This window comes from Cheilinus undulatus, linkage group 1 (genome assembly GCF_018320785.1).
Source record: "Cheilinus undulatus linkage group 1, ASM1832078v1, whole genome shotgun sequence".
Lineage (NCBI taxonomy): Eukaryota > Metazoa > Chordata > Actinopteri > Labriformes > Labridae > Cheilinus > Cheilinus undulatus.
Genome location: NC_054865.1, coordinates 59,179,103 through 59,251,191, shown reverse-complemented (window position 1 = coordinate 59,251,191; position 72,089 = coordinate 59,179,103). Strand labels below are relative to the sequence as shown.

General features: G+C 46.6%; 2 protein-coding genes across 2 annotated transcripts; both read left to right on the top strand.

Annotated features, from left to right (window-relative positions):
* Window positions 1-37,618: 37,618 nt before the first annotated feature.
* On the top strand, window positions 37,619-39,197 carry LOC121506738 (putative leucine-rich repeat-containing protein DDB_G0290503). Its single transcript, XM_041782592.1, has 2 exons — window positions 37,619-39,067; window positions 39,174-39,197. The coding sequence occupies exons 1-2, from the start codon at window positions 37,619-37,621 to the stop codon at window positions 39,195-39,197; spliced, it is 1,473 nt and encodes a 490-aa protein (XP_041638526.1).
* Window positions 39,198-40,077: 880 nt separating this feature from the next.
* fgf3 (fibroblast growth factor 3) lies at window positions 40,078-50,562 on the top strand. The gene is made up of 3 exons (XM_041782585.1): window positions 40,078-40,327; window positions 42,952-43,055; window positions 50,185-50,562. The coding sequence occupies exons 1-3, from the start codon at window positions 40,078-40,080 to the stop codon at window positions 50,560-50,562; spliced, it is 732 nt and encodes a 243-aa protein (XP_041638519.1).
* The last annotated feature ends 21,527 nt before the right edge of the window (window positions 50,563-72,089 follow it).

Genomic DNA, 72,089 nt, shown 5'->3' with positions numbered 1-72,089 from the left:
CTAGTACCTAGGGTGTCAGGGCCCTAGTACCGAGGGTGTCAGAGCCCTAGCACCGAGGGTGTCAGGGCCCTAGTACCGAGGGTGTCAGGGCCCTAGTACCGAGGGTGTCAGGGCCCTAGCACCGAGGGTGTCAGAGCCCTAGCACCGAGGGTGTCAGGGCCCTAGTACCGAGGGTGTCAGGGCCCTAGTACCGAGGGTGTCAGGGCCCTAGCAACGAGGGTGTCAGGGCCCTAGCACCAAGGGTTTAGAGCCCTAACACCGAGGGTGTCAGGGCCCTAGCACCGAGGGTGTCAGAGCCCTAGCAACGAGGGTGTCAGGGCCCTAGCACCAAGGGTTTAGAGCCCTAACACCGAGGGTGTCAGGGCCCTAGCACCGAGGGTGTCAGAGCCCTAGCAACGAGGGTGTCAGGGCCCTAGCAACGAGGGAGTCAGGGCCCTAGCACCAAGGGTTTAGAGCCCTAGCACCGAGGGTGTCAGGGCCCTAGTACCGAGGGTGTCAGGGCCCTAGTACCGAGGGTTAAGAGCCCTAGCACCTAGGGTGTCAGAGCCCTAGTACTGAGGGTGTCAGGGCCCTAGTACCGAGGGTTAAGAGCCCTAGCAACGAGGGAGTCAGGGCCCTAGCACCAAGGGTTAGAGCCCTAGCACCGAGGGTGTCAGGCCCTAGCACCTAGGGGTGTCAGGGCCCTAGTACCAAGGGTGTCAGAGCCCTAACAGTACCTAGGGTGTCAGGGCCCTAGCACCAAGGGTGTCAGAGGCCCTAGTACAACGAGGGTGTCAGTGCCCTAGAACCGAGGGTGTCAGGGCCCTAGTACCGAGGGTTTAGAGCCCTAGCAACGAGGGTGTCAGGGCCCTAGTACCGAGGGTGTCAGGGCCCTAGTACCGAGGGTTAAGAGCCCTAGCACCTAGGGTGTCAGAGCCCTAGTACCGAGGGTGTCAGAGCCCTAGCACCTAGGGTGTCAGAGCCCTAGTACCGAGGGTGTCAGGGCCCTAGCACCGAGGGTGTCAGAGCCCTAGCACCGAGGGTGTCAGAGCCCTAGTACCGAGGGTGTCAGGGCCCTAGCACCGAGGGTGTCAGAGCCCTAGTACCGAGGGTGTCAGGGCCCTAGTACCGAGGGTGTCAGAGCCCTAGCACCGAGGGTGTCAGGGCCCTAGTACCGAGGGTGTCAGGGCCCTAGTACCGAGGGTGTCAGGGCCCTAGCACCGAGGGTGTCAGAGCCCTAGCACCGAGGGTGTCAGGGCCCTAGCACCAAGGGTTTAGAGCCCTAGCACCGAGGGTGTCAGGGCCCTAGTACCGAGGGTGTCAGGGCCCTAGCACCAAGGGTTTAGAGCCCTAGTACCGAGGGTGTCAGGGCCCTAGTACCGAGGGTGTCAGGGCCCTAGCACCAAGGGTTTAGAGCCCTAGCACCGAGGGTGTCAGGGCCCTAGCAACGAGGGTGTCAGGGCCCTAGCACCAAGGGTTTAGAGCCCTAACACCGAGGGTGTCAGGGCCCTAGCACCGAGGGTGTCAGAGCCCTAGCAACGAGGGTGTCAGGGCCCTAGCAACGAGGGAGTCAGGGCCCTAGCACCAAGGGTTTAGAGCCCTAGCACCGAGGGTGTCAGGGCCCTAGTACCGAGGGTGTCAGGGCCCTAGTACCGAGGGTTAAGAGCCCTAGCAACGAGGGTGTCAGGGCCCTAGTACCGAGGGTGTCAGGGCCCTAGTACCGAGGGTTAAGAGCCCTAGCAACGAGGGAGTCAGGGCCCTAGCACCAAGGGTTTAGAGCCCTAGCACCGAGGGTGTCAGGGCCCTAGCACCTAGGGTGTCAGGGCCCTAGTACCAAGGGTGTCAGGGCCCTAGTACCTAGGGTGTCAGGGCCCTAGTACCAAGGGTGTCAGGGCCCTAGTACCGAGGGTGTCAGAGCCCTAGCACCGAGGGTGTCAGGGCCCTAGTACCGAGGGTTTAGAGCCCTAGTACCGAGGGTGTCAGGGCCCTAGCACCGAGGGTGTCAGAGCCCTAGTACCGAGGGTGTCAGAGCCCTAGCACCTAGGGTGTCAGAGCCCTAGTACCGAGGGTGTCAGAGCCCTAGCACCTAGGGTGTCAGAGCCCTAGTACCGAGGGTGTCAGGGCCCTAGCACCGAGGGTGTCAGAGCCCTAGCACCGAGGGTGTCAGAGCCCTAGTACCGAGGGTGTCAGGGCCCTAGCACCGAGGGTGTCAGAGCCCTAGTACCGAGGGTGTCAGGGCCCTAGTACCGAGGGTGTCAGAGCCCTAGCACCGAGGGTGTCAGGGCCCTAGTACCGAGGGTGTCAGGGCCCTGCTGAGATTGGTGAGGTTTGGTTGTATCTTTAGGCCCCGCCCCTCTGGACCAGCCCACATATGTGGGTCTGATTAGTACATATGTGTTTGACAGATGGCCCTCTGGAAGTGCCTCAGCAGTGTCACCATTCCAGCTTTTACTGTCAAAGGCAGTTTTACTGACACTGATGAAGTTTGGTGTGTAGGTGTGACTTGGGGATCTACAAAAACCCAGTGGGACCATGTTGCTTTCTCCAGCAGGAAATCTGCCATTTTGAATAAATTAGCCAAGATTGGAGCATCTTGGACCTGGTCCAGGGTTCGGACTTGATCTAACTAATCTGAGGGATTTCATGCTACCGACCTGGACTTCGGCTCAGAGCTAGAGCACACATGGATGATGGAAAGTTCCATGGGCTGTGGTCAAAAGTACAAAAAGGCGTGGCCGTGGCGAGCCCTCAAATTTGCATATTTCTTGACAAACAGGAAGCTGTTTATAACTCAGCTGTTCAAAGTCCAATCAAACTCAAACTTCCTGTGTTTATGGCGGGTCCATGCCTGCACACATTTATATGGTCAGTTATTGCATACATCATAGCACCTCCTAGTGGTTACAGGAAATGTCAAGGTTTAAGGTGAGAGCTGCTGTTTCAAGAAAATCCAAAAGATACACGTCAAGTCAGCGACAGGAAGTCCTTCTGAAGTGGGGGCGTGGCCTCAGTGGGGGAACACATTCAGAAGTAGACATTTAGTCATGCCAAATTATTTTAAATGGTCAAAACTGAGCACTGAGACTTAGTAGCCAAAATCCCACTGGCACGCGGAGACTGATAGTAATTTTGTAGATAGGCGTGGCCTATTAGCTCAGTGGCGCCCCCTACATTTCTAAATTCTGCCCCAGTAGCAGGTTCAGCCCAGGATTATATTGAATATCATAATATAGAATATTTGTGGACATGCATGTGATGTCAGGATGTACTAAAGTCTGTTGGACCCATATCTTTGGTCAAACAGGAAGTCGGCCATTTTTGTTTGTTGCTTAGACACAGAGTATTCCAGAGGTCATTTTTGACTTAACTCTTCCGAGGACCTTCATCCAAACAAATTCATCTTTGGTGTTTAGTAAACTGAGAAATCCAAGGGTCAAAAGTCATTCTGAACTTTGTCATTGGTCAAAGGGCGTGGCCAGGGTGGCCTCTCAAAGGTCCATGTTTTACCACAGCACAGGAAGTTCCGGGGTGAGGGCATGGGGCTAGTAGCGGATTTATTTTAGGTGTCATGTGATCAATTTGCAGGTTGTTGGCAAAAAAAATAGAATGACGTGGTGTTTTTTAAAGTTGGACCCCAAAGGGAGCCAAACAAAGAGAAGAGTAGGGGGCTACATGTGGGATCCCGGGACATAACGGGGTCAGAGCAGAGGAGTTCCTCTCTGATAGGTCTGACTGTAATCGACTAAGGTGTGACTGATTTAAAACCACTTTCTCTAAGACCTTTGACAGAAAAGGACGTTTAGAAATGGAAAGGACAGAGGGGTCAAAGGTCAGGATAGAAGAGTTCATGACTGTGACTAAAGGAAAGATCCTAAAAACATCAGATTTAACATTCAAACTGAAAACAAAAAGTAAGGCAATTTGTGTTTGGTAGATTATTTCTTTGTTGTAACAATGCTTCTTGGTAATGAATCTGATACCGTTGGAAAGCCTGTTTATTAGCCTTTTAAATGATGCCACATTTGTAAGGATCATGCATTTGTGGGATGAGCAGCAGAGCTGAGGATGTGGGTTGCGCCCATGAAAAATGTGCCAAATCTTCTCTGCCAATGCCAAACAGCTGATTCTGCTGTTGGCTCTTTTTTGGTGTTTGGTGATTGGATGATTGAAGTTTGAAGAAGCAGGACAGATTGACAATTTAACTATTTATTTATTTAACAAACAGGAGCCTCAGTAGAAGAACCAATCACAGCCACAACAGCCTGGCTCCTCCCCCTCATGCTGGTCACCAGCCTGGCTCCTCCCCCTCATGCTGGTCACCTGCCTGGCTCCTCCTCATGCTAGTCACCAGCCTGGCTCCTCCCCCTCATGCTGGTCACAAGCCTGGCTCCTCCCCTTCATGCTGGTCACCAGCCTGGCTCTTCCCCCTCATGCTGGTCACAAGCCTGGCTCCTCCCCTTCATGCTGGTCACCAGCCTGGCTCCTCCCCTTCATGCTGGTCACCAGCCTGGCTCCTCCTCCTCATGCTGGTCACAAGCCTGGCTCCTCCCCTTCATGCTGGTCACCAGCCTGGCTCCTCCCCCTCATGCTGGTCACAAGCCTGGCTCCTCCCCATCATGCTGGTCACCAGCCTGGCTCCTCCTCATGCTAGTCACCAGCCTGGCTCCTCCCCCTCATGCTGGTCACAAGCCTGGCTCCTCCCCCTCATGCTGGTCACCAGCCTGGCTCCTCCCCCTCATGCTGGTCACAAGCCTGGCTCCTCCCCTTCATGCTGGTCACCAGCCTGGCTCTTCCCCCTCATGCTGGTCACAAGCCTGGCTCCTCCCCTTCATGCTGGTCACCAGCCTGGCTCCTCCCCTTCATGCTGGTCACCAGCCTGGCTCCTCCTCCTCATGCTGGTCACAAGCCTGGCTCCTCCCCTTCATGCTGGTCACCAGCCTGGCTCCTCCCCCTCATGCTGGTCACAAGCCTGGCTCCTCCCCTTCATGCTGGTCACCAGCCTGGCTCCTCCTCATGCTAGTCACCAGCCTGGCTCCTCCCCCTCATGCTGGTCACAAGCCTGGCTCCTCCCCCTCATGCTGGTCACAAGCCTGGCTCCTCCCCTTCATGCTGGTCACCAGCCTGGCTCTTCCCCCTCATGCTGGTCAAAAGCCTGGCTCCTCCCCTTCATGCTGGTCACCAGCCTGGCTCCTCCCCTTCATGCTGGTCACCAGCCTGGCTCCTCCTCATGCTGGTCACAAGCCTGGCTCCTCCTTTTCATGCTGGTCACCAGCCTGGCTCCTCCCCCTCATGCTGGTCACAAGGCTGGCTCCTCCCCCTCATGCTGGTCACCAGCCTGGCTCCTCCTCATGCTGGTCACAAGCCTGGCTCCTCCTCATGCTAGTCACCAGCCTGGCTCCTCCCCCTCATGCTAGTCACAAGCCTGGCTCCTCCCCTTCATGCTGGTCACAAGCCTGGCTCCTCCCCCTCATGCAGGTCACCTGCCTGGCTCCTCCTCATGCTAGTCACCAGCCTGGCTCCTCCCCCTCATGCTGGTCACAAGCCTGGCTCCTCCCCTTCATGCTGGTCACCAGCCTGGCTCCTCCCCTTCATGCTGGTCACCAGCCTGGCTCCTCCTCTTCATGCTGGTCACAAGCCTGGCTCCTCCTTTTCATGCTGGTCACCAGCCTGGCTCCTCCCCCTCATGCTGGTCACAAGCCTGGCTCCTCCCCTTCATGCTGGTCACCAGCCTGGCTCCTCCCCCTCATGCTGGTCACAAGGCTGGCTCCTCCCCTTCATGCTGGTCACCAGCCTGGTTCCTCCCCTTCATGCTGGTCACCAGCCTGGCTCCTCCCCTTCATGCTGGTCACCAGCCTGGTTCCTCCCCTTCATGCTGGTCACAAGCCTGGCTCCTCCTCTTCATGCTGGTCACAAGCCTGGCTCCTCCTTTTCATGCTGGTCACCAGCCTGGCTCCTCCCCCTCATGCTGGTCACAAGGCTGGCTCCTCCCCTTCATGCTGGTCACCAGCCTGGCTCCTCCCCCTCATGCTGGTCACCAGCCGGGCTCCTCCTCATGCTAGTCACCAGCCTGGCTCCTCCCCCTCATGCTGGTCACAAGCCTGGCTCCTCCCCTTCATGCTGGTCACCAGCCTGGCTCCTCCTCATGCTGGTCACAAGCCTGGCTCCTCCTTTTCATGCTGGTCACCAGCCTGGCTCCTCCCCCTCATGCTGGTCACAAGGCTGGCTCCTCCCCTTCATGCTGGTCACCAGCCTGGCTCCTCCTCATGCTGGTCACAAGCCTGGCTCCTCCTCATGCTAGTCACCAGCCTGGCTCCTCCCCTTCATGCTGGTCACCAGCCTGGCTCCTCCCCTTCATGCCTATCACCAGCCTGGCTCCTCCCCTTCATGCTGGTCACCAGCCTGGCTCCTCCCCTTCATGCTGGTCACCAGCCTGGTTCCTCCCCTTCATGCTGGTCACAAGCCTGGCTCCTCCTCTTCATGCTGGTCACAAGCCTGGCTCCTCCTTTTCATGCTGGTCACCAGCCTGGCTCCTCCCCCTCATGCTGGTCACAAGGCTGGCTCCTCCCCTTCATGCTGGTCACCAGCCTGGCTCCTCCTCATGCTGGTCACAAGCCTGGCTCCTCCTTTTCATGCTGGTCACCAGCCTGGCTCCTCCCCCTCATGCTAGTCACCAGCCTGGCTCCTCCCCCTCATGCTGGTCACCAGCCTGGCTCCTCCTCATGCTAGTCACCAGCCTGGCTCCTCCCCCTCATGCTGGTCACCAGCCTGGCTCCTCCTCATGCTGGTCACCAGCCTGGCTCCTCCCCCTCATGCTGGTCACACACTGCTGTGGGATGGCATCCCATTCTTCCACCAGCATTAGTCTCCAGTCAGCCAATGTGGTTGTGTTGATCTCTCTGGCACCAACAGCACGCCCAAGCTGATCCCACAAGTGTTCAGTGGGGTTAAAGGTCAGGACTGCTGGCAGGACATTCCATCCTCTCCACTCCCAGATCCTGGAGGTAGTCTCTGATAAACCCCGCTCTGTGGGGGTGAGTGTTGTCATCTTGGAGGATAGAGTTCTTGCTGACAGGGAGAGAAAACTGTCTTCTTGGGGTGTGGTCTTCTTGGGACGCCCACTTGGCGGCCTGTCTCTGACGTTCCCCGTTAGATGGGACTTGGCCTTCAGTCTGGAGATGGTACTAGGGTTCACTCCAAACAATGCTGCAGCTTGGTTTAGTGGAACACCAGCTTGAAGTTGCCCATTCGACGGGCCCTATACAGATCAGTCAAATGTGGCATGCCAATCCGGGAAGCAGACACCTACTGACCACTGTAGCCCCGCCCACGGTCACAGGTGCTGACGATCAGGCACCTGATTGGCAGCACCTGGGGGTACCAGAAGCTCAAAACAAGAGTCAGTAGCAACAGCAGAATCAGCTGTTTGACATTGGCAGAGAAGATTTGGCACATTTTTCATGGGTGCAACCAATATCCTCAGCTCTGCTGCTCATCCCACAAATGCATGATCCTTAGAAATGTGACACCATTTAAAAGGGTAATAAACAGGCTTTACTACGGTATAAGATTTATTACCAAGAAGCATTGTTACAACAAAGACATAATCTACCAAACACACATTTCCTTACTTTTTGTACGTTTATATAAAAATGAAAACTCCCTTGGGTTCTATCCCAGCTCAGAGATAAAGAATTATACTTTTTTAGTCATTCTTATAAAACCGTCCATTCTGAGACCAGGAACATGTGAAACTGGAACTTTCTATTAGTTGGGCTGAAATGTCCAAGTCTCCCTGATTAAAATGAGCTTTCATGGTGATCAGGGGTGTCAGAAAAAACATTCCAGCTGATGGCTTAAACATTCCTGCGATACACGAGGAAACACTCACAACCAACCTGTACGACTGTCACAGACACTTCTCTGAGGCATTACAGCTCCATAACCCTCCTGCAGTTAAACCAGACCTTATACCAATAATACAGATTATGGTCCTGGTACTCAGTAGTCCCTGCAGGACTCTCCACATCACATTTGCCCTGTGCTCTCTAATGCTGGCTCTAAAGATATGAGATGATGAGGCCCTGTCGACCCGACATGCACCAAGTCTGACATGGCCGAAGGTGCGAGGGCCTGGTCAGTTGTGTTTACTTTAGTGTTTATCAGGTTTAAGTCCTCCATGGTGGGCGGGGTCATGTTTATGATTTCAGATTATTGAAGCTGACCCAGGGGCCTCGGTGACAAGAGAGCTGGCTGCTCTCTGTGATTATGCTTCATATTCAGGAGGTCAGACTAACAGAAACAGCTGATGCTCATGCTGCAGACATGACCCCCCCGTCCAGCAGACAACGGTCCTGATGAGCCCTGTGAAGGCCCTCTCCATCGGTCCCAGGCTCCTCTTTGGGATGTCCCTCTTCATTTGATGTGGCAGCAATTAGCAGGCGGACTTTTGTCTCTTTGGGCAGACGGGCGGTCCACTCCACTGATCCAGTCCATACGGGCTGAAAGGAGAAAGCTGAGGATAGCACGGCACGGGATCAAACAGCCGTGCCCCGCACCGTTATGGCCTCTCAGCCCTCTGCTCTTTATTGGAGGAGAAGGAAGAGGGGGAGAAGAAGGGAGAGCGGAGGTGTTAGTTTTCCCATGAGAATGCTCTCTGGGAGGTCAAGGCGTCTTCACGGGAAAAATAAATGCTGTTTTACAGATATAAGAACAGGAGGAGGTCAGCTCAGACCAGCAGGCAGCAGACAGTTAACTATGACTGTTATTATTAGTATATAATGGTTATGATTGTGTTTACATGTGAGGCTGCAGGTAAACATCAGGGTTCACAACCACAGCATTCACACCTGCAGACACAACATACTATTCCTACTATCTGAATGTTTCATAGGATTCAGAAGAGACCATCTTTAAAGGCAAGGATGGAATGTTTTATAGGATTCAGAAGAGACCATCTTTAAAGGCAAGGATGGAATGATTTATAGGATTCAGAAGAGACCATCTTTGAAGGCAAAGATGGAATGTTTCATAGGATTCAGAAGAGCCCATCTTTGAAGGCAAGGATGGAATGTTTTATAGGATTCAGAAGAGCCCATCTTTGAAGGCAAGGATGGAATGATTTATAGGATTCAGAAGAGACCATCTTTAAAGGCAAGGATGGAATGTTTCATAGGATTCAGAAGAGACCATCTTTGAAGGCAAGGATGGAATGTTTCATAGGATTCAGAAGAGACCATCTTTAAAGGCAAGGATGGAATGTTTTATAGGATTCAGAAGAGACCGTCTTTAAAGGCAAGGATGGAATGTTTTATAGGATTCAGAAGAGCCCATCTTTAAAGGCAAGGATGGAATGTTTCATAGGATTCAGAAGAGCCCATCTTTGAAGGCAAGGATGGAATGTTTTATAGGATTCAGAAGAGACCATCTTTGAAGGCAAGGATGGAATGTTTTATAGGATTCAGAAGAGCCCATCTTCAAAGGCAAGGATGGAATGTTTTATAGGATTCAGAAGAGACCATCTTTAAAGGCAAGGATGGAATGTTTTATAGGATTCAGAAGAGACCATCTTTAAAGGCAAGGATGGAATGTTTCATAGGATTCAGAAGAGCCCATCTTTGAAGGCAAGGATGGAATGTTTCATAGGATTCAGAAGAGCCCATCTTTGAAGGCAAGGATGGAATGTTTCATAGGATTCAGAAGAGACCATCTTTAAAGGCAAGGATGGAATGTTTTATAGGATTCAGAAGAGACCATCTTTAAAGGCAAGGATGGAATGTTTCATAGGATTCAGAAGAGCCCATCTTTGAAGGCAAGGATGGAATGTTTTATAGGATTCAGAAGAGCCCATCTTTAAAGGCAAGGATGGAATGTTTCATAGGATTCAGAAGAGCCCATCTTTGAAGGCAAGGATGGAATGTTTTATAGGATTCAGAAGAGCCCATCTTTGAAGGCAAGGATGGAATGATTTATAGGATTCAGAAGAGACCATCTTTGAAGGCAAGGATGGAATGTTTTATAGGATTCAGAAGAGCCCATCTTTGAAGGCAAGGATGGAATGTTTCATAGGATTCAGAAGAGACCATCTTTAAAGGCAAGGATGGAATGTTTCATAGGATTCAGAAGAGCCCATCTTTGAAGGCAAGGATGGAATGTTTCATAGGATTCAGAAGAGCCCATCTTTGAAGGCAAGGATGGAATGTTTTATAGGATTCAGAAGAGCCCATCTTTGAAGGCAAGGATGGAATGATTTATAGGATTCAGAAGAGACCATCTTTGAAGGCAAGGATGGAATGTTTTATAGGATTCAGAAGAGCCCATCTTTGAAGGCAAGGATGGAATGTTTTATAGGATTCAGAAGAGCCCATCTTTAAAGGCAAGGATGGAATGTTTTATAGGATTCAGAAGAGACCATCTTTGAAGGCAAGGATGGAATGATTTATAGGATTCAGAAGAGACCATCTTTAAAGGCAAGGAGGGAATGTTTTATAAGCTTCAGATGAGATCATAGTTAAAGGGAAGGATGGAATATTTTATAAGCTTCAGATGAGATCATAGTTGAAGGGAAGGATGGAATGTTTATAAGCTTCAGATGAGATCATCTTTGAAGGCAAGGATTGAATGTTTTATAAGTTTCAGATGAGATCATCTTTGAAGGCAAGGATTGAATGTTTTATAAGCTTCAGATGAGATCATCTTTAAAGGCAAGGATGGAATGTTTAATATTCTTCACATATGATCATAGTTGAAGGGAAGGATGGAATGTTTTATAAGCTTTAGATGAGATCATCTTTGAAGGCAAGAATGGAATGTTTTATAGGATTCAGAAGACACCATCTTTAAAGGCAAGGATGGAATGTTTTATATGATTCAGAAGAGCCCATCTTTGAAGGCAAGGATGGAATGTTTTATAGGATTCAGAAGAGACCATCTTTAAAGGCAAGGAGGGAATGTTTTATAAGCTTCAGATGAGATCATAGTTGAAGGCAAGGATGGAATATTTTATAAGCTTCAGATTAGATCACAGTTGAAGGGAAGGATGGAATGTTTTATAAGCTTCAGATGAGATCATCTTTGAAGGCAAGGATTGAATATTTTATAAGCTTCAGATGAGATCATCTTTGAAGGCAAGGATTGAATGTTTTATAAGCTTCAGATGAGATCATCTTTAAAGGCAAGGATGGAATGTTTTATAAGCCTCAAAGCTTTTCATAGACAGGCTGGCATACTACTGAGCTAATAAACCTCTGTGGGAGCTGCTTGGAGTTTCCGTGGAGTCTCAATGTGCCTTCCATGGATGAGCTGGCTCTTAAAGCCGGCTCCCCGAGGGACTGCTTCCTTTATAGTTTGGTTGTTTCAAAGATATAAAAAGTCAAACTGGTACCTAACTGAGGAGCCAAAAAATGTCTGTCATTGATGAGCTGAGGTAAATAATCCCGATCTTTAAAAATGAGCCACGATGCCCATCAGACTGAGTGAGGCTGGATGGACAGAAAGAAAGCCATGATTTTATATAGTATCAGAACCACATCAGCTGAGGGGGCGGTCTTTAGAATACCAGGACAGAGTCCAGTCCAGATGGGCTCTGGACCCGGACCACCTCTGGTCCATTCTGAACTCTCAGGTATCAGACTGTTCTCACTGAAGAGTTCAGGATTACTCCTCTGTCCCGGGACAACCACTCCAGAGAGAAACCCTGTAAATGCACTGAACAAAGGTGCTGAGTGAGCATTTTCTAGCTTAGATAGAAGTAAATAAATAAACAAATAAATAAGTCTGTCTGAACAACAGTGGCAGTCTGGCTGATAGATGCGTCTCCTCTTCTTCTGTGGTGTTTTTGAAGCAGCTCTTCTGATGTCAGTCAGCCGCCATGTGAAAACTGAAGAACAATTCTTCAAACGGCTGGAGGGAAATGGCAGCGGAGTGAAAACCGCTGCTGTCTCATCAATAAAGGGTCAGGAGCATTGTTGTTTTACAGTTGGCGGGGGGTGGAGGACCGCCCCGGGGGGATACTCTGTGTTGGTGTGTCAGGATGTCAGCAGGGGAGCCCTCCATCAAACTTTAAGACAGTCATTTGCCACCTCATTACTAACATCCAGCCCACAGGCCTGGGACAGACCCTAGGTGGTCCAGAGAGAGAGAGCAGCCTCAGAGGTGAGGAGGAGTCAGATGGTGGAGATGATGATGATGATGGTGTCTCTCTCCCTCCTGAACCCAAACATACGTGTCTCTGCTGTCATGGTCTAGTCTGACCCTCTTCTCATGATTCTGAACACGCCTGACTCCTCCCACCCTGTTTCAGAGAGACAGAGTAGTCTCTGATCTGGTCTAAGAACTGTCTCCAAGTCTGTTTAACATTTATGAGTCCAGACCAGGACCCTCTGACGGACTACCCCGAGTGTTAGCAGACAGGGAAGCCCCAAACATGGCCGACATCATCACTGACTCATCCTGAGCCTTGATCAAAGAGGGAGGAGCCGCTACAGCACCTCCTCTGTCTGATGAAGATGGACCACAGTCTTCCTCACGCTGGTCTCTGGAGTCTCTGCTGTCGATCCTTTAACCCCACACAGCACCTGTTGTCTCACCGTCCAGGGTCTGAGTTTGGAGGGTTAAAATGACCAGCTGGACCTGTGCTCATGTCTGTGGTCACTCAGTAAAGGGTTAAAGTCATGAAATCAGCCAATCAGATCAGTGTAGGTGAGAACTGTTAGAGTGATGCAGACTGAGGGGGAGGAGTCAGGCCTAAAGGCCTAAACGCTGTTATTAACCAGGTCTCGTTCAGTGATTCCAGCACGTCTCTGTCATTGGTCCAGTCCCTGGATGCGAGCATGCAGCAGCAGGTTTTTTGTCAGAGGGAGGAGGAGCAGGACTCCCTTTTTCATCTCTCGTGTTGTCCCACAGCCTCTGTGGGCTCGAGCGAGGACAAAGGAGAGAAAATGCTGCATCCAGTTACAGGTGGTGGTGTCTCAATAGGCCCAAAGAGCAGCAAGCGGCCTTTGAACGCCACATGAAAGGAAGAAGGGACGGATGTGCGGGGATAGCGTCGTTTCTGTGACGGCAGCCGAGCGTTCAGATGTGCAGCTATGTGAGGAATCTCTCTCTCATGTCTTTGTGCCTCTCTGGCTCTCACTGGAGCAGGACGGCTCTTCTCCTTCCATGGTCGCGGCCGCTCACTCTCCCATGCCGTCGGGGTGTTGGGAGGCTTGTAGGACAAGACTGATGACACCGAGAGGGCGCCGCTCCGTGTTTAGAGAGCCAGGGGTGTAGCGTGTCCGACCTATTCATCACTGTCAATGCCATCTGCTGATCAATTAGAGGAGAACAAGAGGGCCAGTGAGTCAGAGCTGCAGGAGGACGGGGCCACACAGACCCCAGACCCCAGAGCCCAGACCCCAGACCCCAGACCCCAGACCCCCGAGCCCAGAGCCCAGACCATGTCCTACAGATACATCGGTTTATTGATCTTAGCTCATGCTAAATCCATCAGTTAGATCAGATGTGATTTTCAGATTAATCACTACAGCTAAAAAAAATGAACCGGACTTTGGGCTCAAGTGCACTCAGATCCAGGACCGGGCCCCTAATGTGTAAGCAGCCATAGTTAATTATCATGAAGATGTCAACACATTAGCAGATGTAACAGAACGTTTGCTGTGTTTCTACAGCGAGGGTGAACCGGGGCTAAAGTAAGAGAGTGGTACCATGGACATCCTGACCTCCCACCAAACCTGGCCTGGAACCCAGATGGCCTAGAATACCTCTGGATTTATTCAGGGACGGATAACATGGTTAAGAAGAGAAAGACAGAGAAAGTAGAGAGCAACTTATCAGAGTGGAGATGGTTCCATTCTCAGATATCATACAGGGGGAGGGCTCTGGTTCTGGTTCTGGCCCCTTTCTCTACTGTGGCACCGACTGGCCTGTTTTGATCCACCGTCAGGTCTTTGAGTTCAGATCCAAAGTAAAATGATCGGTCTTTGGGTGCCACAGTGTGTTTTGTTTTTATCCAGAGATGAGGGGGGTGGGGCTTGTTCACCTGGCCAGTAGAACCGCTACCTTCAGGTTACAGTTCCTGCAGAGGTTCCTGACTGGACCTCCTGGTTTAGAGTGGAGGGATGTGGCCAGCTTCATCTTCAGGCGTGTCAGTACCCTGGGGCTGGATGCTGCTCTGGTTTTACTGGTTTAAATGATTAAAGTTAAACAGGTTAGCTCAGTTTTATCAGCTGTTTTAAAATCATCAGCTCTCTTTAACCGGACCAGAACCAGAACTCTAACTCTCTGCTCTGGTTGTTGATGAAGCCTTTGGCTAGTGCTGCCTAGCTTGATGTGAGCTGCAGTTCCACTCCAGGACTGGTGGGGGTGCTGTGTAAGACCTGGATCTGTGGAAGCAGAGGCTCTCTGTGTCAGAGAGGAGCCTCCTACTGAGGTACAGTGAAGGAGGAGTCCAGCCAGACCCCGTAGAGGTTCTCCCTGACCTTCACCTGAGCCCTCAGCTTGATGACTTTGCTGGCCCGCTCCTGACAGGGAGAACAACAGATAAACTGACCCCTCATGGTTCTGATAAAAGGCCCTCTACATGAACATCATCAAAACAATCACCAGAACAAACCTGAACTACAGAGCTGAGTGTGGACCGACAGACTCAGAGGACTGACCCCACAGTGGAGGACCCTAAACAAGCCTCCCTTAAAACACGACCTGGTGACCTTCAGTGGAGAACTTCACACGCTGCTATTGCTATAAACGCTTTTAAATCTATAATCAGTGTCCTCTCTGTCTGAGAATGTTTTCACATTTTTACAGACTAACTGGTTTAACTGGTTTTCTAACAGGAGTTTTTAACCTTTTAGTCTTGTTTTTACCAGTTCAGTTTTTATCTCTGGGCTACAGAACAACAACAGAAACAAATTTAAGTTCCAACTTTTCAACTTTTTAACTGGAGAGACCAAAATGAACACAAGTATATACCCGAGTCAGAGAGACGGACTACAGACTGGACCTCAGCTGGATCCTGTGGTCCTGTGGAAGTGAACCTTAAAGCCAGGCTGGCTGGAGGTCTGCTTCCAAGGGACACAGGAAACATGGACGAGTTTGGGGAGATGTGAAGGGACGAAGAAATTCTGTGGAGAGGTTCTGATGGAGAACTACAATGTCAAAACTGTCTCAACTGAGTTTACAGTGTCGGAGGATCGTAAACCTTAAGTTCTGCCTGATAACATTTTCATTCTGTAAATAAAGGATTAGTTTTAACAAACGAATCTCCATGTTCTCATCTTCCCATGTTCTCATGTTCTCTGTGTTCTCATATTCTTCTGTTCTCATGTTCTCTGTGTTCTCATATTCTTCTGTTCTCATGTTCTCTGTGTTCTCATCTTCCCATGTTCTCATGTTCTCATGTTCTCATGTTCTACAAGTTGTCATCTTCCCATGTTCTCATGTTCTTATGTTCTCAGTGTTCTCATCTTCCCATGTTCCCATGTTCTTATGTTCTCCGTGTTCTCATTTTCCCATGTTCTCATGTTCTTATGATCTCATGTTCTCCATGTTCTCATCTTCCCATGTTCTCATGTTTTTATGTTCTCATGTTCTCATGTTCTCTGTGTTCTCATATTCTTCTGTTCTCATGTTCTCTGTGTTCTCATCTTCCCATGTTCTCATGTTCTTATGTTCTCATGTTCTTATGTTCCCATGTTCTCATGTTCCCATGTTCTCATGTTCTTATGTTCCCACATTCTTATGTTCTCATGTTCTCCATGTTCTCATCTTCCCATGTTCTTATGTTCTCATGTTCTCTGTGTTTTCATGTTCTTATGTTCCCATGTTCTTATGTTCTTATGTTCTCCATGTTCTCATCTTCCCATGTTCTAATGTTCTCATGTTCTCTGTGTTTTCATGTTCTTATGTTCCCATGTTCTTATGTTCTTATGTTCCCACGTTCTCATGTTCTTATATTCTCATGTTCTCATGTTCTTATGTTCTCCATGTTCTCATGTTCTTATGTTCCCATGTTCTTATGTTCTTATGTTCCCAAGTTCTCATGTTCTTAACTTTCCATGTTCTTATATTCTCATGTTCTCATGTTCTCATGTTCTTATGTTCCCATGTTCTTATGTTCTCATGTTCTCCATGTTCTCATGTTCCCATGTTCTCATGTTCTCATGTTCTCATGTTCTTATGTTCTCATCTTCCCATGTTCTCATGTTCTCCATGTTCTCATGTTTTTATGTTCCCATGTTCTTATGTTCCCATGTTCTCATGTTCTTATGTTCCCACATTCTTATGTTCCCATGTTCTCCATGTTCTCATCTTCCCATGTTCTTATGTTCTCATGTTCTCTGTGTTTTCATGTTCTTATGTTCCCATGTTCTTATGTTCTTATGTTCTCCATGTTCTCATCTTCCCATGTTCTAATGTTCTCATGTTCTCTGTGTTTTCATGTTCTTATGTTCCCATGTTCTTATGTTCTTATGTTCCCACGTTCTCATGTTCTTATATTCTAATGTTCTCATGTTCTTATGTTCTCCATGTTCTCATGTTCTTATATTCCCATGTTCTTATGTTCTAATGTTCCCAAGTTCTCATGTTCTTAACTTCCCATGTTCTTATATTCTCTTGTTCTCATGTTCTCATGTTCTTATGTTCCCATGTTCTTATGTTCTCATGTTCTCCATGTTCTCATGTTCCCATGTTCTCATGTTCCCATGTTCTCATGTTCTCATGTTCTTATGTTCTCATCTTCCCATGTTCTCATGTTCTTATGTTCTCATGTTCTCCATGTTCTCATGTTCTTATGTTCCCATGTTCTCATGTTCCCATGTTCTCATGTTCTTATGTTCCCACATTCTTATGTTGCCATGTTCTCATTTTCCCATGTTCTCATGTTCTTATGTTCTCATGTTCTCCGTGTTCTCATGTTATTATGTTCCAATGTTCTCATGTTCCCATGTTCTTATGTTCTTATGTTCCCACGTTCTTATGTTCTCATGTTCTCCATGTTCTCATCTTCCCATGTTCTCATGTTCTTATGTTCTTCTGTTCTCATGTTCTCCGTGTTTTCATGTTCTTATGTTCCCATGTTCTTATGTTCTTATGTTTCCACGTTCTCATGTTCTTAACTTCCCACATTCTTATGTTCTCATGTTCTCCATGTTCTCATCTTCCCATGTTCTCATGTTCTTATGTTCTCATGTTCTCCGTGTTGTCATCTTCCCATGTTCTCATGTTCTTATGTTCCCATGTTCTCATCTTCCCATGTTCTCATGTTCTTATGTTCTCATGTTCTCCATGTTCTCATCTTCCCATGTTCTCATGTTCCCATCTTCCCATGTTCTCATGTTCTTATGTTCTCATGTTCTCTGTGTTGTCATGTTCTCATGTTCTTATGTTCCTATGTTCTCATGTTCTCCGTGTTCTCATCTTCCCATATTCTCATGTTCCATGTTCTCATGTTCTTATGTTCCCACGTTCTTATGTTCTCATATTCTCCATGTTCTCATCTTCCCATGTTCTCATGTTCTTATGTTCCCATGTTCTCATGTTCTTCTGTTCTCATGTTCTTACGTTCCCATATTCTTATGTTCTTCATGTTCTCCATGTTCTCATCTTCCCATGTTCTCTGTGTTCTCATGTTCTCCGTGTTGTCATCTTCCCATGTTCTCATGTTCTCCATGTTCTCATCTTCCCATATTCTCATGTTCTTTTGTTCTCCTGTTCTCCATGTTCTCATCTTCCCATATTCTCATGTTCTTATGTTCTCATGTTCTCCCTGTTCTCATCTTCCCATGTTCTCTGTGTTCTCATATTCTTCTGTTCTCATGTTCTCTGTTATCTCATTTTCTTATGTTCTCATGTTCTTTGTTTTCTCATGTTCTTATGTTCCCATGTTCTCATGATCTTATCTTCCCATGTTCTCATGTTCTTATCTTCCCATGTTCTTATGTTCTCATGTTCTCATGTTCTTATGTTCTCATGTTCTCCATGTTCTTATCTTCCCATGTTCTCATGTTCTTATCTTCCCATGTTCTTATGTTCTCATGTTCTCATGTTCTTATGCTCTTATGTTCCCATGTTCTCATGTTCTTATCTCCCCATGTTCTTATGTTCTCATGTTCTCCATGTTCTCATGTTCCCATGTTCTCATGTTCTTATCTCCCCATGTTCTTATGTTCTCATGTTCTCATGCTCTTATGCTTTTATGTTCCCATGTTCTCATCTTCTTATCTCCCCATGTTCTTATGTTCTCATGTTCTCCATGTTCTCATCTTCCCATGTTCTCATGTTCTTCTGTTCCCATGTTCTCATGTTCTTATGTTCTCATGTTCTCATGTTCTCGTGTTCTCTGTGTTCTCATCTTCCCATGTTCTCATCTTCTTATCTTCCCATGTTCTCATTTTCTTATGTTCTCGTGTTCTCATGTTCTTATCTTCCCATGTTCTTATGTTTTCATGTTCTTATGTTCCCATGTTCTCATGTTCTTATTTTCCCATGTTCTCATGTTCTCATGTTTCCATTTTCTCATGTACTTATGCTCTTATGTTCCCATGTTCTCATGTTCTTATCTTCCCATGTTCTTATGTTCTCATGTTCTCATGTTCTTATGTTCTCATGTTCTAATGTTCTCCGTGTTGTCATCTACCCATGTTCTCATGTTCTTATGTTCTCATGTTCTCCATGCTCTCATCTTCCCATGTTTTCATGTTCTCATATTTCTATGTTCCCATGTTCTTATCTTCCCATGTTCTTATGTTCTCATTTTCTCATGTACTTATGCTCTTATGTTCCCATGTTCTCATGTTCTTATCTCCCCATGTTCTTATGTTCTCATGTTCTCCATGTTCTCATCTTCCCATGTTCTCATGTTCTTATGTTCCCATGTTCTCATGTTCTTATGTTTCCATGTTCTTATGTTCTCGTGTTCTCTGTGTTTTCATCTTCCGATGTTCTCATGTTCTTATCTTCCCATGTTCTCATGTTCTTATGTTCTCATGTTCTCCGTGTTCTCATCTTCCCATTTCGTCATGTTCTTATGTTGTCATGTTCTCCGTGTTCTCATCCTCCCATGTTCTCATGTTCTTTTGTTCCCATGTTCACATGTTCCTAAAATATCTCATGTTTTCATGCCTTGCTCTGATTCTTTTCAGCAGCAGAGATCCTTTTTACTGTGGCCTTCTTAATACCGTTGAACGTCCTTCTTCAGTAGTTTTCCTTTAGTTGAGCTCACCAGTAAACTAAGGGTCACAGGTGTCTGGGATTGGTGTCAATGATCCTCAGAGCCCTGAGACACAAAACCATCCATGAGTTTAACTGAGAAACAAAAAACTGAAGTTCATGACACAGAAAAATCATTATGAACGCGATATGACTACTGACAGTCTGATGCTGCAGGCAGCTCCATTAAAGGGGGAGACAGAGCAGGAGGAGGAGGAGACAGAGGAGGAGGAGGAGAAGGAGACAGAGTGGGAGGGGAAAGAGGAGGAGGAGACAGAGCAGGAGGAGCAGGAGGAGACAGAGCAGGAGGAGACAGGGCAGGAGGAGGAGGACACAGAGGAGGAGGAGGAGGAGAAAGAATGGAAGGAGACAGAGGAGGAGGAGACAGAGCAGGAGGAGACAGAGGAGGAGGAGACAGAGGAGGAGGAGCGAGAGACAGAGGAGGAGGAGAAAAAGCAGGAGGAGACAGAGCAGGAGGAGTAAGGGCAGGAGGAGCAGGAGACAGAGGAGGAGGAGAAGGAGACAGAGGAGGAGGAGACAGAGGAGAAGGAGACAGAGCAGGGGGAGACAGAGCAGGAGGAGATAGAGGAGGATGAGGAGACAGAGCAGGAGGAGACAGAGCAGGAGGAGGAGCAGGCAGAGGAGGAGGCGACAGAGGAGGAGACACAGTGGGAGGAGACATAGGAGGAGGAGAAAGAGCAGGAGGAGCAGGAGGAGACAGAGGAGTAGGAGGAGGAGACAGAGCAGGAGGAGACAGAGGAGGAGGAGGAGACAGAGCAGGAGGAGACAGAGGATGAGGAGACAGAGCAGGAGGAGACAGAGCAGGAGGAGGAGCAGGCAGAGGAGGAGGCGACAGAGGAGGAGACACAGTGGGAGGAGACATAGGAGGAGGAGAAAGAGTAGGAGGAGCAGGAGGAGACAGAGGAGTAGGAGGAGGAGACAGAGCAGGAGGAGACAGAGGAGGAGGAGGAGACAGAGCAGGAGGAGACAGAGGAGGAGGAGACAAAGGAGGAGGAGACAGAGCAGGAGGAAACAGAGGAGGAGGAGCGGGAGACAGAGGAGGAGACACAGTGGGAGGAGACATAGGAGGAGGAGAAAGAGCAGGAGGAGCAGGAGGAGACAGAGGAATAGGAGGAGGAGACAGAGCAGGAGGAGACAAAGGAGGAGGAGGAGACAGAGCAGGAGGATACAGGGCAGGAGGAGGAGGAGACATAGGAGGAGGAGACAGAGGAGGAGGAAACAGAGCAGGAGGAGACAGGGCAGGAGGAGGAGGAGACAGAGGAGGAGGAGACAGAGGAGGAGGCGGAGGAGACAGAGCAGGAGGAGGAGGAGACAGAGGAGGAGGAGACAGAATTTGAGGAGACAGAGGAGAAGGAGACAGAGCAGGAGGAGACAGAGCAGGAGGAGATAGAGGAGGAGGAGGAGACAGAGCAGGAGGAGACAGGGCAGGAGGAGCAGGAGACAGAGGAGGAGGAGACAGAGGAGGAGGAGAAGGAGACAGAGGAGGAGGAGACAGAGGAGAAGGAGACAGAGCAGGGGGAGACAGAGCAGGAGGAGATAGAGGAGGATGAGGAGACAGAGCAGGAGGAGACAGAGCAGGAGGAGGAGCAGGCAGAGGAGGAGGCGACAGAGGAGGAGACACAGTGGGAGGAGACATAGGAGGAGGAGAAAGAGCAGGAGGAGCAGGAGGAGACAGAGGAGTAGGAGGAGGAGACAGAGCAGGAGGAGACAGAGGAGGAGGAGGAGACAGAGCAGGAGGAGACAGAGGAGGAGGAGACAAAGGAGGAGGAGACAGAGCAGGAGGAAACAGAGGAGGAGGAGCGGGAGACAGAGGAGGAGACACAGTGGGAGGAGACATAGGAGGAGGAGAAAGAGCAGGAGGAGCAGGAGGAGACAGAGGAATAGGAGGAGGAGACAGAGCAGGAGGAGACAATGGAGGAGGAGGAGACAGAGCAGGAGGAGACAGGGCAGGAGGAGGAGGAGACATAGGAGGAGGAGACAGAGGAGGAGGAAACAGAGCAGGAGGAGACAGGGCAGGAGGAGGAGGAGACAGAGGAGGAGGAGACAGAGGAGGAGGCGGAGGAGACAGAGCAGGAGGAGGAGGAGACAGAGGAGGAGGAGACAGAATTTGAGGAGACAGAGGAGAAGGAGACAGAGCAGGAGGAGACAGAGCAGGAAGAGATAGAGGAGGAGGAGGAGACAGAGCAGGAGGAGACAGAGCAGGAGGAGGAGCAGGCAGAGGAGGAGGCAACAGAGGAGGAGGAGACAGAGGAGGAGACACAGTGGGAGGAGAAAGAGCAGGAGGAGCAGGAGGAGACAGAGGAGAAGAAGGAGGAGGAGACAAAGCAGGAGGAGACAGAGGAGGAGGAGACAGAGCAGGAGGAGACAGAGGAGGAGGAGACAGAGCAGGAGGAGGAGGAGGAGCAGGAGGAGTAGGAGGAGACAGAGCAGGAGGAGCAGGAGGAGCAGGAGGAGGAAGAGACAGAGCAGGAGGAGCTGGAATGGACAGGGCAGAAGCAGGAGGAGGAGGAGGAGGTGGAGGAGGAGGAGGAGGAGGAGTGAAGCAGGCGGGGATTTAGCTCTGCAGAGTTTTATAATGTAGGCCATGGCTCCCTTCTCAGTCTCCCTTAGGGAGAAGAATCTGAGGTCCGGAGGTCTGATCTCCACCCATGACACGCTAACATGTGATCGTGGTTTCTCCTGTCATCAGGAGTGAATGTGAGTGATTACTGTTGAGTTTTTTTAATTGCTATATAAATAAAGTTATTATTACTGTGTTCAGTATCCGATTAGACACTCCTCCACATCACAACACTCTACTGTAACATCCTCAGCTTTAACACCATGGTTCAGCCCTGTGGGCCGGTCTGACCTCCATCTGACTGTAGAGGAGACGGAGGGCTGTGATTGGCTGAGTAACAGACGCCGTCATAACACAGTAAAGAAAGCATGAATGAAGAGACAGCGGGAGGATGAAAGAGCTGGAGGAGGAGGAGAACTCTTTTCTTCTTCTGAGGAAAGAATCAGCAGCTGAAGGTAAAGAGGGCCTTTGCATGTCAGCGGGCTGCGTTCAAAAGACACACCTGTTGTTTGACCCGTCGCCGTTTATCCGTCCGTCCCTGTCCGTCTGTCTCACCACACGCAGACGCAACAAGGAGCACTTCAAACAAACCGCCACACCCACAAAAACACACAGCAGAGGAATAATAGCTGCAGAAAGAGTCAGAGCTGGAGTTATGGTGGAGATCCTCACAGTGTTCCCTCGACCTCTGACCCCTGTGAAGCTATGCTCATCCTTATATTTGTGCTGTAGCAGCAGAGGTCAGTGAGGATGCACGGCCTGCGGGAGCTGGGGATCAAACCCCCGACCGTTTAAGCAGCAGGACTGCTCTGGTTCTCTCAGGTCTGATCTCATGAATGAGCGTGCTCTAGATGCTGACTTGCAGACGAGCCGTGTTTTGACGGTCCTGCTGACATCTTTTGTTGTGGGAGTCTCTGAATGGTTGGTTGGCGGTGTTAGAGACATCAGAAACAGGCGGTAAAGGCGACCACATCACAGACAGCAGACACACAAAGAGCAGCTAACAGAGGGATCAGCAGACAACACGCTATGAGATCAAATAGAGATCTATAGACTCATCTTTAATCCCTGAGAGGTCACTGAAGTTTTGTTCTCTCCTCACTCTGAAGCTCCATGGACCAGTGAGAGGCTGGATGTGTGAGGAGCACTGATTTATAGCTCTCACTCTGGAGAAGGAGCTGATCCTGGTTGGTTCTCACTTCATCAGCGGGGTCAGGGGTTAGCTGGCTGCAGGTTAGGGTGTTAGCACGGTCGCCATTAGAAGAACTGCATCTGCAGCTACTCACCTGTTAGGAAAGCAGCCGCCGTACGCCGCTAACGTGTCATGGGAGAGCGTTAGCTCAGGGAGACAGACAGAGAAGGTTCTGGTGTTATTTACAGCCCATAGTAGCTGAGTTAGCTAAAAGCTAACATCCCACAGTACGGTAGACATTACTGACACCCAGCTGAGCTGGATCCTAGCTAAACTTCAGGTGTTCACCTGTGCTGGAGGAGCGGCCCAAGGCTGGTCTGCATCTGAAGAGGAGATCTGAGCTACATTCTTGTCCGTCTGCTGTAAGAATGAGTAAATGGACTAATGAGGACTCTGCTGTGTCAGAAGAGCCGCTAGTTTTGAGGCTTTAATAAAACTTCACACGAAACTCCTTCAGTGGAAATTTTAGTGTCTCGGTGCAATCGTACGAGTCCGTTAAACCTGAGGGAGGGGACTGGGTAAGAGCTAGGGACATGAAAATCAGTACAGGTGTGGATCAGGATCAGACCAGAGGACAAGTCTCTGGGTCCATCCTCTGAAATGTACAGGAAGTACACTACAAACAGCAGAAGGTCATATTTTGGTGTTTTTGGGCGGTTCACAGGTTTCATATTTTAATGAACTAGTCAGAGGGAGTTCATCTGATCATCCAGAATGTTTTTGCTCATACTCGACAACCTGGAGATGTGAATTAGTGCTGACTGTGAGTTTTCACCGCAGGGCGGGGCCACGACCACAGCACGAACTTTAAACACTTGTTTGTAAAATCTGTCTGCAATGAAAATTCACCAATAATGCCTTTAAACATTTTAATGATAATATCATTCATCACCAGACAGGAAGATCACACACTGATCCTGAATGCATCACTATCACTACTTTGTCACAGCGCCCCCTTCTGGCAAAGTCAACATTTCTGCTCCAGACATGCTGTATGTATTCAGCCCCCTCACACCATCCAGCCCAGGTTTATGGTTTTTTTCACAGGAAGTCTACGTCATTTCGCAGAAGGTCTATGCTGTTTCACAGGAAGTCTATGCTGTTTTGCAGGAAGTCTATGCCGTTTCGCAGGAAGTCTATGCTGATTCACAGGAAGTCTATGCCGTTTCGCAGGAAGTCTATGCTGATTCACAGGAAATCTATGCTGTTTCGCAGGAAGTCTATGCCATTTCACAGGAAGTCTACGCCATTTCCCAGGAAGTCTACGCCATTTCACAGGAAGTCTACGCCATTTCACAGGAAGTCAGTGGAAGTCTTCTATATATCTTCTGCTTTCTAACAAATCTTACATGATCAGGGTCTGCTCCTCAGATGTTAATGTGTATTTAAATGTGTACGACATGCTTTTGCTAATGCGCCCCCTGCTGTTAGAAAGCAGAAGCACCTCTCACCTGTGCCATGAAGTTTACCTTCCATGACAATAACAGTCTTTGGAGAATCAACATGCTTTCTCTGCTCTGCTGCTAACACCCACACTCCCATGGCCCTTCAGCAGCCATGGTTAGCCTTTTAATGTCTGTAGATGTGCATTCATGCTAATGAGCTCTAAATGTGTTTAAGCTAAAACGGGACAGATGTGAGCGTAAAGCTCGGTGTTCCACTGATGATAAAGTTTCTGTGGTATGGTGGGGCTGTTTTCTGAGCGGGAGAGGTGCTGATGGAGGAGATGAACATACATTGACTCAGTCAGAGAGCTTTCACTGAGAATGGTGTGGCTCTAAAATAAAGCAGAGTTTTCACTGAGAATGGTGTGGCTCTAAAATAAAGCAGAGAGCTTTCACTGAGAATGGTGTGGCTCTAAAATAAAGCAGAGCTTTCACTGAGAATGGTGTGGCTCTAAAATAAAGCAGAGCTTTCACTGAGAATGGTGTGGCTCTAAAATAAAGCAGAGCTTTCACTGAGAATGGTGTGGCTCTAAAATAAAGCAGAGAGCTTTCACTGAGAATGGTGTGGCTCTAAAATAAAGCAGAGAGCTCTCACTGAGAATGGTGTGGCTCTAAAATAAAGCAGAGCTTTCACTGAGAATGGTGTGGCTCTAAAATAAAGCAGAGCTTTCACTGAGAATGGTATGGCTCTAAAATAAAGCAGAGCTTTCACTGAGAATGGTGTGGCTCTAAAATAAAGCAGAGCTTTCACTGAGAATGGTGTGGCTCTAAAATAAAGCAGAGAGCTTTCACTGAGAATGGTGTGGCTCTAAAATAAAGCAGAGAGCTCTCACTGAGAATGGTGTGGCTCTAAAATAAAGCAGAGCTTTCACTGAGAATGGTGTGGCTCTAAAATAAAGCAGAGAGCTTTCACTGAGAATGGTGTGGCTCTAAAATAAAGCAGAGAGCTCTCACTGAGAATGGTGTGGCTCTAAAATAAAGCAGAGAGCTTTCACTGAGAATGGTGTGGCTCTAAAATAAAGCAGAGAGCTTTCACTGAGAATGGTGTGGCTCTAAAATAAAGCAGAGAGCTTTCACTGAGAATGGTGTGGCTCTAAAATAAAGCAGAGAGCTCTCACTGAGAATGGTGTGGCTCTAAAATAAAGCAGAGAGCTCTCACTGAGAATGGTGTGGCTCTAAAATAAAGCAGAGAGCTTTCACTGAGAATGGTGTGGCTCTAAAATAAAGCAGAGAGCTCTCACTGAGAATGGTGTGGCTGTGATATAAAACAGGTTTTTTGGTGTGAACTTTCTTATCACTGAGCTTTAGTAAAGTGATTTCCAGCAGCAGCCGGTCTGTTCCCGTCCAGCTGTGGCGTTTCTGTCCTTTGACCCTGCGGGAGTAGAGGAGGAGAGGAGAGAGGGGGACGTCGATCACCCGGGCACACGTGTTTGGCTGTGGGACCAGAGTCCGCCTGGTTTGGAGCTGTGGATAGCCCCAGGTCTTAAGTAGTCCCCCTCCCAATCACAGCCGCTGAGGCTGAGGATGCCTGCTTGGTCTAATCACCACAGGAAGTAGTCAGGAAGATCTGGAGCACATAAGGACTGATTGGCCTGACACAGACACGCTGTAGCAGCGGCGGCGGCGGTGGCGTGGCGGTGCCTTTGACCTGCTTCTCTGTATTTAGAGCCTTTGATTTCTGCCTCTCTTATTGTTCTGCTCCCAACCATGTCAACCATTCATGTCCCACCCTAAGCCTGCTTTACTCTCTCCTTCAGCAGCCTGGGATACCTGCACGGGGCGAGCGGGCTGGGGTGAGAGAGAGTATAGATGACATGCCGGGGCGGGGGCGGGGGTGTGTGATTGTGCAGCATTGACACATAAAGCAGTGTTTCTCAGTTTTCAGACGTGTCATTGAAGGTCCGCTTTGATATTTTAAGTAGGGATCACAACAAAAGGCCGACAAACAGCCGCAGCGCTGCTGGAGGACTAGCGCGGCGCTAATGGAGGTGCTGCATGGGCATGTGCCTCCTTAGGGACAGGTAGGGTTACCTGGGGAGGGATACTCACATACTCCTCTTCAGGACAAACCTCTGCACACTTTCAGCTCCGACATTCAGCATCTGCTGAGACTGTGAGGGTTAGAGAGGGTTCACACTTCAGCCCCTTTACACCAGAACACAGGAGGACCTGGATGCACCCAGGACCTCCAGCTCAGTCAGAAAACCATCTTCTAACACAGGAGTCCCTTGAACTGAACGTCTTCTTCGTTGTTTTGTCTGCCATATTAAACTGGCAAGTCTGTCACATTTATTTATTAACCTTTATTTAACCAACCTCATAAGAGGTACATAAGAGGATAAATATCAGCTATAATGATTAAATGGACGTCTTCTTTTCTGTATTTTGTAATAATATTTATCCATGATCTGTAGTTGCATGCTCTTGTCTCCACTACTTTATTCCTCCTCTGTGTGTCTCGCTGTTCTGTCCGTCCACGTTTAGCTGACCGATGAAGGAACATCTGATCGTGTTCTACCAGAGTCTGAGCAGAACGCTGACGTTCATCCGTGTTAGCATGGCTACGGTGTCTGCTATCACACCCAGAGCATTTCTAACAGCAGACGAAGAAGCTTCTACACCTGCGGCTCACCTTTCTTCTTCTTCATTGGTTGTTTATGAGCGGTTAGCTAAGAGGGAGGAGCTTTACTGCCCCCCAGATTACTGAATATACTGTAATGCTGCCGTCTCACTGATGTTTTCCTTCATTCAGACCAGTGACCTCACCAAACCCACAGAGGGACTCCAAGCACCAAACCAGGACACCCCTAGTTATCACAGCCTCTGGACCAGGTTCTCACTGACCCCCATGGCCCCCATTAGGGGTGGGAAATACTGATACCATACTTTAGAAGAAAGAATCAAACTTTCAGCAGGTAAATGAAAAAGATGTGTGCAGATATTTATTCAGAGAAAGTTCCACTCAAATATTTATGAAGGTAAACAATGAAATAAATAATTACAGCACAAAAAAGTCTAAATATGAACAACATAGAAACGCCCAAATCATCCTCCTGTTGAATAATTCAGCCACCTAGAGCTACAGCTCATATTTACGTTTTCAGGTTTGGGGTTCACACGCACTCAGGAAGGGGTGCTGAGGTCTGTTACTGTTGTATCATCGGCCCCCATAGTCACATGGTACGGCAGGATAGACATGATTGGTCTCCAAAGTCATGTGACCCCGACAGGAAAGGCAACGCCGTCTGGAGGAGAGAGAGAGGGAAACGGTTGGTGGCTAGAGAGGTCGGCACCAAAGACTGTAAATACGGATTCATCGATACTCCAACCGCTACCCCCCTGTGGCTGGGCCCCTGAAGCCCCTCCCCCTCCCCCCAGTCTGATGTGCGTGTATTTAACCGTGATTCTGTCTCTGTGTCGGTCAGGGCCAGACACATCTATCGAGGACAGACATTCTCATTGGACCCTCTCTGACCGCCTTATTGTCTGCGGCTGAAAGCGGTGGCGTCCTGACGACAGCGGCTCCTCCTCTCAGCCTCCTGTTGGTTCCCAGTCTGGAAACAGGAAGAGGCCGTGTTTATGGGGGAATAATTAGCATTCTAGTGTCACACCTCCTCACTGAGGTATGCAGAGCGGTCTGCTTCTCATTAGACGGCCCACCGTGCTGCTCCATCCATGAGGCCCGTTAACACCAGCGAGTCTACCAGCAGACGCCTGACATGATCTAGCATCTCCGTCAGACCGGTCTGCAGACCCCTGACCCCACCCAGCATCTCCATCAGACCGGTCCACAGGTTCTAAAGGAACATGGAGAGGGCGTCCTCTAACATCTGTCTGAATGTGGGACGGTCTGAGATCAGTAAATCTGGGACTCTGGGTTTTTCCCAGTTTAAAATGTGACTCTGAGTCAACCATCAGCGTCTCCACTCCTGGACAGTCTCAGAGACCCACTGACCTCCGGTCCACAGGCGGATCTTTGAAATGTTCTCGTCTGCACCGCGATGGCGTTCTCTCTAACCGGAGACACTGATAGGATGTCAGCCTGGCTGCACGCACGGAGACTGAGGCGGGAGGAGTCAGTGGGATCCTTTGACCCCTCCTGATCATGGATGTTGGACATGTTTGACCAGCTACAGCCAGAGAGCCAGCTGCATGCTGGGAACTCCTACAGCTCAGCATGGCAGCTAGAGGCTGTCTGCAGTCACATGACCCTGATGAAGGTTAGTCTGGTCCAGGATGGTCACTTCATTTATCAGCCAGGGGTTAAAGACGAGCAATGATTGGTCTCCAAAGTCATGTGACCCCGACGCGGAGCCGTGGAGGAAAGCCCGACCCACACAGAGGAGACCCTGACCATGGCTAATCATCAAAACTCTGACATCAGCAGGACAAGAAGACCCAAAAACCACATGAACACCAGAACCACAGTCAGAGGAAGATCACTGAAGAAAACCAGGAGATTTCAAAGACTGGGATCTGAGGGGTGCTGTCAGAGCTTAACGTCGTAGCTGCTCCCTTCATCACGGTTCAGCTGGCCTCACCATCAGAGTTCATGACAGAGAGATCAAGGTGGAAATAAGGGTCCAAATATGTGATGTGTAGGTAAAATCCTGAATTCAGAGCTGGCATAGGATTAGAGCATATCGTACGCTCTCTTTCAGGTTGGTAGATGTGGATCACTGTAGATCCGGGTTCCTCTGTAAGCAGGTTTGGTAAATGAGGGCTGAGGAGGAGGAGGCGTTCATGGGTAGATGTGTAAGCAGAGGTTAGAAGTTTCTCCCTCCGTCAGTCTGGTTTCTTCCTCGCTCAGACTTCACTGGTGTGTGACGTTCCCATGTTTGTACCCACTGAGGAGGAAAACACCCGCCTTTATGTGGACTGGGTCTAGACCCAGACTTCTGCCAGCTGTCTGGTGTATGTTCTCCTTAAACTCAGGGTTAGCTGATGTGTGGATGCAGCAGGGAACGTTCAGGAGGATTCCTCCTCTGTGAGCTGGAGGAGGTGACGGCTGGTGTAAGAGCGTGACAGAACCCGTTCGTTCCTCTTCGCACTAACGTTAGCGGACAGACGGCCAAAGTTTCCCTCTTCAGCTGGTTCTCTGTGTTTTTAAAGTCTCCTCTGTCAGACCCAGCTCTCTCTAAAGCTCCAGGACTGAGTCCTGATGAGAACAGGAGTCTGTGAAAGGGTTTTGTATGTTTTGTTGGAGCTGAGGTGTGTGTCTATCACAGCCATTGATGGCCTCTAGAGTTTCATTCTCCACAATCATTCTCCTGTTAGAAGGTGCAGCCGCTCTGCAGGCATCTGAAACCTGCAGCTAACAATCAAAGAGCTGCAGGAGTATAGGACAGAGCTATCAGGTTACAGAGAGAGAGCGAGTGAATGAGAGACAAAGAGTGACAGTACGAGAACCACAGAGAGGTGGGAGAAAGAGAAAGGGAGAAAAACAGCAGAGTTTGAGTGTTCCTGTAGAGGCTCCATGGTCTGTATCTGCTCTCCAACAGGAGCTCTCACAGTCAGAAGGTCATAGGTCGTCTAAATCATGTACCTAACTCTGCTTTCAGACTGATATCTGTGTGGAAACCCACAATATACAACACATCAGGAACGCTGACAGCTCCACATGTTGGTGGTTGTTCATGTATGACGTCACTAACAGGTCAGAGAGTTGGTCTGGAAATATTTCACATCTCTGGGCAACAACCCCTACATCGCTGATCATCAACTGGCGGCCCAGGGGCCACATCAGGCCCCCCGAAGCATCCTGTCCGGCCCCGAAAGATCGTTAAATTCAGAAAAGGAGGAAATGAAGATTTTCAGAGTATCCTTTGGCTTTAAATGTCTGCAGCTGTTAAATCTATCGCACAAAAATAACATTGAAATAGTTTTAGAAAGACTGAACATTTGATCTGTTTTTACAGAGATTTACTGTCATTATTAGTAAGTATTTTAAAAAGGGTTAAGGTTGGCAGAAGAGCTGCAAAAATGACCTGATAAAGTGGTGAAAAGAGGTTAAAATGTGGCAAAAAAATTGTAAAAGAGGACAAAAGGCACAAAAGGTACCAGAAATTGGTTACACATGGCAAAAACATGGTGCAAGAAAGAAATGAAAAGGGTTCAAAATGGAAAAATTGATAAGAGTGGCACAAAGGGGATAAAACGTGCAGGAAAAGTGGTTAACATTGGGTTAAAATCTTTCCAAAATTGGGTTAAAGAGGCAACAATGGGCAAAAGTATCAATGATGGCTGAAAAGTGGGAAGAATCGGTTTAAAAGTTGCAAAAATGTTTTAAAAAAGTAATGAAAAGGGGTTAAAGAGTGGCAAAATAGAAGAAAAGTGGCAAAACTTGGATAAAAGTGTCACAAAGGGGGTAAAACATGCAGGAAAAGGGTTCTGAATTGGGTTAAAATCTTTCAGAAATTGTTTCAAAGAGGCAAAAAGTATCAAAAATGGGTTCAAAGTGGGAAAAAGTGGTTAATATAGTTGCTAAATGGCAGCTGTGGAGGCCGTTCTCTGTGATTTCAGGGGTCCGGGGTCTGCTGTCAGGTCTGCTGCGTTAGGATAACAGCGATCCATCTCACTGCTAATGAAGAAAATAAAACATTTCTTTAGTTTAGTGTATTTAAAGTCCAGCCCCACAGTTTCTGTTGAGACTAAATCTGGCCCTGGTGCAGATGTGCTTGATGACCCCTGCCCTACGTGGTGTTTGTGAGGGGCGGAGCCTTCAAACATGTGGAAGGTGATTGGATGAACATTCAGTACAGGCCAGTCAGAGCAGCAGAGCAGAACAGATGATTCTGATTGGTGCAGAGACGATGATTATAAACGATGCACTGATTTTACAACATCAGCCACAGCAGCGGTTCTCAACCTTGGGGTCGGGACCCCTTTTGGCATCCTGGGACACTGGGAGAGGGTCTCCAGATGTCCTGACAAAACTATGAATATTTTCAAATCATATGGCTGCCACTTTACACAAATTCTGCCAAATATCATTAATATTAACCCTTTACATCCGTTTTTCCACCAGTTTTACCACATTTTTCCTTTAAAACCAGTTTTTGTCCATTTTAACCTTTCCACCACTTTTTTTCCTGCCGGTTTTCTGAACCAATTCGTGACCCTTCAGAATAATGATTGACCCATTTTTGCCACCATTAACCCCTTTTTTACCACTTTTTACACCCAGTATTTCCCATTTTAACCACATCCCACTGTCTGTTACCCATTTTTGCTAGTTTAACTACTATCTGCCTATTTTTCTTTCTCAGTAACTCTTTATTGCCAGTTTCTATCAATTTTTCAACCTGTTTCACCAAATGTTCGCCCATTTTTGCCACTTTAAGCCATTTGTGCTACTTTTAAATCCACCCTCACCACCTTTCCGCCATTTTAGCCATTACTAACCCATTTTAGACTTTTCAACCCACATTAGTTCTTTTTCTAACAAAGATTTACATTTTAGAGGCTGTTTACTACAAAAAGAGATGTGTTTCTATGGTAAGAGTGGTGATTCTTTCAGGTTGAATATAAAATAAGGACATCACTGCATCACTTTGGTTAAAGGTGTCTTCTAAATGACATCGTAGCATTTGGCTGACCTCCATGGTCCCCCTGTTTGGCTGGGCCCCAGAAAGCTCTCCAGCCCCCCCCGCCAATGGACGGCCTTGTCATAGCTGTCCAACCACCCTCAGGTCCAGTGCTCTGAAGAACAGGTGATCAAGGAGACGGGACCATCCGAAGAACCTACAGATAAAAGCAGCAGAGCGTGGCGTGCAGCATGATCAGCACAATGATCCTCTTTTCACAAAGGCTGGTAGACCAAACCGTGAAACCTAGCGTGGAGTAAACTCCATCAGCTGGTCTACAGTCCATCCAGGATTGTTGACCATCACTGGAGCCATCTGAGACACCAGTCAGATGTTCCAGGGAGGTTCTGTGTTCTTCTTTTCACCCTGAGACTAACTAGAAAGTTAGCTGACCTTTGAACCCTACATCCTAGCCTCCTGCGTTCCCTCCTCCTTCAGTCAGCTGTCTTTGGCGCTCCAACGACGCCATCCTCGCTTTCACAGCCATTACACAGAACGTTCCAGTGAGCCTAGAACCCGGGCCACTTTCACTGGTCTCCACAGCGGTGGCCTGATGTGGCCCCCGGGCCGCCAGTTGATGATCAGTGGACTAAAGGGTTATGATCTGATCAGACGGCTGCTACCATCCACCGCCGCCACTGTTTACACGACTGGAGTCACTTCACCTAAACCACATCTGTAGCTCCGCCTCCTCCTCCTCTACTGATGCTGATTGGTCCGCTTATTCTCATGGATCTGTTCAGTTCATCAGCTGTCCCACTGCAGGGCCCGAGATCTCCATAGAAGCCTCTAACTCCACGGCAAATCCACGACTCTGAGTCCGTTATAAAGGTTCGGTGCTCTTGGGCATCTCCATCTCCCGAGGGTTAAATTCAGGTTTTTCAGTCAAACTTTAAGGACGTTATAAACATAAAAGTCTGGTATTTTCCAGCTCAGACCCGGACTAATGTGCTCACACTGAGTTTTCTCCGCGGACCCGCCGGCTTACGTTGAAAATTCTCTCCTTGTTGGAAACATTTAAACCCCATTAACCGTCCAAAGAGCCGCCAGAGCCTCCTGAACGGGCCGAGCTGGATGAAAGAGAGAGGAAAAGAGTTGCCAATTTGTTTGCCGTGTGCTGGAACTGTACAGACTTCTTTCTGAAGCGGCTGACAAGCAGGTGAGATCAAAGTCTCGGGGACAAAAGAGACTCAGTGGCGATTTGTCAGGGGAAGAGAGGCAGCGGCCGGGTTCAGCCCTCTGATCAGCGCCTCACCAAAGAAAGCTGCCCATGAGAAAAAGTACAGCAGAAAGGGTTCAAAGGTCATTTTGATTTGCTCTGGATTACTGGTACCTCCTTTTCCCCCGCTAAAGAAAAGGACCTGGCTAATAACCTTTGTATTATGGCAGAAAAGAAACCCTTTTGTGCCCCGAGGGTTTTTGGGGTGGTGGGGGGTTTGGGGAGGTCAATTAAAAAAGGAGCCCTGAAATTCTTTCCTTCATTCACGGCTGCAGGAGAGAAAAGGGGAAAGTTAGAAAGTATGCTTTGGGCTTTGGATTCATCCGTCAAGTGGCCGATGACAGAGTGGACGTATTTTAGTTTGGTAAATAAGCACCAGCGCCGACTCTCTTCTAGGTGCAGGTATGAGAGCGAGCAGAGAGCAGAGCTGGGGTCTGAGCGCTCCGGCCACATGGGGAGGCAGTCAGGAATGTGGGGGCGCGGCGTAATGTGAACTGGAAGGGCTCCATGGCCGAATTCAAGGACCAATTAGCCAACTGTGCATTGTGAGGTCCAACTTCCAACCAGTGGGATATTCTCCACCAAACAACTGGAGCCCTGAACTCCTGTCAGCTGGTCTCCTGTGAGGCTGCAGGTGAAGTCTACACACCCATTAAAGCCTCAGCACGGTGAACGGTTCCCTGGTTCTAGAGTCCAGACTGAAACTTTATCAGGACTGGTCTTAGACTTCTCTGTCTGATCTTCATCTCAGTAACGACCCATCATCATCATCAGCTCCAGCAGCACAGCTCTGCTAAACTCCACCAGCCACTTCCTGTCCTGCTGAAACCACAGAGACTGGAGTTAAATATTGATCCTCAGGTGATTACACGGCAGTTATTGATGAAGAAGAGGGAGAGGAAGAGGAGAGAACAGCAGCTGAAGAGAAGAGATCAGATCTCAGAGTACACTCTGTCTTTCTGTAGACATTACTACCCAGTGGACCAATCACAGAGCTGCAAGGTTCCATCAAAGAGGAGAAATGTGGGTTAAAAGGAGACACATCAGGATTCATGACTGGACCACTCAGAAATTAGCACCTACAGAGGGCCACCGCAGGTCACGTCAGACACTCATTGGTTGATTGGTTGTGACGCTTCTGTTCCTTCTCCAGCATAGTCTTAGAGGAACATTCTGTCGTTTCTCACATCAGGCTCTGCAGTTATGATCTGTGGTTAAAGACCTGCACATGCAGACCTCTGTCTCCTAGTTAGACCTCCTACAGGACTTCACACTGGAGCTGGTCTCTATAACAGGGGCATCCAGACCTTCAGTCTGGGACCCCTAAAGTAACGGAGTCTTAGACAGCCCCACTTTTGGAATCACAGCTTAAGAATTCACCAGTCAGAGCTGACACGCTGCAGCCGTCAGCCTGAAAAGGTCTTCACCTGGTCTAGGGGTGGGTACCTAAGCTGGTCTAGAATGATCTCTGGTTCACCGTCTGAATCTGTGAGCACTCTCGTCACATGACACGTGAAACCTGACTCTTGTTCCTCTGCACGGAGCAGACGACGACGTATTGGCTCAAACAGCGGGGAACACCGGTGACACGGACCAACATTCCAAGCCTTCTTCTCCTGAATTTTCCCAGCCGGGAACTAATTTTTCTGATTTTTCTGGCACCACATGAATGCAGCAGGGTCACAAATGCTGCACTGAGGTCACAGATGGGACTAACCATGCTCCGGTTCATCTGGGTCGGTCCAGAATCAGGTTTACTGGCGTCACAGCGGTCTGAATAAGTGAGTTAGAGTTAAAGATGGAGGTGAACACTGAGAGGGTGATTCCTGATGTTTCACTCAGATTAAAAACCAAAACAAGCGTCTCCTGAGGTACAGATCTGTGTTTTTGCATCACAAATTGGGAGCGCTTGCCCTCCTTATTGCTGGGATGCTTTGTGGGCGGCGTGGAGGGGAGCGTAATTAAAATAGTTTCTGAGAGAAACAGCGCACCACATCTGAGGTTCCACCCTCTTCCAGCATCTAACCACATCAAGAGCGTCTCACTTGGAGAACAACCTCTGCTACACACGGCCCGCTCATGTTCTGGTGTGCTGTCTGACCGGACGGCGCTCTCTCAGGCACAAACGTGCACACATCGCTAATTAAAAGAGCTGATCAGGGGGGTAAATAGAGTGACAGAGGCAGCCAGCGGGGTGATGTATGGGAGGGGAAGACAAATTAACCGTCGGCTCTCTGGGGGATTCTCAGCAGAGGCCTTCATGGCAGCCATGGAGCAGCGCCAAAGGGCAGAGAGATTTGTAGATGATGGTGCTAATTACCAGAATGCAAACCATAATGCGACCAAGATGGAAGCAATTTAGGCAGTAGTCATTTAGCCTGCTGCTCTTCCGCCCACCGGCTGCTGCCTCGCCAGAGCCGGGGCATTAGGATGGGAAAAGTCTGGGACCATCCATCGCTTAGGAGGAACGCACATGGAGCCGGCTGTGTGACCCAGAATCCATTTTTTTTTTAGTCTGGATGAAGACGGTACAGGTCAGGAGGAGGGACAAAAGACAGGAGGAAAAGGAGCAGTCTAATTCAGGTCCACCTTAAGATCTCTGCAGACCAGAACCTCCAGACTCTGATATCAACCTCTGCAACCCTAACCCTGCAGGGACCGACTCACTGTGCCAAGCACCTGTTAGACCAGGATAAGACCCTGGAAGGGTTAGACCAGGGTAAGACCCTGGAAGGATTAGACAGGGATAAGACCCTAGAAGGGTTAGACAGGGATAAGACCCTAGAAGGGTGAGACCAATTAGACCCTAGAAGGGCTAGACACGGATGAGACCCTAAAAGGGTTAGACAGGGATGAGACCCTAGAAAAGTTAGACCAGGAAAAGGCCCTAGAAGGGTAAGACAGGGATAAGACCCTAGAAGGGTTAGACAGGGATAAGACCCTAGAAGGGTGAGACCAATTAGACCCTAGAAGGGCTAGACACGGATGAGACCCTAAAAGGGTTAGACAGGGATGAGACCCTAGAAAGGTTAGACCAGGAAAAGGCCCTAGAAGGGTAAGACAGGGATAAGACCCTAGAAGGGTTGGACAGGGATAAGACCCTAGAAGAGTGAGACCAATTAGACCCTAGAAGGGCTAGACACGGATGAGACCCTAAAAGGGTTAGACAGGGATGAGACCCTAGAAAGGTTAGACCAGGAAAAGGCCCTAGAAGGGTAAGACAGGGATAAGACCCTAGAAGGGTAAGACAGGGATAAGACCCTAGAAGGGTTAGACAGGGATGAGACCCTAGCAGGGTGACACCAATTAGACCCTAGAAGGGCTAGACAGGGATGAGACCCTAGAAGGGGATAAGACCCTAGAAGATTTAGACAGGGATGAGACCCTAGAAAGATTAGACCAGCATAAAACCCTAGAAGGGCTAGACAGGGATGAGACCCTAGAAGGATTAGACAGGAATGAGACCCTAGAAGGATTAGACCAGCATAAAACCCTAGAAGGGCTAGACAGGGATGAGACCCTAGAAGGATTAGACAGGGATAAGACCCTAGAAGGGCTAGACAGGGACGAGACCCTAGAAGGATTAGACAGGAATGAGACCCTTAAAAAGTTAGACCAGGATAAGACCCTAGAAGGGTTAGACAGGGATGACACCCTAGAAGGATTAGACAGGGATAAGACCCTAGAAGGGTGAGACCAATTAAACCCTAGAAGGGCTAGACAGGGATGAGACCCTAGAAGGGGATAAGACCCTAGAAGAGTTAGACCAGGATAAGACCCTAGAAGGATTAGACTTGGATAAGACCCTAGAAGGGTTAGACAGGGATGAGACCCTAGAAGGGCTAGACAGGGATGAGACCCTAGAAGGATTAGACCAGGATGAGACCCTAGAAGGATTAGACAGGGATAAGACCCTAGAAGGGTGAGACCAATTAGACCCTAGAAGGGCTAGACCAGGATAGGGTTAGACCAGGACAGGGTAAGACTGAGATGCCTCACCTTCATCGTGGTTGATTAAAGTCATGTTGGTCACAACCGCTCTCAGGGCCGTAGAAATCTGACTCAACTCTAAAAATGAAGGATGAAGGATGATTTTTATGACTCCTGGTGGTATGATTATCATTATTATCATGATTATAATAATAATAATTATTAATATTTTAATTTTTAATATTTTTATTACCATTGTTATATATTATTATTATTATTGGTATTATTGTCATTATTTATTATTACTATTTTTGTTGTTATTATTATTATTATTATTATTATTTATCATTATTATTATGATGATGATGAATTTATTATTTGTTTATTTTTATTTGTTAGTTTAGCAGTGGTGGACGTCCATGTGGCTGCAGGGAGATGCTGGTCTGGATTAACCAGAGGGAGTAATCAATAAAGCAGGAGATGAATGAGATGAATGAGATGAATGAGATTAATGAGATGAATGAGGTGAATGAGATGAATGAGATGAATGAAGTGAATGAGATGAATGAGATTAATGAGATTAATGAGATGAATGAGATGAATGAGATGAATGAGATGAATGAGGTGAATGAGATGAATGAGATGAATGAAGTGAATGAGATGAATGAGATGAATGAGATGAATGAGATGAATGAGGTGAATGAGATGAATGAGGTGAATGAGGTGAATGAGATGAATGAGATGAATGAGGTGAATGAGATGAATGAGATGAATGAGATGAATGAGGTGAATGAGGTGAATGAGATTAATGAGATGAATGAGATGAATGAGGTGAATGAGATGAATGAGGTGAATGAGGTGAATGAGGTGAATGAGATGAATGAGATGAATGAGGTGAATGAGGTGAATGAGATGAATGAGATGAATGAAGTGAATGAGATGAATGAGATGAATGAGGTGAATGAGGTGAATGAGGTGAATGAGATGAATGAAGTGAATGAGATGAATGAGATGAATGAGATGAATGAGATGAATGAGGTGAATGAGGTGAATGAGGTGAATGAGATTAATGAGGTGAATGAGGTGAATGAGGTGAATGAGATGAATGAGATGAATGAAGTGAATGAGATGAATGAGATGAATGAGGTGAATGAGGTGAATGAGGTGAATGAGGTGAATGAGATGAATGAGATGAATGAGGTGAATGAGATGAATGAGGTGAATGAGGTGAATGAGGTGAATGAGATTAATGAGATGAATGAGATGAATGAGGTGAATGAGATGAATGAGGTGAATGAGGTGAATGAGGTGAATGAGATGAATGAGATGAATGAGGTGAATGAGGTGAATGAGATGAATGAAGTGAATGAGATGAATGAGATGAATGAGGTGAATGAGGTGAATGAGGTGAATGAGATGAATGAAGTGAATGAGATGAATGAGATGAATGAGATGAATGAGATGAATGAGATTAATGAGATGAATGAGGTGAATGAGATGAATGAGATGAATGAGATGAATGAGATGAATGAAGTGAATGAGATGAATGAGATGAATGAGATTAATGAGATTAATGAGATGAATGAGGTGAATGAGATGAATGAGATGAATGAGATGAATGAAGTGAATGAGATGAATGAGATGAATGAGATGAATGAGATTAATGAGATGAATGAGGTGAATGAGATGAATGAGATGAATGAGGTGAATGAGATGAATGAGATGAATGAGATGAATGAGGTGAATGAGATGAATGAGATGAATGAGGTGAATGAGATGAATGAGATGAATGAGATGAATGAGATGAATGAGATGAATGAGGTGAATGAGATGAATGAGATGAATGAGGTGAATGAGATGAATGAGATGAATGAGATGAATGAGATGAATGAGATGAATGCATTAACTGAGGACCTGAATGAGATCTGGGTTTGCTGTCTAAATGAGTGTTTATGTTAAAAGTACAGATGTGATGTAAACATGTTAAAGCTGAGCTCAGACTAATAGACCATGTTTCAGGGGTCTTTGTGTCCAGGTGGTTTTCAGCTCTGAGCAGTGAGGTAGAATTAAAGTTCTGTTTCCGGTCCATCCCTTCTGAGTGAAATCCTGATCCTGGTTTATCAGCTCTCAGATGTTCTCAGAGTTCTGCAGGGTTCTTAGATGAAACTCCCAGGGTCGGGTCCAGATCTGTTCCTCAGAGTGGTGGGTGGGGGAGGCCCCCTGTCCTGGGACAGCATGAATAAAAGCAGACATGCGCAGTTGATGTTTTGTTTATCAGCTTTAGCATGAAACGTCCTGTCATCAGTCTCACCTCAGGAATTACACGCTCAACCTCTCGTTTGATGCCTACCCCGCCCACTCGTGTGACGTCACGCCCATGTGGGCATGTAGTTGTGATTAGTAGTGTCCCAGCTCGGGCTCAGATGAAACTTTTTATTCCCATTGATCCGCTGAGGACATAAACGCCTTTTTTTGTCGTTGAAGTGTCCTGGTCCTCCTGAGGAGCCGTCCACAGGTGGGGGGTGGGGGGGCTGAGCTCACCTGTAGCTGCCTCAGCCCACCTTCATCAGTCTGGATGTCAGGTTGGTCTTGGAGCAGACCTCAGAGCCTGTGTGTAACTTTATCCAGGCTGCAGTCTCTCTCTTCACACGGGGCTGATACCTCCAGCCTCCCCCTTCCTTTGTATCACTCGGTCTGAGTTCAGCCTATTGTCGCCACCAGCCTCTTTTATTGGTGCCTCAGTCTGAGCTGGAGCTCTCAGTCAGACCCGCAGGAAGGCTCTCAGGAGGCGAGGAACGGATCCGGCTCGCTCGGGGGCGGCTGCTGTCTCGGATGTGATCCAGGCTGGGGCTCCGACGCTTCGCGGACTCTTTGATGGGACCCTCGGGCACGACCTCCCTGATTTTTCTCCCCAGTCGTCTGTCCCTGGCCATGCCACAATGCTGATGCTTCCTCTGCTGCTCTTTCTGCTCAGCCTGTCGGATCCCGTTAGTCCCCGGGCCCGCTGCTCCCCGGCCCAGGCCCCCTGCGACCCCCGGCAGCGGAGGGACGCCGGGGGCCGCGGAGGAGTGTACGAGCACCTCGGAGGAGCGCCGAGACGGAGGAAACTTTACTGTGCCACTAAATATCATCTCCAGATCCACCAGAACGGCAGGATCGACGGAACTCTGGAGGAGAACAACCCGCTCAGTGAGTACGGTGCGCTTTTACGCACGGACAGCGGCACGCGAGGGGGAATGTTGGAAATAAGAGGGTTCAGTTTCATTTAAAGATGGTTATATGGGAAAATACAGACATTTTATTCTAAATATTCATGAATTAAATGAGGTCTCTGGAGCTCTGAGGGTGCGTAAAAACTCCACAGCGCGTCTTTATTTCATCTTTTATCCGGTTATTTCTGCTTTTATTCCCGCTGCTGCTGAGCGTGTGCAGCAGCATTACTACACTTTCTGTGGTTTGCAGGTTTCGCGCTCTTCAGTCTTGGCTGTGGACGGTGTTTTTACTGGATGTTTAGTCTGTAGAGGACTAAGACTGTCCCTCCTGGGACTCTGAAGTCCTCCTGAATGTGCTGTGGCTGTCAGCTCCTCCATGCAGGTTAATCTCTACTGACAAAGGCGCTGTCCTAACGGATGTATTTATCTAATCAGAGCTCATTAGAGGCTCTTCACAGCCTCAATGGGCCATTCACTAATCAAGCACTGATTAACACAGCCAATAAACACGCGGCACGGGGCGCGAGCCTGCAGAGACAACTGGAAACGAAGATTATTGGCTGTTATTGATAGAGCAATGAGAGGAAAGGAGGCAGGCCCTGCCTTCGGATGGTTTTATACTTACCTGTAGAGGCAGGACCCCGACCCTGCAGAGGCAGACCAGGAGACCTGAAGACATGAAGACCAGGGGACCTGAACACCGCTCAGCAGTCCCTGCAGAAACTGAAATGTTACAGGATATCTGCCTTTAAAATGATTATGTCATGTTTGAATGGATCCTCTTTGATTCTAGTCTGTGTCTGAACACTTTTAGCCAAAATGCCAGGGTCTCTCTTAGGTCTCCATGGTCTCTCGGAGGTCTCCAGAGTCTCTCTGAGGTCTCCATGGTCTCTCGGAGGTCTCCAGAGTCTCTCTGAGGTTTCCAGAGTCTCTCTAAGGTCTCCAGAGTCTCTCTGGGGTTTACAAGGTCTTCTTGAGGTCTCCAGGGTCTCTCTGGGGTTTTCAGGGTCTCTTTGATGTGTTCAGGGTCTCTCTAAGGTCACAAGAGTCTCTCTGAGGTCTCCAGAGTCTCTCTAAGGTCTCCAGAGTCTCTCTGAGGTCTCCAGAGTCTCTCTGAGGTTTTCAGAGTCTCTCTGAGGTCTCCAGGGTCTCTCTGGGGTTTACAAGGTCTTCTTGAGGTCTCCGGGGTCTCTTTGGGGTTTTCAGGGTCTCTTTGATGTGTTCAGGGTCTCTCTAAGGTCACAAGAGTCTCTCTGAGGTCTCCAGAGTCTCTCTAAGGTCTCCAGAGTCTCTCTGAGGTCTCCAGAGTCTCTCTGAGGTTTTCAGAGTCTCTCTGAGGTCTCCAGGGTCTCTCTGGGGTTTACAAGGTCTTCTTGAGGTCTCCGGGGTCTCTTTGGGGTTTTCAGGGTCTCTCTGATGTGTTCAGGGTCTCTCTAAGGTCACAAGAGTCTCTCTGAGGTCTCCAGAGTCTCTCTGAGGTCTACAGGGTCTCTCTGAGGTCTCCAGGGTCTCTCTGAGGGTTTCGGGGTCTCTCTGAGGTCTCCATGGTCTCTCGGAGGTCTCCAGAGTCTCTCTGAGGTCTCCATGGTCTCTCGGAGGTCTCCAGAGTCTCTCTGAGGTCTCCAGAGTCTCTCTGAGGTTTTCAGAGTCTCTCTGGGGTTTACAAGGTCTTCTTGAGGTCTCCAGGGTCTCTCTGGGGTTTTCAGGGTCTCTTTGATGTGTTCAGGGTCTCTCTAAGGTCACAAGAGTCTCTCTGAGGTCTCCAGAGTCTCTCTGAGGTCTCCAGAGTCTCTCTGAGGTCTCCAGAGTCTCTCTGAGGTTTTCAGAGTCTCTCTGAGGTTTTCAGAGTCTCTCTGAGGTCTCCAGGGTCTCTCTGGGGTTTACAAGGTCTTCTTGAGGTCTCCGGGGTCTCTTTGGGGTTTTCAGGGTCTCTCTGATGTGTTCAGGGTCTCTCTAAGGTCACAAGAGTCTCTCTGAGGTCTCCAGAGTCTCTCTGAGGTCTACAGGGTCTCTCTGAGGTCTCCAGGGTCTCTCTGAGGGTTTCGGGGTCTCTCTGAGGTCTCCGGAGTCTCTCTGAAGTCTCCAGAGTCTCTCTGAGGTTTCCAGAGTCTCTCTGAGGTCTACAGGGTCTCTCTGAGTTCTCCAGGGTCTCTCTGAGGTTTCCAGAGTCTCTCTGAGGTCTCCAGAGTCTCTCTGAGGTCTACAGGGTCTCTCTGAGGTCTCCAGGGTCTCTCTGAGGTCTCCAGAGTCTCTCTGAGGTCTCCAGAGTCTCTCTGAGGTCTCCAGAGTCTCTCTGAGGTTTCCAGAGTCTCTCTGAGGTCTCCAGAGTCTCTCTGAGGTTTCCAGAGTCTCTCTGAGGTCTCCAGAGTCTCTCTGAGGTTTCCAGAGTCTCTCTGATGTTTCCAGAGTCTCTCTAAGGTCTCCAGAGTCTCTCTGAGGTCTCCAGAGTCTCTCTGAGGTTTTCAGGGTCTCTCGTAGGGTTTCAGGGTTAATCAGAGTTAGGTAAATCAGAGGTCCTTCATGTTGTGGTTCAGCTGCATGAATCCGGGCCGGTCTGAGTGTGGAGGTTTCCTCAGTGTGGACTGTGTTTGTGTTTTGCAGGCATCATGGAGATCACCGCCGTGGACGTGGGCGTGGTGGCCATTAAAGGGCTTTTCTCCGGCAGATATCTGGCCATGAATGATAAAGGACGGCTCTACGCCTCGGTGAGTCCACATCACGGTTTCACACAGACACCACAGCCCCGGAGACTTCCTGAAGGTAGAGAGAAGACTGAAGCAGGATGCGTTTGCTGTCAGCCTCCACATGGAGCGGTGCTGATCTGCTCCCCCAGGACAGGAGAGGGTAGATGAGGGCAGCATGAGGACCCTCTCCATGAGGCTCATGGTGGGCTCCGTAGTTTGGTGCTGGGGGCGATCCCTCTGCTCCAGCAGAACTGAGATCACCGTGCTCAAGCCCAGCAGCATCTTTGCTCAGATTTTCAACCACAAGAGGGAGAGAACGCTGGCTCCAAACATGCTGTTTGGAAAACGTTGGACTTTTTCAGTCTTTAGTTAGCCCGGATCATTCCATCGGTCCGACACTAGAGCCGAGCTAAACCACCCGCTGATTTAAAGATTTAACTCTAGAGAGGCTTTTTCACTCATGGAACTAACTCAGCTCATCTTGATTCAGCTTGTTTTCTGTATTTCCCACCAGGGATCCGTCCAGTCCCTGTTTTTATTTATTCTGGTACCATGGTTTGGGCTGGGTCCCGTTTGGGTCCCTGATGAGGCCTCAGCTGTCCGGGTATGGTAGATCATCTTCAGAAACATGTTTATGAGATTCCTGTCAAATGTGAACTCCATGTGTTTCTGTTTTTATCAGAGATGGGGTCAGGATGAAGTCTGAGTAGTTCAGTCTGGTTTTTATGATTCTGTGTTGTTTGTAGAAGGATCTCAGGTATTCATGTTTAGGGGCGTGGCTGATCTACTAGCCTACAGGAGGTCTGAGTCCGGCCTCAGCTCCTCTGTGTGTGTCAGTCTAAAGTTAGTATCAGACGCTGTTTTTGATCCAAGGACCACCGGCTTCCTAACGCAGGAAACCAGGTTAATGAAGCCGCTTTCCAAAGCGGACAGAGCTGAGAGGAAGTGTTTCCTTAAAGGTTCCAGATCATCACACCGGAGTTAACATCAGACTGAGACAACCTGAGAAAATAAGAAAGTCTGTTTTTAACCCTGGTCCTGTGAAACAGTCACTCTAACCCTAATTCCTGGATGTTCCATCCTTGGTGTCTGTGATAACTGTCAGAGAGTCTTTACATCACTGTGGAGGAATGCTGTCCCATTCTTCTCTGCAGAGTAGTGCTATTTTAGCCTCATTGGAGGGTTTTCCAGCATGAATGGCCTGTTTAAGGTCACAGCATCTCAGTCAGATCTAAGTCCAGACTTTGACTGGACCACTCCAGAACCTTCATCTAGTCTTTAGTCCAGTCAAGGTGGACTTACTGGTGTGTTTGGGATCATGGTCCTGCTCCATAACCCAAGTGGTCTTGATCTTGAGGACATGAACTGATGGTCAGACATTCTCCTTCATGATTTTCTGCTATAGAGCAGAATTTATGGTTCTAGTGGTCCAGGTCCTGGTCTAGACCATCACACTACCACCACCATGTCTGACTGTTGGTCTGATGTTCTTCTGGGTTAGTTTGACTCCAGATGAACGGGACACACTCCTTCCAGGAAGTTCCTCTTCTGTCTGGTCAGTCCTCAGAATATTTCCCAGAAGTCTCGGGGATCATCAGGATGGTTTTAGTCAAATGTGAGACGAACCTTTGTCTTCTTCTTTCTCAGCAGTGGTTCTGGCCTTGGAACTCTCCCATGATGCCGTTGTTGCCCAGTCACTTTCTGATGGTTGAGTCATAACCTCTGACCTTAACTGAGTCAGTGAGGCGTGCAGGTCTTTGGATGTGGTTCTGGGTTCTTCTGGGTCCTCCTGGATGAGTCGCCCATGTTCTCTTGGAGTCATGTTGGTAGGCCGGCCTCTCCTGGGGAGGTTCGCCACTGTTCACAGTTTTCTCCATTTGTGGGTAATGGCTCTCAGAGTCCCAAAGTCTAAGAAGTGTCTTTGTAACACTTCCAGACTGACAGATGTCAGAGACTCTCTGAATTTCTGGAGATGGTTCCAGGATGTGTTGGAGATCTTTTCCTTCACTTTGTCAGACCGGGTCTAGTTAAGAGATTCTGGATCAAACAGGTCTGGCAGGGATCAGGTCTGGGTGTGGATAGTCAGACAGATTTACTAAAATGTGGTTAATCAGAGTTAATTGATGAGTTAACGAGGGGGTCAGAAAGAGTCATTAAACACTAAATAGAACCAGAACCAGCTTAAAGGATCTCAATAATGAACATGAATATAATCAGGTCTACAGATGCAGGGTCTGACCTGCTTGTTCAGCTTTATTCACCTGTCTGAGGACTGTTACACCAGGGTTCAGAGCGCAGCATCCCGAACCCTCATATGAACGCTGCCCTCTCAGAGACCACTGACTGTTTAAGAATGTTTGTAGATGTGGTCTAAGACCAGGGGCCTCATTTATAAACGCTGCGTACGCACTAAAGAAAGCGTACGCCACTTGTAAGCAGCGTTTGGGATTTATAAAAAATGAGCGCACCTCCACGGCAGCTCTGACCCTGCCGGACGCACGAAACCTGGATAAACGGGAAACTGACCTCAACAGTAGAAGGATGAAATTAAAGACTGATCTGAAATTCATACATTTTTGTGAAATAATCAAACATTACACATTTCACAACACATATCATATATGAGGGATATATTTGCAAAAACGAAAAAAAGAAGAAAAATTTACATTGATGCCCGAGGGAGTGCGTGAACGCACACACTCCCTCGTGCCCACACACATAGCCTTTATTATTGAATGGATCATGTTCTGTCAGTGTGAAACAAACCCTACATGTTATTATGACATCCATTCACATAAACATTATATATATATATATATATATATATATATATTTATATATATATTTTTTTAACTGTAATATTTCATGTCTGTAACTCTGTTCATTGTGCTGCTGCCCTTCTTGTCCAGGACACTCTTGTAAATGAGATTTTTGATCTCAATGAGGTTTTCCTGGTTAAATAAAATTAAATAATAAACAACAAGGCGGACAGTAACCCTGCTCCCAAAATGTGCCATACAAATAAAGTTTTACATTTATAATAATTGTCATTAAAATGACAGGATCAACGATACGATCAATGACACAATCAATGACAGGATCAATGACAGGATCAATGACATGATCAATGACAGGATCAATGACATGATCAATGACAGGATCAGTGACACGATCAATGACAGGATCAATGACACGATCAATGACATGATCAATGACAGGATCAATGACAGGATCAATGACAGGATCAATGACATGATCAGTGACAGGATCAATGACAGGATCAATGACATGATCAATGACAGGATCAATGACAGGATCAATGACAGGATCAATGACACGATCAATGACAGGATCAATGACAGGATCAATGACAGGATCAATGACATGATTAGTGACACGATCAATGACAGGATCAATGACAGGATCAATGACAGGATCAGTGACACGATCAATGACAGGATCAATGACAGGATCAATGACAGGATCAATGACACGATCAATGACAGGATCAATGACAGGATCAATGACAGGATCAATGACAGGATCAGTGACAGGATCAATGACAGGATCAATGACAGGATCAATGACAGGATCAGTGACACGATCAATGACAGGATCAATGACAGGATCAATGACAGGATCAATGACAGGATCAATGACAGGATCAGTGACACGATCAATGACAGGATCAATGACAGGATCAATGACAGGATCAATGACAGGATCAGTGACACGATCAATGACAGGATCAATGACAGGATCAATGACAGGATCAATGACAGGATCAATGACAGGATCAGTGACACGATCAATGACAGGATCAATGACAGGATCAATGACAGGATCAATGACAGGATCAGTGACACGATCAATGACAGGATCAATGACAGGATCAATGACAGGATCAATGACAGGATCAATGACAGGATCAGTGACACGATCAATGACAGGATCAATGACAGGATCAATGACAGGATCAATGACACGATCAATGACAGGATCAGTGACACGATCAATGACAGGATCAATGACAGGATCAATGACATGATCAGTGACAGGATCAGTGACACGATCAATGACAGGATCAATGACAGGATCAATGACAGGATCAATGACAGGATCAATGACATGATTAGTGACACGATCAATGACAGGATCAATGACAGGATCAATGACAGGATCAGTGACACGATCAATGACAGGATCAATGACAGGATCAATGACAGGATCAATGACAGGATCAATGACAGGATCAATGGCAGGATCAGTGACACGATCAATGACAGGATCAATGACAGGATCAATGACAGGATCAGTGACAGGATCAATGACAGGATCAATGACAGGATCAGTGACACGATCAATGACAGGATCAATGACAGGATCAATGACACGATCAATGACAGGATCAGTGACACGATCAATGACAGGATCAATGACAGGATCAATGACATGATCAGTGACAGGATCAGTGACACGATCAATGACAGGATCAATGACAGGATCAATGACAGGATCAGTGACACGATCAATGACAGGATCAATGACAGGATCAATGACAGGATCAATGACATGATCAGTGACAGGATCAGTGACACGATCAATGACAGGATCAATGACAGGATCAATGACACGATCAATGACACGATCAATGACAGGATCAATGACAGGATCAATGACAGGATCAATTTCAGGATCAATGACAGGATCAATGACATGATCAATGACAGGATCAATGACAGGATCAATGACAGGATCAATGACAGGATCAATGACAGGATCAATGACAGGATCAGTGACACGATCAATGACAGGATCAATGACAGGATCAATGACACGATCAATGACAGGATCAGTGACACGATCAATGACAGGATCAATGACAGGATCAATGACATGATCAGTGACAGGATCAGTGACACGATCAATGACAGGATCAATGACAGGATCAATGACAGGATCAGTGACACGATCAATGACAGGATCAATGACAGGATCAATGACAGGATCAATGACATGATCAGTGACAGGATCAGTGACACGATCAATGACAGGATCAATGACAGGATCAATGACACGATCAATGACACGATCAATGACAGGATCAATGACAGGATCAATGACAGGATCAATTTCAGGATCAATGACAGGATCAATGACATGATCAATGACAGGATCAATGACAGGATCAATGACAGGATCAATGACAGGATCAATGACAGGATCAATGACAGGATCAATGACATGATCAATGACAGGATCAATGACACGATCAATGACAGGATCAATGACACGATCAATGACAGGATCAATGACACGATCAATGACAGGATCAATGACATGATCAATGACACGATCAATGACATGATCAATGACATGATCAGTGACATGATCAATGACATGATCAATGACACGATCAATGACAGGATCAATGACAGGATCAATGACACGATCAATGACAGGATCAATGACAGGATCAATGACAGGATCAATGACATGATCAATGACAGGATCAATGACAGGATCAATGACAGGATCAATGACACGATCAATGACAGGATCAATGACACGATCAATGACACGATCAATGACAGGATCAATGACAGGATCAGTGACACGATCAATGACAGGATCAATGACAGGATCAATGACAGGATCAATGACATGATCAGTGACAGGATCAGTGACACGATCAATGACAGGATCAATGACAGGATCAATGACACGATCAATGACACGATCAATGACAGGATCAATGACAGGATCAATGACAGGATCAATTTCAGGATCAATGACAGGATCAATGACATGATCAATGACAGGATCAATGACAGGATCAATGACAGGATCAATGACAGGATCAATGACAGGATCCTCTGGTGCATGTGGTGCATCCGTGTCCCCCTCCCCCTCCACCACCACACCCCTCAGGAGGGATTCCCCAGTGATCCCCGCCAGCTTGTCGTCTGTGGGGGTGAGCTCTGTGCCCTTTCCCCCTCCTGTCACACAGACACTCTTTCTATGAGAGCGATGCGCCTTTTCGCCTCCACTTTTATGTGGGATCATTTCTTTTTACTTCAGCCACAGTCCGACCCTCTGAGGAACGTTATTTACAGCATCAGCCACACGCTTCCACTCTTTAGCCTTTCTGGCGTTAGTGATGCCCAAACTGTGGCCACCCAATAAGACTCTGCGTGTGTCCACCTCTCCTATTAATATCGCGACCTCACATTGAGTGGAATTTCTTTTTTTCGCTCGTTTTCCGTCTTGGTCCATCGTGAAACTGATAACATTGAATATTCATCAAGGGCGTTCCCCTGACCTTTTATAGGCACCATATGGGCGGGGCAAAGCGTTCCCTCACGTGCGACAACTTTAGAGTTGATAGTGATTTATAAATGGAAACAGGCGTAGGACGTGCGTGCGCACTCTGTAATAAATCTGAAAGTTTTTGTGCGCACGTGTTTCCTGTGTTTCCGGCGTACGCCAGCTGTAGTGATCTTTCCTACGCACAGTTTTATAAACGAGGCCGCAGGGCTGAACTGTGGCGCTGTGCATGTTTTCGCTGCTGCTGTAGAAACACAGACTAGTCTAACACAGACTGTACTATGATGATGAAGGAGGGAGGACATCTATGTGACCGTCACCATGAACACTGCAGAGGAGTGGAGCAGACTTTATTCAGACTGAGCATCATTGTTTAGTCATGTTTGCACCTGTCCTCTGCAGGTACACTTCATATACAGGTGGCATTATTTCACAGAAAGAGCTCCGCCTCTGTGAACCCATGATTCTCTGCTGCAGCCAGCTCAGATGCGTGCAGTCTCAGACTAAAGCCTGTGTGAGTGTCTGAGTCTGTAGAGGTTGAAGCATGCTGACCCTCTGAGACTGACCGCTCAGACCCCTGATTCTGACATATTTAGATCTAATGATTAAGGAGTGATGAAGAGGAGCTGTGACAGATTCTCATTTCTGACTTATAAATATCTAACTGGTCTAACGTGGTTAAACAGAACCATACAGTGAGAGTGCACTCTTCAGTAACATCTGGGTCAGCTGGATCTGAAAGGGTTAATTCAGGGTCAGCTCTAGCTCTGGGTCTCTTAGAAACAAACATGGCGCTGACTGTTCCTCCTTCTTCTCCCTCCAGGAAGTCTTCAACCGAGAGTGTGAGTTTGTGGAGCGGATCCACGAGCTGGGCTACAACACCTACGCATCCCGACACCACTCCACGGAGCAGCCGCTGCCACCAGGGGGCGGCGGCAGCAGCAAGAGGCGAGCCAGCGCCAAGCGTCAGTGGTACGTTTCCATCAACGGCAAAGGGCGGCCGCGGCGAGGCTTTAAAACTCGCAGCACGGACAAGGCGTCCCTCTTCCTGCCCCGCGTGCTGGGCAACAAGGACCATGAGATGGTGAGGCAGCTAAGAGACAGTCAGAGTCACAGTCACGGCCATCACCACGGCAACCGCAGAGACCGCCGGAGACGCAGACACCGGGCCAGGAAGGGCCGTCGGGGCGGAGGGGACTGAGAGGATCATTAATGGACATTAACATGGGGAGGACATTATTGGGACGTTTTATGACACATGGATGATGATGATGATGATGATGGTAATGATGGTGATGATGGTGATGATGATGGTGATGATGGTGATGATGATGATGATGGTGATGATGATGATGATGGTAATGGTGATGATGATGATGGTGATGATGGTGATGATGGTGATGATGATGATGATGGTGATGATGGTGATGATGATGATGATGGTGATGATGATGATGATGGTAATGGTGATGATGATGATGATGATGATGGTGATGATGGTGATGATGATGGTGATGATGATGATGATGGTAATGATGATGATGATGATGATGATGATGGTGATGATGGTGATGATGATGGTGATGATGATGATGATGGTAATGATGATGATGATGATGGTGATGATGGTGATGATGGTGATGATGATGATGATGATGGTGATGATGGTGATGATGATGATGATGGTGATGATGATGATGATGGTAATGGTGATGATGATGATGATGATGATGGTGATGATGGTGATGATGATGATGATGATGGTGATGATGGTGATGATGATGATGATGATGGTGATGATGATGATGATGGTAATGATGATGATGATGATGATGGTGATGATGGTGATGATGATGATGATGATGATGGTGATGATGATGGTAATGATGATGATGATGGTAATGATGTTGATGATGATGATGGTGATGATGGTGATGATGATGATGATGATGGTAATGATGGTGATGATGATGATGATGATGATGATGATGGTAATGATGGTGATGATGATGATGATGGTAATGATGGTGATGATGATGATGATGATGATGATGATGGTGATGATGATGATGATGGTAATGATGATGATGATGATGGTGATGATGGTGATGATGATGATGATGGTGATGATGATGGTGATGATGGTGATGATGATGATGATGGTGATGATGATGATGATGGTAATGATGATGGTGATGATGAAGATGATGGTGATGATGATGATGATGATGATGATGTTGATGGTGATGGTGATGATGATGATGATGATGATGATGATGGTGATGATGATGATGATGATGATGGTGATGATGATGATGATGATAATGATGGTGATGATGATGATGGTGATGATGATGATGATGATGATGATGATGGTGATGATGATGATGATGATGATGATGGTGATGATGATGATGATGATGATGGTGATGATGATGATGATGATGATGGTGATGTTGATGATGATGATGATGATGATGGTGATGATGATGATGATGATGATGATGATGATGGTGATGATGATGATGATGATGATCATGATGGTGATGATGATGATGATGATGATGGTGATGATGATGATGATGATGATCATGATGGTGATGATGATGATGATGATGATGATGATGATGGTGATGAAGGCCAAGCTCAGAGCTGTATGATACTCACTAATGCTACTGCCTCCTAGACTCAGACTCCTGGCCATCTGTGAAGAGTTGAGCGATGAAGAGGGGGCGGGGTTTTGTAAATAGAGTGTGCACTATGCATGTACAGCGAGGTGAAGCTTTAGTTTGTCAGGAGAAGACAGACTGTTGAATATTCTGTTTTGTTGAAGTGCTGACAGTGAGAAAAGACAGGACTTTACACAGCCAAGCACTTTTAGTCTGATCCACATTAGAGGAGGGCTCAGACCAGGACCGGGGCAAATCTTTCAGCCATTTACAACCAGCGAAGGCAAAGACGGGAACCTGGGGCTCACAGACGTGCAGAATGAGGGAAACCTCCCAGGAATCGTTGTTACTGTGTGATGTAAAAGTCTGCCTGTTGGTGCGTTTACACGTCAGAGAGGCTGAGTCATCGTTAGCAGAATTTATGTTACATCCTGTCTCCACACATCAGTGATGTGTTTTCTGTTCCCTCAAATTCCACATACTCCGTCCACACCTCTCTACTCAGTCTTTGCAGTCCCACTGCACATGCTCAGAGCGTCCCAGAAGCGCCGCTCTGCTGAGGCATGCCAAGTCTCGCTGCTGCCAACACGAGAAAAAAAAAACAGAGAAGAAGACTACAAGAGAACCAGGGCTCTGACTGTTTAATGATAACTTTGTTTTTTAAGTTTTGGTGAGAAACAGCAGAAATCTGAGGGTAAAAATATCAGATTTCTGACTTTTTCTCAGAATTAAAAAAAACAATGGATCTCAGAGACCCGTATCTGCGGCTCTAGTCCTGTTCTGAAGTAGATGCGTGTTTGCCGCCATGTTTGTGAGATGTTCAGGACATCTGGTCGGTGAGGCTTCTCATTGGCTGTTTCTCTGGATATCAGAACGTTCCAGATGAGGGGGGCTCCGCCTGGGGATCATTTACACCGTCGGTTTCACTCAGACTGGCACCCTCGATGCCTGGGAGGAACCCCACAGGTTTAGGACCCTAGAACCCCAGAACCGTCTCATCCTGCCCCGGCAGAGAGAGAGCAGGCTCTGCTGTGGTCCAGACTGGATGAAGGTCTCCTGGTTCAGATGCATGACTGTAATGTTTGTGGGTAAATGTGCTGAAGGATGAGCGTGGTCTTTGGTCTGAGCTCTGGACCAGGAAGGGGACTCTGTGATGGTCTACTGTGTACAAACATGCTGATATGAATATTTATTTGGTGTCTGTGCTGTAACTTATTGATGACCCTGTTTCTGTTCCAGCTGATCATAAACACAGAGCTACTGACCCAGCCCCGCCTCCCAGCGCTTCTTTCCTCCAATCACACGCTTTCACTCTTTCATTACTGTAGAGGTGGGGGGGGGGGGGGTCACAGAGGTTCAAAGAAGTCAGAGTGTGGTCTTTTTATTTCACTAAATCCTGAACCAGCAGAATCCTGATCCTGAGAAACCAGTGAGTCTAAAACAGCTGCACAACATTGAACATCACTGTTGGAAAAACCAGACCCCCTCCTCTAGTCTAGACTACAGGCCTACTGATCCTGGACCAGGTTTCTCTAATGGTCTGATCGGATGATTTGACTCTACAGTGAAGAGTTATAGACGGGACCAGGCACCATCATCCAGGAGATCAACCCTGATCCTGGACCAGACCCATTCATATGGTTTTGTCCTGTAACTGGTCTGGATTATTCCCAGCATAGAGATGAAGAATAGTCCGGTCCTTCAGGATAAACTGCTGCTTTAGCAGGGCTGGACCGGGACGTTTGAGGGTCAGGATCAGACAGAGGGGTGGTCCAGGGTCCAGGATCAGACAGAGGGGTGGTCCAGGGTCCAGGATCAGACAGAGGGCCCCTTCTACATCAGGGCTGTCCAATAGAAATGCTTTATTAGCTCTGTTAGCTCTGTTAGCCTTGTTAGCTTTATTAGCTCTGTTAGCTTTGTTAGCTCTGTTAGGTTTGTTAGCTCTGTTAGCTTTGTTAGCTCTGTTAGCTTTATTAGCTCTGTTAGCCTTGTTAGCTCTGTTAGCTTTATTAGCTCTGTTAGCTTTATTAGCTCTGTTAGCCTTGTTAGCTCTGTTAGCTTTATTAGCTCTGTTAGCTTTATTAGCTCTGTTAGCTTTGTTAGCTCTGTTAGCCTTGTTAGCTCTGTTAGCTTTATTAGCTCTGTTAGCTTTATTAGCTCTGTTAGCCTTGTTAGCTCTGTTAGCTTTATTAGCTCTGTTAGCTTTGTTAGCTCTGTTAGCTTTATTAGCTCTGTTAGCTTTATTAGCTCTGTTAGCCTTGTTAGCTCTGTTAGCTTTATTAGCTCTGTTAGCTTTATTAGCTCTGTTAGCCTTGTTAGCTCTGTTAGCTTTATTAGCTCTGTTAGCTTTGTTAGCTCTGTTAGCTTTGTTAGCTCTGTTAGCTCTGTTAGCTTTATGAGTCAGACTGTAGCAGCTGTCAGCTGATGGGGCGGAGCCTGATCTTTGTCTGATTCCCTAAAACGCTCCTGTACTCATGAACTCTGAGACCTCAGTGAGTATTATGGGATGTCCAGCCTTCGTTCACTGCTCAGATATCAGTCCAGGGTTCTTCGTTAGAGCCAATGGAGGTTCAGCATCCCAGAGGCCAGAGTACCGGGCCTGGACCAGCGTTCAGGACTAACAGACCTTAAAAGGTTCAAACTGTCAGTCATCTCTAACCATCTATCAGTGTCTATTAGCCATCGTTAGTTTATCAGTGTGTGTGTCCTTTAACACTGCTGTCATCTAGATCAGTCCTAGCCGAGACCCTGCAGAGGGCCTCATCTAGATCAGTCCTAGCCGAGACCCTGCAGACGGCCTCATCTAGATCAGTCCTAGCCGAGACCCTGCAGAGGGCCTCATCTAGATCAGTCCTAGCCGAGACCCTGCAGACGGCCTCATCTAGATCAGTCCTAGCCGAGACCCTGCAGACGGCCTCATCTAGATCAGTCCTAGCCGAGACCCTGCAGACGGCCTCATCTAGATCAGTCCTAGCCGAGACCCTGCAGACGGCCTCATCTAGATCAGTCCTAGCCGAGACCCTGCAGAGGGCCTCATCTAGATCAGTCCTAGCCGAGACCCTGCAGACGGCCTCATCTAGATCAGTCCTAGCCGAGACCCTGCAGACGGCCTCATCTAGATCAGTCCTAGCCGAGACCCTGCAGAGGGCCTCATCTAGATCAGTCCTAGCCGAGACCCTGCAGACGGCCTCATCTAGATCAGTCCTAGCCGAGACCCTGCAGAGGGCCTCATCTAGATCAGTCCTAGCCGAGACCCTGCAGACGGCCTCATCTAGATCAGTCCTAGCCGAGACCCTGCAGACGGCCTCATCTAGATCAGTCCTAGCCGAGACCCTGCAGACGGCCTCATCTAGATCAGTCCTAGCCAAGACCCTGCAGACGGCCTCAGGGATATCTGGGTTAGGGAGAGATGAGACAGAAAACTGCAGACTGAATCAGGACTGGACTGATAAATTTATCATGCATCACAATAATAATCCTGGCTGACAGGAGGATTTCTGTTACATCAAAGACGATTCTGACCAAACTGTTTGAATTTTAATAGTTTTAGGAGCTGATCTGGTCTCTGAAGACAACAGATAAAACACCTTTCCTCCTCCTCACTGGTTCTGAGTTAAAACATGTTAGAGGGGTCCAGATGTGGGCCCCGGGCCGCTGGTTGATGACCACTGCTGTAGGAGCAGAGAGGAGGAGCTGAGAGCAGACATGAGAGTCTGAACCATACAAACCTCCTTAGATCTTCCTTTAAATCTTCATTTCGGATTAAACCTGTTACAGCAGACCAGTGAGTCCGGGTCCTCCAAAAACCTGATCAGAAGGATTGGTCCGGTCATTTTCTGACCTCAGAGATCTGGTCTGACACGAGTCTGGACCACTGTCAGCTTTAACAGTTGGTTACTCTCAGACTCTCAGCTCCATCTGTGAACTGTGTGTGTGTGGGGGGGCATATCCGCTGTTCTCAGGATTGTAGTCCTGCTCCTGTCTCCTCCTCTGTTAAACCAGATTAAAGCGTGCTACAGTGTCAGACCTGCTCCTGTTCTGTTCCTCCAGGTGGGCTAAATTAGAAACACCTGAGGAGCTGAGGGGGGGTGTTGAAGCGTCCCAGCTGTCGCAGCGACACGGCCCAGCTCTGACCACAAAGACCAGATAAATGTAAAACTGATCAGAGCGGCGGGGACTCCTCTGGACCTGCAGGTCTGCCTCGCCTTGCTCACATCTATAGGTCGCTGCATAGAAAGCCCTGACACCCTATACCTGCGGGCTGGGGAGGCTTCCTGGCCCCGGACAAAAGCTCCTCCCAAGGGGGGCCTGGGAAGCGATGCCGCCTGAGACTTTTGGGCTTTTTTTTGAAACGCCGACCAAAGCGCAGAGCGGATAAACAAGGCAGGCCGGGCTGAAAGCAGAAACTGTGTCACAGCAGAATAAAACACCTCCGACTCTAGGATTACTCAACAGGAATGCACCCAGGCCCCGCTCTGAGCCTCGCTCCAGGGACCCTGTAGTCCCCTAAAAGCCTCAGTCCACAGAACCAGGCTTTAAGAACTCTAATTTTCCTCTCAGGGGTCTTCATCAGCTGATGGGACAGGACCAGGACTATCAGAGACCAGCATAAGCAGAATTACATAAAAGCTGGACCAGAGCCGGTCTGCAGGCTCAGCATCAAGATCAGGATCAGCACTGGACTACAAACCTGACGGCAGGCCTGACTCTGGTCCAGGTTGAAGGATTTACCCACGGAGGAGAAATATCAGGATTCTGACAGCCAGAGAAAAACTAAACTGCATTTTAGTCTCGTTAATGTTTCTAGCTTGGTTCACGTCTCCTTCATGAAAAATACACTGATGTAAAGTCAGACTGACACCAATAAAAACAGATCTGTGACGACTAGAACTAGACTGAGACTAACAAAAACAGATCTGTGACGACTAGAACTAGACTGAGACTAACAAAAACAGATCTGTGACGACTAGAACTAGACTGAGACTAACAAAAACAGATCTGTGACGACTAGAACTAGACTGAGACTAACAAAAACAGATCTGTGACGACTAGAACTAGACTGAGACTAACAAAAATAGATCTGTGACGACTAGAACTAGACTGAGACTAACAAAAATAGATCTGTGACGACTAGAACTAGACTGAGACTAACAAAAACAGATCTGTGACGACTAGAACTAGACTGAGACTAACAAAAACAGATCTGTGACGACTAGAACTAGACTGAGACTAACAAAAACAGATCTGTGACGACTAGAACTAGACTGAGACTAACAAAAACAGATCTGTGACGACTAGAACTAGACTGACACCAACAAAAATAGATCTGTGACGACTAGAACTAGACTGAGACCGACAAAAATAGATCTGTGACGACTAGAACTAGACTGAGACTAACAAAAATAGATCTGTGACGACTAGAACTAGACTGACACCAACAAAAACAGATCTGTGACGACTAGAACTAGACTGACACCAACAAAAACAGATCTGTGACGACTAGAACTAGACTGAGACCAACAAAAACAGATCTGTGACGACTAGAACTAGACTGACACCAACAAAAACAGATCTGTGACGACTAGAACTAGACTGACACCAACAAAAATAGATCTGTGACGACTAGAACTAGACTGAGACCGACAAAAATAGATCTGTGACGACTAGAACTAGACTGAGACTAACAAAAATAGATCTGTGACGACTAGAACTAGACTGACACCAACAAAAACAGATCTGTGACGACTAGAACTAGACTGACACCAACAAAAACAGATCTGTGACGACTAGAACTAGACTGAGACCAACAAAAACAGATCTGTGACGACTAGAACTAGACTGACACCAACAAAAACAGATCTGTGACGACTAGAACTAGACTGACACCAACAAAAACAGATCTGTGACGACTAGAACTAGACTGACACCAACAAAAACAGATCTGTGACGACTAGAACTAGACTGACACCAACAAAAACAGATCTGTGACGACTAGAACTAGACTGAGACCAACAAAAACAGATCTGTGACGACTAGAACTAGACTGAGACTAACAAAAATAGATCTGTGACGACTAGAACTAGACTGACACCAACAAAAACAGATCTGTGACGACTAGAACTAGACTGAGACCAACAAAAACAGATCTGTGACGACTAGAACTAGACTGAGACTAACAAAAATAGATCTGTGACGACTAGAACTAGACTGACACCAACAAAAACAGATCTGTGACGACTAGAACTAGACTGACACCAACAAAAACAGATCTGTGACGACTAGAACTAGACTGACACCAACAAAAACAGATCTGTGACGACTAGAACTAGACTGAGACTAACAAAAACAGATCTGTGACGACTAGAACTAGACTGAGACCAACAGAAACAGATCTGTGACGACTAGAACTAGACTGAGACCAACAAAAACAGATCTGTGACGACTAGAACTAGACTGAGACCAACAAAAACAGATCTGTGACGACTAGAACTAGACTGAGACCAACAAAAATAGATCTGTGACGACTAGAACTAGACTGACACCAACAAAAACAGATCTGTGACGACTAGAACTAGACTGAGACTAGGAAAAAAATAGCTCTGTGACGACTAGAACTAGACTGACACCAACAAAAATAGATCTGTGACGACTAGAACTAGACTGACACCAACAGAAACAGATCTGTGACGACTAGAACTAGACTGAGACTAACAAAAATAGATCTGTGACGACTAGAACTAGACTGAGACTAACAAAAATAGATCTGTGACGACTAGAACTAGACTGACACCAACAAAAATAGATCTGTGACGACTAGAACTAGACTGACACCAACAGAAACAGATCTGTGACGACTAGAACTAGACTGAGACTAACAAAAATAGATCTGTGACGACTAGAACTAGACTGAGACCAACAAAAATAGATCTGTGACGACTAGAACTAGACTGAGACTAACAAAAATAGATCTGTGACGACTAGAACTAGACTGAGACCAACAAAAATAGATCTGTGACGACTAGAACTAGACTGAGACTAAAAAAAATAGATCTGTGACGACTAGAACTAGACTGACACCAACAAAAACAGATCTGTGACGACTAGAACTAGACTGAGACCAACAAAAACAGATCTGTGACGACTAGAACTAGACTGAGACTAACAAAAATAGATCTGTGACGACTAGAACTAGACTGAGACCAACAAAAATAGATCTGTGACGACTAGAACTAGACTGACACCAACAAAAATAGATCTGTGACGACTAGAACTAGACTGAGACCAACAAAAATAGATCTGTGACGACTAGAACTAGACTGAGACTAACAAAAATAGATCTGTGACGACTAGAACTAGACTGAGACCAACAAAAATAGATCTGTGACGACTAGAACTAGACTGAGACCAACAAAAATAGATCTGTGACGACTCGAACTAGACTGAGACTAAAAAAAATAGATCTGTGACGACTAGAACTAGACTGACACCAACAAAAACAGATCTGTGACGACTAGAACTAGACTGAGACCAACAAAAACAGATCTGTGACGACTAGAACTAGACTGAGACTAACAAAAATAGATCTGTGACGACTAGAACTAGACTGAGACCAACAAAAATAGATCTGTGACGACTAGAACTAGACTGAGACTGACAAAAATAGATCTGTGACGACTAGAACTAGACTGAGACCAACAAAAATAGATCTGTGACGACTAGAACTAGACTGAGACTAACAAAAATAGATCTGTGACGACTAGAACCAGGTGAGGGTAATCAGGGGAGGAGCAGACTGTGGATCAGGGATGGTCTTGTTTTAATGATCAGACAGGTGTGTTCTTCATCACCTGTCCATGCTGCTCTCTCTGGGATTAAACCTGCAGGTGTGTTTGACTCTCCTGTCAGCTGCAGTGAGGTTCTCTTGTCAGTGCTGCCCCCTACAGGCAGAGAGAGCCCATCTCCATGTGACAGGAAGAGTGATGGAGCAGAACTGCTCCTCCCTCTGCAGGTGTTACACCACCTCAGGAGCAGGTCACATGACACAGAGAGAAGGTTCTAGACAGAATAAGTGAGAATGGTCTCAGATGAGCAGAGTGTAGTCTGATCCTCTCAGACAGCTGAGAGAAAGTTTGAGCTCAGAAAGTAGTAGTAGTAGTTTTTAGAGATTTTTATTAGGGCCCGAGCACCGAGTGGTGCGAGGACCTAATTGTATCTGCTAGGATTATTCAACATATCATTTGCTGTCATTGCATGGCATTTTGAGGCCCTTAACATTTATGAGTTCGCAGGAAACTTTGCACGTACATCCGGTCTCGCGAAAATTTCAATATTTTTTGGGGTCTCCAACATGAAAATTCAGAATTGCAAAAAAAGCGCCCCCTAACAGTTTTCAAAGTTAAAGCCCCCTCCTTTGACTTTGTTGTAGATTCATTAAATTTTGTGTGCAGGTGCGGCTTGGGGAGATCTACAAAAAAGCCTCTTGGGCCCACACTCTATCTCCAACAGGAAATCTGCCATTTTGAATACGTAAGCAAAAACGGGGCTGTTGTTGGCCATTTCCAGGGGTCATAACTGAACGAACTCATTTGAGGGATTTCATCAGATCGACTTGTACTTTGGCACAGAGCTACATGAGACATGGATGATGAAAAGTTATTCGGGGTTTTCTCATTAGTCGAAAGGTGTGGCCATGGTGAGCCCTCAAATTTGCATAAGATTCTGGTAAACAGGAAGTAGTTTAGAACTCAGCCGTGCATTGCCCGATTGGACTCATATTGCTCAGGTATATTGACAGTCATGGCCTGCACCCATTCATATGGTCAGATTTCTACAGATCAAAGCGCCACCTAGTGGTGACAGGAAATGTCAAGGTTTATGGTGCAAGCTACAGTTTAAAAACTATCCAAGATATCCACTTCAAATTTGTGTCAGGATGGACTAAAGAAGTGGATTTAGCTTTGTGTAAAATAAAATTGACTTTTCGTCAGAGGGCGTGGCCTCGGTGGGGCGACAAAGTCAAGAGTCACCATTTTGTCTCACCAAAAATGTTTAAACAGTCATAACTCTAGTATACATGGTCATATCTGAGACAGATTTCATGTGCTTGATAACAGTCCAGGCCAGAACACATCCATGCTGGAAATTTGGAAAAATTGTACAGCGCCACCCTCTGGCAACAGAAAGTCACTACTCCTGAATTTCACGTCACAGAACCTACATGGTTGGGCAGAACATTCTGAAAATTCACTCAGGCTGTTCCCAAGGAGTTGGCCTTACACATATACGATGGTCAAACATCTACGTTAAAGGGCGGGGCCATGGCGATTTTTTTGTTCACCATGAAACAGGAAGTAGATTTTTCAAATGGTTATAAGACACCTAGAGCGATGAAACTGGCCAAAAAAAATCTTATTGGATTGCTAAGAAGATTGATATTCATTTTGTAGGTGGGCGTGGCCTATTGGCTCAATGGCGCCCCCTACAAATTTTCAAAAATTCAGCCACCCCAGCTGGTTTAACCTAGGTCTTTGAATTTTGGTGTGCATATATGTCATCATCAGTCCTACAAAAAAGCTATTTGGACCCATGCCGAAATCTCAACAGGAAGTCCACTAGCCTCACTGGATGAAACAGGAAGTAGAATTCTCAGGGGCTTGTGATATGTGTAGAGCAATAAAACTTGGCAAAAACATTCTCATTAGCATGCTGAGATAATTAATGTGATGTTTTTAAGTGGGAGTGGCCTATTGGCTCATTGGCACCCCCTAGAACATTTCAAAAATTCAGGCCCCGCAGCAGGTTTGACCTAGGATTTTAAAACAAGTGTGAGCAGACGCGTCATGTCAGGACGCACAAAAAAAACCCTCTTGGACCCATATTGTAAATCAAACAGGAAGTCGGCCATTTTGAATTTTTTGGTAAAACAAGGCATATTTTAGGGGTTGTTTTTGAACAAATTCATCCTAGGGTGTAGAGCAAGAAGAGATGTCTTAGGTCAAAAGTTATTCGGGGTTTTCCCTTAAATTTAAATGACTCATCATATGATTAAAGTGGCTGATGCTAACTAAAACATTTCCATTTATTACAAGATTGGCCAAATCCTGCTGAAATTAGCCCAGGCACATCCCTCAAGGTTGGTATTACTCAGATTTGAAGGTCAAGAGTCCTTACCTAAAATGGTGCGGCGGTGACAATTTTTCATTTGCCATGTAACAGGAAGTAGAATTATCTAGTGCTTACAAAACTTGTAAAGCCATGAAACTTGGCAAAAAATTACTCAGTAGCAACACGGGATGATTGATAGGATCAGTGTTGGGTGGGCGTGGCTCATTGGCACCCCCTAGAACATTTCAAAAATTCAGCCCCTGCAGCAGGTTTAACCTAGGATTTTGAAAATTTTTCAGCTTTTACATCATTTCAAGTTCTACAACAAAACCTTTTGGACCCATGCGGTAAAACAAACAGGAAGTCCGCCTTTTTTTTTGAGGGGGGGGGGGGGGGGGGGTGCAAAAATATGATTATTACAGACATCACTGACTGCCCTTTATGTTTTGGGTGGGCATGGAATACTAGCTCACTGGCGCCAAACTCTGTCCTCTCTTAATGGCAACAAAATTAAGGCGTTGCTGGCATCTTTTCACGATGCACAGCATTGTAACACAATTAAGGATGGGTCCAAACAGCAACCAACACATTACAAAGTTTACTTCTGTCTATTTATCCATGAATATCAGGTAATTTGCCAAATTGAGATAAGATGTAAAAGCACTGAATAATAAAATAATGAAACTAACTCATACACATCTGTAGCTCTGTATTTTATGCATCTATATCTGTTTATTGTACACATTTGTTGCCATGGCAAAACATTAAATGTCGTGCAAAAGTCTGTGTCAAAATGATGGGACGACATTAGATTATCACTTACAAGTGGTTTTATTGGACTGGGACAACCTTTAATGACAACCAAAAAAGCCAACTTTAAACTTAGGATGAAATTAATTGATCTGGTTGGCGAATGGGATTGTTGCTTGGTCTGGTTGTCTGCCGTTTACTCCTTGAGTTTTGATCATAGAGTGACAAGAAGGATACTGTTGGAATCTGAGGAGTCTCGGCTTGTGTTGCAGGCATGAAATATAAAATACTGAGGGTGCTTGGTTTGCAGTAAAGTACTGTTTGTATCTGTCTGTTTATCCATAAATACATGGTTAAAAAAACAGAGAGGAGATATCAAAGCATTGAAGATAATAATGAAACAAACTTGTACACATCTGTATCTCTGTATTTTCTCCTCTGTCTTCCACACTGATGACTGCAACAATCTGAGAACAGTTAATGTTTTCAGCCACTCAGTCATTTTTCTCCTGTGGAGTGAGCGCGAACGAGAGGGAGAGGGAGTGAGGCTGCAAGCATGCAAAAGAGAAAGAGAGAGAGAGCAACTGAGCCAAGCAGAGCAGACAGAGGAGCTGTGAGCTGACAATCCAGTGATTTGTTCATTTTTTGGAGTTGCATTCCAGATTTTCAGGACTCAGACCTCACGCTCATTTGGTTTTACTGCCAAAGTAACGGCAAGCTCTGGAACTTAATGAGGGGTATCCCCCTCTGTTTCTGTGAAACTGTGAGTGCTGCAAAACCAACAAACCCCATGGGAGCAGCACGCTCTGTTGCTGGCACTCGAAGGTTGCTACACACCCGCGGTCGCTGCACATCCAGCCCGTCATCACTGCTTGCTATTTGAATTATATTATTATTGTTATTATTATTATTATTATTATTATTATTATTATTAATTTTACAATTATAATAATAATGATAATGATATTATTATTATTATTACATTTTTATTATATTTTTACTATTATATTATTATTATTAATAATAAGAATAAGAATAATAATTTTCCAATGGTAATAATAATAATAATAATAATAATAATATTTTTTAATTTTTTTTATGAAATATTCTACCCTCTGAGCTGAAAACATAACATCATTTAAAGGTTTTATTAAAGGTATGAAACTATGGCTGAAGGAGCAGCATTACTGTTCACATACATAAAACCTGTTTTTATCTAAATTTACCACTTTCTTTTACTTTATTTGTCTTAATGTGTATTTTTTACTTTAAAGGTTTGTCCATTTTTTTTCCAAAACTCCACAGAGAAACCATCCCCATGTGTTCCACTGTGTAGCCTTGCCTAGCCTAGCCTAGCCTAGCCTAGCCTAAGCTAGGCAAGCCTAGCCTAGTCTAGCCTAGCCTTGCCTAGCCTAGCCTAGCCTAGTCTAGCCTAGCCTAGCCTAGCCTAGCCTAGCTTCCTGCTGGTTCAACCAGAGTCTGTCTTAAAGGAGCAGAGCTCACTGAAATCCCTGGAGGCTAACGCCACTGCTACTGCTACGTACCTCAGACAACTTTAAAACACTGAAATAGCCCTTTAAAGAATTCGCTCATGTATGATGTTCTGAGGTTCTTTTCTCATGCTCCTTAATTTAACAGGAGTCAAATGTTAGCTCTGCTATAAACAGCTAGAGCAGTGCATCATGGGATTGTCTGATGAGAGTCCCAGCACCACTGTTGCTGCGAGTTAGATCCATAGATACTCCAGCAGTGTTTGTCCCTGTCTTAGTGAACGGAGGTCTAGAGAGTGAAGGGCGCTCCAGAGTTTCCTCTGGTAAAGGAGAGAATAAAGGAAGTACTGACGCCGCTTTGCTACTGTAGCTGCAGCTGTAGCTCAGCTTAGAGCAGCTAGACTGACCCCTTCATCCTCCTCTAACCCATCTTTACCCTCAGCCTCTGAGCTCCTCTGAATCTGCAGACTTTCTACCCTAGTGTAGGAGATAACCACAACAGTTGTTCACTTTGTGATACAAGCACCACATCGGTACAGTTAAAGCCAAAGCCATTCCAAAGAAAACAGGATATGGAGGCATCCTGAATTTTCAACATGGTGCCCATGGCAGCCATTTTTCAAAATGGCCACCAATGATAAACCATTTTCTCATCAATTTTCTTATGAGGGATGATAATAAAGGACAATGAAGAATTTAAAAAAGGAAGAAGAATTATTGTGACAGTAGTCATGTGTTACAGACAATGTAATAGAGTGGATGTGGAAGCACAGCCAGGGCACACTGGTGACACCACTGCTGTGAAAATCAGCCTGAGGTTCAGTGTCAGCTAAATACATTAGCCATTAGCGTCATTGTTTCTGTAGTCAGTATCAGTCTACTCCTTTTAGTCATAGTTTAGTGGTAGCGAAGTTTAGTTTCCTAAATTCTATCTAATGGTAGTTCCACATCTAGTGGATATTGGGCTTATTTAGTTGTGCAGTCATGGACAAAAGTATTGGCACCCCTGAATTGTTCCAGAAAATACATCATTTATCCCAGAAATGGTTTCAATCACAAATGTTTTTGGTATGCATGTGTTTATTTCCTTTATGTTCATTGGAACAACACAAAAATCAGAAGAAAAAAGACAAAATTGACATAATTTTACACAAAACTAAAAAAAATGGGCCAGACAAAATTATTGTCACCCTCAACCTAATATTTGGTTTCACAACCTTGGAAATAAATAACTGAAACCAATGTCTTCCTATAACCATCAACAAGCTTCTTACTCCTCTCAGCTGGAATTTTGGACCACTCTTCTTCTCCAAACTGCTCCAGGTCTCTCAGATTTGAAGGGTGCTTCTTCAACAGCAGTTCTGAGATCTCTCCATAGGTGTTCAGTGGGATTTAGATCTGGACTCATTGCTGGCCACTTCAGAACTCTCCAGCTTTGTCTCCAACCATTTCTTGGTGCTTTCTGAGGTATGTTTGGGGTCATTGTCCTGCTGGAACACCCATGACCTCTGACCCAGACCCAGCTTTCTGACACTAGGCCCTACATTGCGGCCCAAAATCTTTTGATAGTCTCCAGATTTCATGATTCCTTGCACACAGTCAAGGCACCCAGTGCCAGAGGCAGCAAAACAACCCCAAAACATCCTTGAAGCTCCTCCATGTTTGACTGTAGGTACTGTGTTCTTTTCTTTGTAGGCCTCATTCTGTTTTCTGTAAACAGTAGAATGACCTGCTTTTCCAAAAAGCTCTACCTTAGTCTCATCTGTCCACTAAATGTTCTCCCAGAAGGATTGAGGCTTACTCAGGTACATTTTTGCAAACTCCAGTCTGGCTTTTTTCTGTCTCTTTGTCAGCAGTGGGGTTCTCCTGGGTCTCCTGCCATAGCGCTTCATCTCATTCAGATGACCACGTATGGTCCCAGCTGACACTTTAGCACCCTGAGTCTGCAGGACAGCCTGAATCTGTGTGGAAGTTGACTGAGGATGTTTATCCACCATTCCAACTATCCTGTGTTGCATTCTTTTGTCAGTTTTTCTCTTCTGTCCACGTCCAGGGAGATTAGCCACAGCTCCATGGTTATAAACTTCTTGATTATATTACACACAGTGGACAAAGGAATCTCAGGATCTCTGGAGATGGTCTTTAACCTTGAGATTGTTCAGATTTTTACACAGTTTTGTTTAAGTCCTCAGACAGTTCTGGTGTTCTGGTCAGGTGTGATTTCTAGATTGCAGCACCTGTTACTGCCACAGGTGAGTTTAAATGAGCATCACATGCTGGAAATAAAATGATTTACCCTCAGTTTTAAAAGGGGACAATCATTTTGTCTGGCCTATTTTTGAGTTTTGTGCAAAATTATGTCCATTTAGTCTCTTTTCTTCTGCTTTTTTTTTGTTGTTCCAACGAACATAAATGAAATAAATGTGTATACCAAAAACATTTCTAATTGCAACAATTTCTGGGAGAAATGGTCTATTTTCTGGAAAAAAATCCAGGGGTGCCAATACTTTCGTCCATGACTGTAGTTAGATAGCAGCACCTGAATTGACAGGATGTGCCAGCACAGGAGAGCCGAGCCTCAGGGCTTACACGACTTCATGTAGTTACTGGGATGGTGTACAGATCGCACAGGAATTAAATGGCTCTGGATAAACGATCGGGATAAGTGTAGGTCCGTTTTTACATCTGAACCCAGTTGTATCCCATACCTGAATGTTTCTGCGGTAAGGTGGTAAAAGGATAACTCCTCAGCCTTTACTGTTAGACGATGTGGATAAAATTGTCAAAGAAACTTGTGCATCTTGATAGTCAAAGACCATCAACTTCTTGGATAGCTAAGACTGTATTATATGCCAAGAAGAAGACAAGGCAAAGGCACTGACACTGACAACACACAACACTGATCTGAAACTTAATTCAAGTTCATATAAACGTAGAGTAAATTTGAAATGGTTCTCTTACTCTTCAGATCAGGAGAACTGATCTGAAGCTCAGTTCTGAGGTGTCTCTAATTTTCTAATAAACAAATATAGCAGGTAGGACTTTTGTTCAAACTGTATCAATTTCAGGCTTAAAAAACAACAACCTCAAACTCCATTTCCATTCCATCTTTTCAATTTCTATGTCATACGAAATAGCTAAATAAAACAACCGCTGTTTAAGCCACACCCATTTCTGATCTAAGCTCCGCCGATTTCTTACCTAACCACCACCCTTTCCAATGGTATGGTAGACAAATTATAATAATTAGGTCCTTAATATCAGTAAATTTCCATTCCTGATAAGAAAATTGTTAAGAAAACTGTTATCATTGGTGGCCATTTTGAAAACTGGCTGCCATGGGCGCCATGTTGAAAACTCAAGATGCCTCCATATCCACATCTTTTGGGAATGCCTATGGCTTTAACTGTACCAAATTTCATGCTTGTATCATAAAATGAACAATTGTTATTTAATTTCTAGTTAAGCTGCCCCGCTACCCTCCCTTTAGAGAGGTTTCTAAGAAACTCTGACTGAACCTCCAGATCTTCAGGATCTGAGCGTGCTCCCTGCAGTAGCAGCAGCAGATGAACGCTCTGGTGAGTCCTGCAGAGCTCTGAGCTGCAGCTGTCATCCACTGAAACCTAAAACCTCTTTCCCTCAGCATAGATCATCACAGACAGGACACCCAAAACCACAATGAGTCCAGAACCAGAAAACCCAGGAGGACATCAGTGACAGCAGAGAGGATTAAAACCATCAGAGAGAGAAGTCTGCAGGCAGGATGGAGCTGAAAATGTCCCACAGTCCTTCAGGGCAGCATGAGTAGGACCCGCTGGTGTTATTCTGTAGTAGTTAGATGATCCAGGACAGAGAAAACCGCAGAGCCCCTGAAGGAGGACCAGGATGAAGGAGGAGGTTTAGATAGAGAACGTGGGTCATCAGGGAAAGCTTAGCTCACTCTTTAGTCTCATACCAGGTTTCTACTGATTGGCTTTTTTGGAGATTTGATTGACAGCTGGCTACCTGGAGGTCCCCGAGTCCAGACAGCGTCCTGTTTGCATGGCGGCCATCTTGAATAGCTGGGTCATCAGCAGCTGAAAGGGCCCATCCCTCCACAGGACGGTCCCTCAGATCTGTCCGCGTTCATTCATGGAGCCAAGGAAACAAAGAGTCTACATTGAAGATCAGCCAGATGTGAACGTGAGAAAACGCCTCATGCGTGGTCGATGAGGAGCCACCCCAGAGATCAAAGAGAAGGGGGGCGTTCAAGAACCCAGCTCAGAAAGGGACAGTCAGAGGAGGCTAAATGTTAGCGGCTAAATGTTAGCGGCCCACAGCCACGGTTCAGGAGGAGAGGAACCAAGAATCAAAGGAGAGAGTCTGGTTGGCTTAGACCCGAGACATCCCAGTGGATCCACAGACAGACCAGGACCAGAGCTGGACCGTCTCTGTGACGGACCCATACCAGATCAGAACCCTCCCTGTGACGGACTAGTAGCAGACCAGAACCTTCTCTATGGCAGGCCAGGACCAAAACAAAACCGTCTCTGTAACAGACCGGGTCCAGAGAAGAACCAGCTCTGTGACTCAGAGATGCACACAAGGCATTTTTTGCAAGTCCAAGTAAAGTCTCAAGTCACTGATGTGTGCGACTTAAGTGCGACTCGAGTCCAAGTCGCAGACTCGAGTGCCCATCTCTGTTTTAACTCTGTGACAGACTGGGTCCAGACCAGAACCAGCTCTGTGATGGAGAAGGGTGAGTCTTTAAGACAAATATCAATGTGACCGTGAGCTTCAGCTCTAAAGTCAAAAACCAGAGAAAGTGTTTCCCCCACAGCATGAGAGCTCACTGATAAAACTGAGAAAGGAAGAATAGTATGACTGAGACATTCACAGACAGACTGAGACATTCACAGACAGACTGAGACATTCACAGACAGACTGAGACATTCACAGTCAGACTGAGACATTCACAGACAGACTGAGACATTCACAGACAGACTGAGATATTCACAGACAGAGACATTCACAGTCAGATTGAGACATTCACAGACAGACTGAGACATTCACAGTCAGACTGAGACATTCACAGACAGACTGAGACATTCACAGTCAGACTGAGACATTCACAGACAGACTGAGACATTCAGAGACAGACTGAGACATTCACAGACAGACTGAGACATTCACAGTCAGACTGAGACATTCACAGACAAACTGGGACATTCACAGACAGACTGAGACTTTCACAGACAGAGACATTCACAGTCAGATTGAGACATTCACAGACAGACTGAGACATTCACAGACAGACTGAGACATTCACAGTCAGACTGAGACATTCACAGTCAGACTGAGACATTCACAGACAGACTGAGACATTCACAGACAGACTGAGATATTCACAGACAGACTGAGACATTCACAGTCAGAGACATTCACAGTCAGATTGAGACATTCACAGACAGACTGAGACATTCACAGACAGACTGAGAAATTCACAGTCAGACTGAGACATTCACAGACAAACTGGGACATTCACAGACAGACTGAGACATTCACAGACAGAGACATTCACAGTCAGATTGAGACATTCACAGTCAAACTGAGACATTCACAGACAGAGACATTCACAGTCAGATTGAGACATTCACAGACAGACTGAGACATTCACAGTCAGACTGAGACATTCACAGACAGACTGAGACATTCACAGACAGACTGAGACATTCACAGACAGAGACATTCACAGTCAGATTGAGACATTCACAGACAGACTGAGACATTCACAGTCAGACTGAGACATTCACAGACAGACTGAGACATTCACAGTCAGACTGAGACATTCACAGACAGACTGAGACATTCACAGACAGACTGAGATATTCACAGACAGACTGAGACATTCACAGTCAGAGACATTCACAGTCAGATTGAGACATTCACAGACAGACTGAGACATTCACAGACAGACTGAGACATTCACAGACAGACTGAGACATTCACAGACAGAGACATTCACAGTCAGATTGAGACATTCACAGACAGACTGAGACATTCACAGCCAGACTGAGACATTCACAGACAGACTGAGACATTCACAGTCAGATTGAGACATTCACAGACAGACTGAGCCATTCACAGTCAGACTGAGACATTCACAGACAGACTGAGACATTCACAGTCAGACTGAGACATTCACAGACAGACTGAGACATTCATAGACAGACTGAGACATTCACAGTCAGAGACATTCATTGACAGACTGAGACATTCACAGACAGACTGAGACATTCACAGTCAGACTGAGACATTCACAGACAGACTGAGAAATTCACAGACAGACTGAGACATTCACAGACAGACTGAGACATTCACAGTCAGACTGAGACATTCACAGTCAGACTGAGACATTCATAGACTGAGACATTCACAGACAGACTGAGACATTCATAGACTGAGACATTCACAGTCAGACTGAGACATTCACAGTCAGACTGAGACATTCACAGACAGACTGAGACATTCACAGACAGACTGAGACATTCACTGTCAGACTGAGACATTCACAGACAGACTGAGACATTCACAGTCGGACTGAGACGTTCACAGACAGACTGAGACATTCACAGTCAGAGACATTCACAGTCAGATTGAGACATTCACAGACAGACTGAGACATTCACAGACAGACTGAGACATTCACAGACAGACTGAGACATTCATAGACTGAGACATTCACAGTCAGACTGGGAGATTCACAGTCAGACTGAGACATTCACAGACAGACTGAGACATTCACAGTCAGACTGAGACATTCACAGTCAGACTGAGACATTCACAGACAGACTGAGACATTCATAGACAGACTGAGATATTCACAGTCAGAGACATTCATTGTCAGATTGAGACATTCACAGACAGACTGAGACATTCACAGACAGACTGAGACATTCACAGTCAGACTGAGAAATTCACAGTCAGACTGAGACATTCACAGACAGACTGAGACATTCACAGACAGACTGAGACATTCACAGTCAGACTGAGACATTCACAGTCAGATTGAGACATTCACAGACAGACTGAGACATTCACAGACAGACTGAGACATTCACAGTCAGACTGAGACATTCACAGACAGACTGAGACATTCACAGACAGACTGAGACATTCACAGACAGACTGAGACATTCACAGTCAGACTGAGACATTCACAGACAGACTGAGACATTCACAGACAGACTGAGACATTCACAGTCAGAGACATTCACAGTCAGATTGAGACATTCACAGTCAGACTGAGACATTCACAGACAGACTGAGACATTCACAGACAGACTGAGACATTCATAGACTGAGACATTCACAGACAGACTGAGACATTCACAGTCAGACTGAGACATTCACAGACAGACTGAGACATTCACAGTCAGACTGAGACGTTCATTTCATTTCATTTCATTTATTTGTTCTAGTCATGGCAAATGTATATTCACTCTCAAAGAGACATTCAACCTCACTCCACTCCATGGCTAGAAAGGAGCAGGGAGAAGACAAATTCGTATTTTGCCTGCCCCACACTCAAAACACAAATGTTCAACAGCTGGTCTGCCAAATTTACAATAACTGAGAGAATATTATAACAGCAACATTCAAGAAAGATACAGTAACATTTTCAAGACTAACAACACCTGCCCCCAGCAGTAAAATAGGAAAACAAAACACCCTAT

Bases quoted from the DNA above. Each gene is read 5' to 3' on its own strand.
- LOC121506738 (XM_041782592.1), top strand. From the start codon at position 37,619: ATGAATGAGATGAATGAGATGAATGAGATTAATGAGATGAATGAGGTG. The intron at 39,068-39,173 runs GTTTGCTGTCTA...CTTTGTGTCCAG, and splicing joins AGGACCTGAATGAGATCTGG to GTGGTTTTCAGCTCTGAGCA.
- fgf3 (XM_041782585.1), top strand. From the start codon at position 40,078: ATGCTGATGCTTCCTCTGCTGCTCTTTCTGCTCAGCCTGTCGGATCCC. The intron at 40,328-42,951 runs GTGAGTACGGTG...TGTGTTTTGCAG, and splicing joins GGAGGAGAACAACCCGCTCA to GCATCATGGAGATCACCGCC. The intron at 43,056-50,184 runs GTGAGTCCACAT...TTCTCCCTCCAG, and splicing joins AAGGACGGCTCTACGCCTCG to GAAGTCTTCAACCGAGAGTG.